Raw genomic sequence first — 60111 nt, forward strand, 5'->3', positions numbered from 1 at the left:
TAAGCAGACATATTTATTTATTTATTTATTACTTAGATTTGTATGCCGCCCCTCTCCGAAGACTCGGGGCGGCTCACAACATGTAAAAACAAATCATAAGCAATCAGACAAATTTAAAATATTTAAATATTTAAAAAACCCCATATGCTAACAGTCACACACACAGACATACCATGCATAAATTAAATGTGCCCAGGGGGAGATGTTTCAGTTCCCCCATGCCTGACGGCAAAGGTGGGTTTTAAGGAGTTTACGGAAGGCAGGAAGAGTAGGGGTAGTTCTAATCTCCGGGGGGAGTTGGTTCCAGAGGGCCGGGGCCGCCACAGAGAAGGCTCTTCCCCTGGGGCCCGCCAACCGACATTGTTTAGTTGACGGGACCCGGAGAAGGCCCACTCTGTGGGACCTAATCGGTCGCTGGGATTCGTGCGGCAGGAGGCGGTCTCGGAGATATTCTGGTCCGATGCCATGAAGGGCTTTAAAGGTCATAACCAACACTTTGAATTGTGACCGGAAATTGATCGGCAACCAATGCAGACTGCGGAGTGATGGTGAAACATGGGCATACCTAGGTAGGCCCATGACTGCTCTCGCAGCTGCATTTTGCACGATCTGAAGTTTCTGAACACTTTTCAAAGGTAGCCCCATGTAGAGAGCATTACAGTAGTCGAACCTCGAGGTGATGAGGGCATGAGTGACTGTGAGCAATGAGTCCCGGTCCAGATAGGGCCGCAACTGGTGCACCAGGCGAACCTGGGCAAACGCCCCCCTCGCCACAGCTGAAAGATGTTGTTCTAATGTGAGCTGTGGATCGAGGACGCCCAAGTTGCGGACCCTCTCTGAGGGGGTCAATAATTCCCCCCCCAGGGTGATGGACGGACAGATGGGATTGTCCTTGGGAGGCAGAACCCACAGCCACTCCGTCTTATCCGGGTTGAGCTTGAGTCTGTTGACACCCATCCAGGCCCCAACAGCCTCCAGGCACCGGCACATCACTTCCACCGCTTCGTTGACTAGGCATGGGGTGGAGATGTAAAGCTGGGTATCATCCGCATATTGATGATACCTCACCCCATGTCCTTGGATGATCTCGCCCAGCGGTTTCATGTAGATGTTGAATAGCAGGGGGGAGAGGACCGACCTTTGAGGCACCCCACAAGGGAGAAACCTAGGAGTCGACCTCTGGCCCCCCACTAACACCGACTGCGACCGGCCAGAGAGGTAGGAGGAGAACCACTGAAGAACAGTGCCTCCCACTCCCAACCCCTCCAGCCGGTGCAGAAGGATACCATGGTCGATGGTATCGAAAGCCGCTGAGAGGTCAAGGAGCACCAGGACAGAGGATAAACCCCTGTCCCGGGCCCGCCAGAGATCATCCATCAACGCGACCAAAGCGGTTTCCGTGCTGTAACCGGCCCTGAAACCCGACTGCTGGGGACCTAGATAATCGGCTTCTTCCAAGGACCGCTGGAGCTGGAGTGCCACCACCTTCTCGACAACCTTCCCCATAAAGGGAAGGTTGGAGACTGGACGATAGTTGTTAAGTACGGCTGGGTCCAGGGAGGGCTTCTTGAGGAGGGGGTGCACAAGCGCTTCTTTATAGAGTGATGGAAAAACTCCCCTCCCCAAGGAAGCGTTGGTAATCTCCTGGGCCCAGCTCCGTGTCACCTCCCTGCTGGCCGAAACCAACCAGGAGGGACACGGATCCAGTAAACAGGTGGCGGAACTCACAGCTCCGATGGCCTTGTCCACTTCATCAGGTGTCACCAGATCAAACTCTTCCCAGACAGGTGGACAAGTACGTGCCCCAGTCACCTCGACTGACTCGTTGTCAGTCGACTCTGTTTTACAATTGGAGTCGAGGTCGGCTCGGATCCGAGCGACTTTATCAGCGAAAAATGTGTTAAAGTCCTCGGCACTACTCTGTAAGGGCTCCCCAACTCCCCCCTGGTTAAGAAGGGAGCGGGTCACCCTAAACAGAGCGGCCGGGCGGGATTCCGCTGATGCAATCAAGGCGGCATGGTACGCGCATCTTGCCGCCTTGAGCGCCACTTTGTAAGTCTTAATAAAAGCTCTTACAAGTGTTCGGTCGGATTCAGACCTACTCTTCCTCCATCGCTTCTCTAGACGTCTCTTCTGGCGTTTCAACTCCCGGAGCTCCTCGTTGAACCATGGAGCTCTACGGGGTCTAGCACCTCGGAGAGGTCGCAAAGGCGCAATCCGGTCAAGAGCCTCCGCTGCGGCCTTGTTCCAGGCTTCCGCAAGAGACTCTGCCGAACTGTGGACAAGTGCCTCTGGTATAACCCCAAGCGCCGTCTGAAAGCCCTCAGGGTCCATCAGGCATCTGGGGCAGAACATCTTAATTGGTTCCGCCTCCCTGCGGGGAAGGATTGGAGCCAGGAAGTCAAGCCGTAGTAGCAAATGGTCTGACCATGACAAAGGCAACGCATCTAAGCCCCTTAGTCTCAGACCATTACTCAGTTGCTCAGAAAGGAATACCATGTCAGGTGCGTGCCCTCCCTCGTGAGTCGGACCCTGAACTACTTGAGTCAGGTCCATGGCTGTCATGGTGGCCATGAACTCCTGTGCCAACCCAGAGGTTTCGCCGAGTGACGGCAGATTGAAGTCCCCCAGGACAATAAGTCCGGGGAACTCCACCGCCAACCCGGCTACCTCCTCGAGTAGCACAGGCAGGGCTTTTGACACGCAGCTGGGAGGCAGGTACGTGAGAAATAAGCCCACCTGAACCCCTAAGTCCAACTTCATCAAGAGAGACTCGCAACCCGCAATTTCCGGAGCAATTAGTCCACGCAGGCAAAGGCTCTCCCTGGCAACAATAGCCACTCCTCCCCCCCTTCCCTGGGGTCGAGGTTGATGCCATATCTGAAACCCGGCTGGGCAAATTTCAGAGAGGGGAACACCTCCCTCCGGGCCCAGCCAGGTTTCAGTAATACAAGCCAGGTCGGCCTCCTCATCCAGGATCAGGTCCCGGATGAGGAGAGCTTTATTTACCACCGACCTGGCATTGAGCAGCAGCAACCTGAGCCCAGGGCCAGAGTTACACTCATCACCAGTACCCAAGATTGGGTTCACAGAGCCGGAACAAGGGACCGTTATTAAGCAACGGTCCCTCGTTCCCCTGGAACGGCTAACTCTGTGACCCCCGCCGTATCTGCCTCTCCCCAGCAACACAGGGATATTCCGACCCTCTGCCACCCCAGAGATCGGTGCCCCCTCCTCTCCTGTCTCCCGGGCGTCAGGTGGGCCAAATCTATCATTCATACTACTATCAATCATCTCATCCATACCATAACCCCACCCACCCCCGCCAACCCAATCATTATGCCAGTCATTCCACTCATAACCACAAGCATATTTATCCCAATCATCCATTTAATTTAAAACCCCGTTATATTAAAAAACAATTAAATTAATAACAATATAAAATAGCCGTAATAGCAATAAAAAACAATAACATTAAAAATATCTATAAATATATAAAATGTAAGATAAAAAATCATATAAATATATAAATTGATTTTGATGTTATAAAATCAGATCTTAAAACATTCTTTAATCATCAGGAATCCATCAGTCCAGGTATGATGTTCTTTTGGTCTTTGGGTCTAGGTCTTAAATTTAATTTAGTTTAGTTTAAAGAGTCTTGGTCTTAATCTCCTGTCTTTATAGTTGTCTTTTTAAGTCAATCCACAAGGGGGCATAGTTCTTCAATTAATCCATAATCCACAAGGGGGCATAGTTCTTCGGTGATGGTACAAACAGATCAGGATGGTACAAACAGATCAGGAATTAAGGTTGAGAGGGGGAAAAAGGGGGGGAGGGAGGTTGATAGCATAATCCTCGCCATAGTCTCCCCCTGGCCCCCAGTAGCTCCCACCCACTGGTGCCATACGGGGGGGGGCAAAAACATTGCCCCTCGCGTCTGCAGTCGTTCCCCGCCAACGGGCTTCATCCCCTCCGCCATTTCTCGTCCTCACGTCGTGTCCGCCGTTCCCAGTCTACACCGGACCTCTCACCTCCGGAGTCAGGCTGGGAGTCTGAACGGGGGCTCGACTCCTCTCACTCCCCTCAATTCCTCTCAACACTTCCTTCGGTGCCGCGACCCTCCATCCTCTGCCCGGTCCCGTCGCCATCCTCCGCACCGGCTAGATGTTTTTTCTGGCGCCACGCTCTCTCTCGGCTCCCCTCGGCACCCCTGCAGCAGCAGCTAGACATTCCTCCATCCTCTCCCACAAAGGCTGCATTCCTCCGTCCTCTCCTCTCCCACACAGGCTGCATCTTCCGCAAGGCTCTGCCAGACGCCGCCGCCATTTCCATGCCTCAATCGGCCACTTCTCCTTGCCGCGGTCTTTCTCAGCGTCCCTCCAACAGGCGGAAACATTCCCAACCCTCAAGTTCTTAAAAATAGAGGGACAAAGTAGGCACTGGACTCTGACCTATCTCTGACCGTCTCGGACCTGGACTGACCCATTTCCTGACGATTTACCGTCGTTTCAGAGGAGCAGCGGACCAACCATTCTCCTCACTGCTCAACCGGAACATAAATTGTATAGGCCCGGGGGAGATATCTCAGTCCCCCCATGCCTGACGGCAAAGGTGGGTTTTGAGGAGTTTACAAAAGGCAAGGAGGGTGGGGGCAGTTCTAATCTCTTCCCCTGGGGCACGCCAACCGACATTGTTTAGTTAACAGGACCCAGAGAAGGCCCACTCTGTGGGACCTAATCGGTCGCTGGGATTCGTGCAGCAGAAGGCGGTCTCGGTGATAAATGCGAACTCTAACAGGTTATGTAGGCCCAGTGAATGCAGAGAGAAATATAGATTATAGAAATAAGACTGCATTGTGAATTTAAAGGCTGAGAAAAGTGGATCAGGATGGCTGAAATCGAGTTTATTTTATTTATTTATTTTATTTATTTGTTTTGTCCAATACACAATAATACACAATGAGGGTTACAGAGGATATAATCAGGTAGAATGTATTAAAGGGGGAATAGAGGAGAAAATAAATGAGTAAAATATAACTATGAGAGAATAGCAAAAAAAGATATAGGTATAGGTATAGAAGAGAAGATATAGGAGATATAGGAGAGACAATGGGACAGGAGACAGTAGGCACTCTGGTGTGCTTATGTACCAAAGCTGGGAAAGAAGAAACATTTGATATGGGCTGCTAAGATGGAGTACTATTTAAAGGCTAAAGACTTGTGGGACATTGTTGGAAAAAAAAATCCCACAAGTACTTACAGCAGCAGAGAAGAAAGCCCAGGATAAGGTTATGACTTATATTGTCCTAAGTCTCCAAGATGAACAATTTGTGGCAGTGGCAGATATAAAGTCAGCTAAAGAGCTTTGGCAAAAATTGAGAGCCATCCACGTGAATGAATCTGCTTGCAATGTGGTACAGTTATCAAGAAAACTCTTTAGGGTTTGCATGCAGTCAGGGGACACTATGGAAGAGCATTTGGTAAAATTGCAATCTTTATTTCTGGAACTACAGCAGAAGGGAGTTACCTTCCTGAATCACAAAAGACTCTTCTTGTACTGAACAGTTTAGATGAGAGCTAGAACACTATTTCAGCTATATTTGAGAGCAAGCCAGAAGGAGAGCTGTATTTAGAAAGTTTAAAGTTCTGCTTGCTGAATGAGTTTGAGAAAAGTACCGTAGTACTTACCCGAACAGTCTTCTCAATGCCCTGCGTGAAGAGTCCAACCTGGGTCATACTTCAGTCTGATTGGTAGGGACTAAGTTTAAGATTTAAATATTCAATCCGATAATGCCCCCCTAACTGCCCGAAAGGTTCAGTTTTAAACGAAGGTGTAGAAAGAAAAAAATCAACAAGAACTTTATTAACAATAACCACAAAAACCACAGCTGTGAATTGCGACCCTGGCTGGGTGGGTTTGGACTCTCCATGCAGCGCATCGAGAAGCCCATTCAGGTAAGTACAATGGTACTTCTCCAATGCGCTGCTAAGGAGAGTCCAACATGGGATATACCCAAGCTAGGAAGACAGGGAGGGAGAAGTCTGGACCAGGGGAGCAGAAGGAGCGCACACTCGCTGAAGGACACATCTGCCAAAAGCTGCCTCCACCGAAGCAAACGAGTCTAGTGGTAATGTCTTGTGAAGGTAGGCAGTGATGACCACGTGGCAACCTGGCAAATGTCCTCAACTGACGCCTGCGTGGTCCATGCCGACGAGGTGGCCGCACTCCTTGTAGAATGAGCCATGACACCTTGTGGAACCAATCGAGATTGGGACTGATATGCTTCCCTAATGCAGGAGCGGATCCAGTGTCCAATGGTTTGAGACAAAACTTTCTGTCCCTGGTTTATAGGCAAGAAGGAAATAAACAAAGCCTCGGACTTTTGGAATAGTTCGGTCTGGTGAATATAGAGCTTTAAGGCACATCACATGTCCAATTTGTTCCAGTGCAGTTCAATGGGATGAAATGCCCATGCACAGAAATCAGGAAGAATAATCTCCTGCGCCTGATGAAAAGGTGTATTGACCTTGGGTAAGAAGGCCGGGTCAAGTCGCAACTATATCTTGATGGAAGATGAATAGGCAAACAGAAAAGGCTGACAGTTTAGACACCCTTCTGGCCAAGATAATCAGGACAAGGAAGGCCATCTTTAAGGATAAGTCACAAAGAAACCAACCTCATTGGTTCGAAAGAAGGACTTGTTAAGGCTTGCAGCACCAGTAGTAGATCCCAAGTAGGGAAGCGATTAATGATTTACGGTCTAAAGTGCGTAGCACCACTCAAGAAGTCTCGTATGCATGCGTGATGGTACAGGGATCTGAAATTACCCAGCCAGATCACTGTGGAAAGGGGTGCCACATGTTGGTGCAGGGTATTCGGTGCCAGTCCTTTGTCGAACCCTGCCTGAAGAAAGGCTAGGATCTGTTCCAGTAATTCTCGCAGTGGGTCCCAGTGCTTGGAAATGCAGAAAGTGTAGTAAGCTGACCAAGTAGCACCGAAGATTCTGGTGGTTGAGGCGCAATGCGCAGGTTGGATTGTGGCAATCACATTATTTGGCAGGGAGAACGATCTCAATCGAAGCCCCTCAAGTGCCAGACGGTGAGTTGCCACCACTGAGGGTCTGGATGGAACACGGACCCTTGGCTGAGGGATATCTGGTTGCCCAGGATGTACCATGGTCTGGAGATGGATAGATCCCGGAGATCTGAGAACCACAGGCGATGTGGCCAGTGTGGTGTCACCAAGAGGAGTTCCGCCTTTTCCGATAAAAGTTTGCTCACCACCTTCAGAATGAGTGGGCTGGGAGGAAAAGCATAAAGCAGACCCTCTGGCCAGGGGTCACGCAGCGCATTGATGGCTTCCGGTCTTCTGGCTCGTTCTCCAGAGGGGGGTGTTAACCTGTCCAAGACTTTTGCAAACTTCAGGATATAGGGAACTTGGCTGCCAAACCTATTTGTTTATTGATAAGTACTTACACTTAAATTCCAGATCATACAAGAGGTTGTGAAATAATCAGATTTGAAAATAACAGAGATGTTTTATCCAAACTTCTGAGATCAAAATCAGTTGATTTCAAAGATTTAAATGCTTTGAGAAATTCTGGATTGACTATCTACAATATTTGCTTGGCAATACATGATGCTGAGACACCTGAATTAAACAGTATGGCCCAGATGTTTTGATAGCCTCCTAAGTCCTGCAACTTAGGAGCCTTAAGAAACGCAGTGCTTGAACCAATAATTCATTTTTATTAAAAAAATTCAAAGTTAAATGAAAGTACAGTAGTACCTCTAGATACGAGCTGCTCCACATGTGAGTATTCCAAGTTACGACAAAATTTCTGTTCGACATGCGAGCTCAAATTCAGGATACGAACCAAGCTTCCACTAGGTGGCCCAAGAATTCCGTGCTTCCAGTTATCTCGGTGCGAAAAACAAAGTCTAAAGTCATTCGTTCGAGATGCGAGTTGATCGACATACGAGCTCGGGTCTGGAACGAATTAGACTCGTATGTCGAGGTACCAGTGTATTAGTATCAGTGGTGGGATTAAAAAAAATGCTATTGGTTCTGTGAGCGTGGCTTGGTGGGCATAGCAGGGAAAGAAAACTGTAAAACCTCCATTGCCTCCCCACTCCAGGGGAAGTTTACTGCAAAATCCCCATTCCTCCCCGATCAGCTGGGACTCGGTAGGCAGAGAATAGATGAGGGCAGGGCCAGTCAGAGGTGGTATTAGTACCACCTCAGTATTAGCTATATATCTGAATTGCAGAATGAGGAATCAGAATATCTAATTTCGGAGAGTTAATGGGTGCAAGTGTTAAGAAATATCAAATATATTCATGATTTAAACATGACATTAACTCCACAGAAAATTATAAGCAGAGACAATCAATTTGTTAATGCTGGTAAGAAATTTCATCGACCTTGAACTCAAGAGAATGTGGTCTTTCCCACCTATAGTTATGCTGTTTTGATTTCAAATTATTATGCATGCCATAACAACTTTGGAAAGAGTTGACTGTATTCTTAAAATGTGGAGCTTGTCATCTAATGAAGTGCTATGGTTTTATTGAGCCTGGGGTACAACAATAATATATTATACACAGGGATGGGCTACCGTCCGGATGGGGAGAACGCAGTGGGGTAGCAAAAATGGAGCTCCACTGCAGAGCACCCAATTTGCACTGAAAGATGTTGAAAGAAAATGCAGGGCATCCTGCATAAGCCACGCCCAGTGTGGTAGTAAACATTTTGGTAGCCCTTCACTGATTATACATATTAGTATTATGCTATATTATACAAAGCAGCTTACCATCTTTATCTTAGGGAAGGATCCAAATTGTGTCGTGTATTTTTGATAATATTCTATGCTCCAAAAACAAAACTATGAAAGAAAATATTTTTATGTAGTCTAGATCAGTAAGCTGGCTGAGAAATTCTGGGAGTTGAAGTCCACAAGTCTTAAAAGTTGCCAAGGTTGGAGACCCCTGATGTAGATGTAGGACCCCTGTCCTATTTTCTTTTGTTACTTTTTATCATTACTTATCTAATGTTTTATTTGTACAAATTACCACCCTATAATTGTTTGACAAAATAAATAAATTAAAATAAAATAAAATAGATTGAGTGAAAAGCTTAAGAATTGAACTAGTTTTTATATTGCTTTCTATGTTTATTATATCTTTTTCTGTTAATGTTTTTTTGTCAATTTTTAAAATCATTGTATGTATGTGCACACGCAGACATAATTATAATCACTATCATTTTCTTTCCTTGTTGGCGTTGTACTTTTTGGTATTTCACTATTAAATAAATTACTATAGCTTCATCTGGTTTATCTCCTTTTTATTTCCTTTTAATGCTGCTAGATCCTGAAGGACTGAACAAAACTGTCAACACCCACGTTGTTCAGATGTTTTCAATTCTTTTCCTATTTTCTTGTTACCATAGTAGCTTTTAAACTGATTCTATAAAGAGAAATTAGTTTATTTAGCAATATCTGACCTTGGAAGTATCATCATATGGCACCAGATATTTTTGTTTTCGTGAGGTAACACAGTGATTTCCACATTCATTAAACGTATTATTTAATTTAGGTGCATGTAGATGAAAGGTCTTGGTATTTGGAAGAGGGGGCAAGAAATAATAGAATTAATTGGAAACACTAATTATTTTCAAGGTATCAAAAGCCTACAAACTAGAGTAGAATTCTAGCAGCATCTCCCTAATGTAAATTTTTACTCTCCAGAAGCTCTTGAAATGAAACAACCAGTTAGTACGATTTTGCGGTTGACGCAGTCTTAAATCTATAATTTGATAGGGCTGAACACACAGAAGTCCCTAAACCAGACAGGCCTTAATATTCTATGATATTATTGCTTGATAATTGTTGTGGTTAGCTCTGGCCCACCTCCTGCCCAAGGACTGTGGATGTGGGGGAGACATCCATATGCTGCAGGCCTGTTTTGCCCCTGGTGGAATCTGATGATGAAGGCTCCTCTGACCAAGAAGACATGAGTGACAGGGAGGAGGAGAGTGTGGCAGACAGCTCAAAAGGAGATCAATTATCTAGCTCCTCCTTGGATTCAGAACAAGACTTAATGATGCAGCCACGCATGCGGAGAGCTATACATAGGCAACAACAACTGAGAGATTATTATCAAAGAAAATGAGGCACCTGTGGTTGGGTGGGGCTGTGGTAATTAGTGAGGCTGCTATAAATAGCAGCCTGTGGAAATTAGTGAGGCTGCTATAAATAGCAGCCTGTGGGTTTGGCCATTGTGGAGGATTATCTGATTGTTGTATTTCGTGACTGCTTTACTGACTTTGACCTTTTGTGTGCTGATTTTCCCCCGCTTTGAAACTAACCCAGAGCAAAGTGTGTTTCACTTTGTTAAAGAAGAAGGACTGTGAATTGCCTCACAGCTGCAAGCTAAGTATCACAGAACTGATAAGGGACTTGTACAAATTACCAGTTTGTTTGGAGACGAGTACTCTTTGCTATACCCAAAAGAGGGCTTGGTTTAAGTGAATTTTCATTATAAAGAACATTGTTTTGAATTTTCAAACGTGTGTGTGTCTGAAATTTGTACCTGTGAATTTTTGGAAGGATTCTACCAGAGAGCCCGGCAGAACAGATAATTCTCCACTTTGCTTCTTATCAAGGAATGTCCACAAACCCCACATTGTAGTAACTTTCATTGTTATTGCTTTTTTAATCATCACGTTTCTTTTTTACACTTTTCTTTCTGACTTTCAAAAGAAATGAACAAGAGTTCCTGAAACAGGTTGAGATCATTAAAAAAAAAAAAGATGGAGCCCCAATCACCTCACGGTGGGCTCTTTACAACACGGCAGCTGCTGTTTGGGAATTCCTTGAAGCCATAAGGCTAAGAATAGAATAAAAACTAGGCCACACAAAACTCCTCGGTGGGACTTCCTCCGTCCACAAAAGACAATGCAATGCCAGGTGCCCCGACTGCATCAAGGTTCCCAACTTTACGGAAGGGCTGAGCACAGCAACTACTGGCCTCAAGGACTGCAAGGCCCTCAGCAGCCTCACTCTCTAAAATTCACATCAGCTGCAGAGCCACCAAGCTAACGTGGTCAGTTGTGGCCCACACGGTGCAATGCAGGTTCAGAGGCGCTGCGCTCTATCTTGGGCAAAGAATGCTGAAGTGACTCAATGGAGGCCAGAATCTGAAACAGAAAGGAGAGGGTTTTACTCAAAACAAGCATCTCACAAAATGCTATCTTAGCAGAGTTGGGTTCAAAATGCTATCGTAAGTAGAGCTGGCCTGCCTCTAAAAGTGACCCATTAACAATAGTACTAAAGCTGCCAGAGAATCTACAGAATCTCAGTTTCCTTTCACCCTTCTTTCAGAAAAGCAAAATCCCATCCTTTTGGCTTGCTGCTCAATATGTTCAAAATATAAGAACTCAAAGGCCATAGAAAATCAGCAGGCGTTTGCCTCTCTTTATGTGAGATGAAGAGAGAAAATGTATAAATCTGCACTTTGTTGTTCCCATTTCTCTACATTCTTTCCATATCTCCAAGAAGTAGAATGATGATTTATGTTCAATGGAAGAACTGTTATATGGAGAGTTGAGTGGTGCGGTGGCCTAGAGGTGGAGCTCTAGCCTCACAATCAGGAGACTGTGAGCTCAATCCTAGATAGAGGCAGGTATTTCTCTCTGGCACAATGAGAATTTATCTGCTGAATAAAATTCTGCATTGGTGACAGGAAGGGCATCCAGCCAGTAAACACTGCTCCATTCAATTGCCCAGACTCCATCCTATAAGGCAGTGTTTCTCAACCTTTTTTGAGCACATTATTCACATTTTCAAAATCCTGGGGAACATTGGGGGGGGGGGACTAAAAAAAAGTTTGGACAAAAAAAAAACTATCTTCCTGCCTTTCCCTCTATTTCTCTCTCCTTCCCTCTTTCTCTCTCTTCCTTGCTTCCTCTCTTTTTTGCTCTCTTTCTCTCACCCTCCTTCCCTCCCTCTGTCTTTCTCTCTCCCTCCTTCCTCCTCTCTTGCTCTCTCTCTTGCTTTCTCTGTCTCTCTTGTTTTCTGTCTCTCTCTTTCTTTCTCTCTCTCTTTCCTCTCTCTTACTATCTCTCTCTCTCTTTCTTTCTTTCTCTTTCTCTCTGTCTCTCTTGCTATTTCTCTCTTTTAAAGGATACTTGTTGCTGCCCCCGCCAGGGAAGCTGCAGCTGGGCGGGGCGGTGCCGGTGCCTCCGACATGGAGCTCCCGCTTACAGATGCTGCCCCCGGCTACTGTCTGAAATCGCTGCTGCCAGCACTCTCCCGCTGGGCCCCAAAGCTCATCTGCCACGAAGGAAGGCGTGAAAAAGGAGGCACAAAGAATGAAGCTCAGCTTCTGGTCTCGGAAGCTGAGCTTCACGGCACACCTGACCATGTCTCGCGGCACGCACACTGGTTGAAAAACACTGCTATAAGGGATTATGGAGTGATAATTGTTTCCTGATTGTTTATTTGTACCCTATGACAATCATTTACAGTAGCGGGTTGCTACCACTACAGGCTACACCATAGCTCCAGTAGGGGAAATGGAGCTGCATGCACGTAGGCTGAGCGATACTTTGCTTCTGCGCGTGCACAGGAAGCAAAATCATGCAAGAGGGTGCATTTGTGCATGAGATTTTTGGCAAAAAAATGGCCAAAATCTCGCACGTGCGTGCATCCCCTCGTGAGATTTTGCTTCTTATGCATGTGCAGGAGCAAATTCTCGCTCGGCCTGCCTGGGCACACACCATGGATGCAGAGTTCAGCTGTAAGTAGCAACCCCCTCCTGATCATTAAGTGTTCTACCTCATGATTCTTGACAAATGTATATTTTCTTTTATGTACACTGAGAGCATATGCACCAAAGACAAATTCCTTGTGTGTCCAATCACACTTGGCCAATAATAGAATAGAATAGAATAGAATTCTTTATTGGCCAAGTGTGATTGGACACACAAGGAATTTGTCTTTGGTGCATATGCTCTCAGTGTACATAAAAGAAAATATACATTTGTCGAGAATCATGTGGTACAACACTTAATGATTGCCATAGGGTACAAATAAGCAATCAGGAAACAATCAATATTAATAAAAATCTTAGGATACAAGCAACAAGTTACAGTCATACAGTCCTAAGTGGGAGGAAAAGGATGATAGGAATGATGAGAGAAAAACTAGTAGAAATAGAAGTGCAGATTTAGTAAAAAGTCTGACAGTGTTGAGGGAATTATTTGTTTAGCAGAGTGATGGCATTTGGGAAAAAACTATTCTTGTGTCTAGTTGTCTTGGTGTGCAGTGCTCTGTAGCGACGTTTTGAGGGTAGGAGTTGAAACAGTTTATGTCCAGGATGCGAGGGGTCAGTCAATATTTTCCCCGCCCTCTTCTTGACTCGTGCAGTATACAGGTCCTCAATGGAAGGCAGGTTGGCAACAATTGTTTTTCTGCAGTTCTATTCTATTCTATTCTATTCTATTAAAAAAGGTAGTGATGATATGAAGCTCTGCTTGATTTATGTCTCTTAACTGTTCTCTGATCTTGGAGTTTTGGTTCATTTTTAGAAAGAAGTATATGTCCAGGAGGGAAGTGTTTTTAATAGGAAAGTGAACACAAGAACAAGGGGATACAATCTGAAGTTAGTTGGGGGAAAGATCAAAAGCAACATGAGAAAATATTATTTTACTGAAAGAGTAGTAGATCCTTGGAACAAACTTCCAGCAGATGTGGTAGATAAATCCACAGTAACTGAATTTAAACATGCCTGGGATAAACATATATCAATCCTAAGATAAAATACAGAAAATAGTATAAGGGCAGACTAGATGGACCATGAGGTCTTTTTCTGCTGTCAGACTTCTATGTTTCTATGTTAAAAAGAACACAAAGACACTGCAATTGCACTGGCCTGCCTCAGAATCAAAAGTCCTAGGACAGTGATGGGGAACCTTTTTGCATTTCGAGGCTTCAGGGAAGATGAGCAATAATAGTATTTTTATAAATAATAATAGTATATAAATAATAATATATTGATGAATATAACTGTAACGATTAGTTGCTTTATCTTCCAAAGATTTGTCTATTGGCTTTCATGACAAAAGTTACTTCACGTCTTCAAAAGAGGAACAGGCAAATCTACGTGCACATGTTCTTTACCATTGCAAACTAGATTGCTGGAGATACTTTCTGCTACGATATTTTGCCAATTGGTTTCTCAGAAATGTATGTTTGGCCAATCAGCTAGAACAACACTCTGATGGATGGATCTTACGTCCCAATCCCTTAAGCTCTCACCTGAGGGAAGAGGGGTCTTTCTTCACGACTGAATTTGAGGCAATCGCTCATCAGCCTGCGCATGGCTTTGGGGCAATTGCTTGGCACCTTGCTAAGGTCAGGGGACAGATATCCCCGACCAACCATGAATATGATCTGGAGGAACGAGAGAGATGCAGCATTATTTAAAAACAATGTAGGAAAACTGTGTAGGTTTCTGACATTATTTCCAAGTCTCTCCCCCCCACCCCACCAAATCACATGACCAGCAGAAAGAAAAACATGAATGGAGGAGTGGCCCAATGACAGTGGAGGAATTTTCCAAGATAATGCCCAATTTTGAACATGAACTTTCTAATAAAAAGGGGGACTTTCTATCTGAATAAGATAGGGTCTCTCCTTGAAGAGGGACATCAGACCACAGGCAGAATATGAGGAGACCCAGCAAGGACCTTGGTTACGTTGAGAATCACTTAAGCCCCTTCTGTTGCTTCCATTAAATAGCCAGTGAGAACCATTTGGAAAAAGAGTTAGAACACACGACGCAGCTGAACCCAGTATTCCCTTCGTTCCTTCCTTACCTGGTCCCGGTTGTTGATATGATTATAGGGAAGAGTCCCAGAGAGCAGCTCATACAGGACAACTCCATAGGAGTAGACGTCTGACTGGAAGCTATAAGGATTTGGGTCCTGCATTCGAATCACTTCTGATGCCTGAGGGAGCCCAGTGGGAAAGCATTAAGATTTGTAGATGGGGTAAAGCCAAACCTTTCTATTTTCTAGAGAAAGAACTGTTTTCTACTACCTAATATCTCTTCTCCTCTCTCCCAACCCTGGCTTGTTTCAAAGCTTTACCTCCCAACATACACACCATCCAGAGGATGGAGCCACTGGGTTGTTCCACTTGCTGTGAGCCACTCCAACGTGTCTTCACTGTGGCCAGGCCAAAGTCACCAATCTTCACAGTCAAGCCTTCATGCAGGAAGATATCTGGCAGTGGTAGGTGAAGGAACTTCGCAGGTTATCTTTCCCAAGGAGTTAATCACTTGTCCAATAAGAAGCACCAGTTATCTATTCCTGACCTCAATTCCCCAAACATTCACATTTTTATCTCATGCAGTATCTTGGAAAAACTTACTGTTTAGGAGCTCCAACAATGTACTACAACCCCTCTTTTTTTTTTTTTACTCTGGCATGCTAGCTCTTAAGTAACAAATTCACTCAGGTTTCCTTATAAAAGGATTCCCGCCCAAGACTAGACAGATGCAAGAGAAGGATACTATTAGATTTGAGGTCCCGATGGATTATGTTCTTAGCATGAAGGTAACTGGGGAAAAGAGACAATGAGTTATAGCATTGACATTTATATACAACTTCACAGTGCTTTATAACCTTAAGTAGTTTACAGAATCAGCATATTGCTTCCAACAATGTGCTTTATAACCTTAAGTAGTTTACAGAATCAACAATTGCTTCCAACAATTTTGCTTCAGAAGATGGAAAGATGAATCAACCTTGAGCTAGTGAGACTTGCGTTGTCAAACTGCTGGCAACCGGCAGTCAGCCGAAGTAGCCTGCAATACTGCATTCTAACCACTGTGCCATCATGTTTCTTATTTTACTATCTTTTCCTTACATAATCATTCATAGTTGTGCCTCCCACATGCTTGGTCCCTGGATGTTGTTGTAGCAAGCCGCAGTCACATGATTGCAATTTCCAATATCCCCTGCTGGCTTCCCACAAACAAAATCAATAAGCCACATGTGACTGTGACTTCTGACAATGGCAAACACAATGGCTGCCATTGCCAATACTAAGTGATGTGGTCATGTGACATCACGCTTATAATACTCTTTTTAAGTACTAGTAATTTTGATCCTAATTGCTGTTGGAACCTAAGGACTATTTATAATCTCTTCTTCATCTGTGATACTTATTGCGGAATCTTATGACCTCTGCCTACAGTTGGGTTGGATGTTGTGCAATTCAACATAACCCTACAGTCCAGGTGCTGATTCTGTATGTTGTGCCTGTAACGCCAGGAATATTGTAGTCTAGCCTTCCCAGCCTAGGTATCTGTCAACCCCTGAAGCTGACCTGGGCACAGCCATTTTGAGGCTTCAGTGTTGCCACACTGGAATTGAGAGATAGGGAAGGGGGAATAGAAATAGCTGGGGTTTTGTAGCCAAAATAAAATACTTTCCCCTGGGAACCAAGGACATTCTAACCAAGGCCAGAGAGAGGAAGAGCAATGTTAATAGGTGACCGGATGGCACCTTGATTGGACCATGTGACTGATTGTTTGGGGAAGGTGAAAAACTTTTACTTTTAATTAGGTGAAAGTTGCAAGGACCTTCAGAGTCGATTTTCACCAGAACTGTGCCAATATGGTACGTACATCCAATAAAGCTATTCTTTGGGGAATCCACTTGCTTTGGAGGTTTACTTGTTTCGGGTGTATTACTTGGAACCCTGATAATATTCTGGGAATTGCAGCCCCAAAGATGGAAGATGCTTGCTTAAGAAAAAGTGTTGCAGACAGTGTGGGCCAAAACTAATGTTGATTCTGAAAGTAGGATGATTTAACCCTGCTGTTCTGTTCGAAAAAACTCCCTAATGTTATGTTCCCGGGTCTATTTGACCCGGACTGCAAATTGATCATTTTAGGTACTTATATTTGGTCTTTTTGAAAGCTTTTTTCACCTGGAAACAAGTTTGAACATTTCTGCACACAATGGAATGAAAATTGAACTGAAAAAATTAATCCTTATTGGTTTATTTTGCACATAAATGTGCCCCCCCCGTTTTTGTGAAAGTTTTTTCAATTTATGGATAGTTTTGCTTGCAAAATCCATTCTATTTTACTAAAGTTGGTGTGGGATTGGTAGCTTGTACCTTTCTGAACATAATGATATGAAAATTGAACTGAAAAAAATGATCCTTATTGGTTTATTTTGCTCATAAATGGGCCCCCATGCTTATACTCAAATAGGCTTATACTCGAGTAGGCTTATACTCGAGTATAAAATGATATGGTCTTATATTCAAAAATAAACCAATAAGAATCATTTTTTTCAGTTCATTTCTATTTTTCTTATGTTTAGGATTGTTCAATTTAGTATATCAAAACTTTTGAGTTTATTGATAATTTTGCCTGCAAAATGCATTCTATTTTACTATTCTATTTTGGTGTGGGATTGGTAGCTTGAACCTTTCTGAACATAATGATATGAAAATTAAACTGAAAAAATGATCCTTATTGGTTTATTTTGCTCATAAATGGGCCCCCATGCTTATACTCAAATAGGCTTATACTCGAGTAGGCTTATACTCGAGTATAAAACAATAAACCAGTAAGAGTCATTTTTTTCAGTTCATTTATATTTTTCTTATGTTCAGGATTGTTCAATTTAGTATATCAAACCTTTTGGGGGAAAATTCCTTAGGGATTTGTAGCCTTAAAAAATATAAATTGACACGAAATTCAAAAAGGATGGGGGGAGGGGCTTTTTGATCAAAATAAAAATATAAGTCTCAATTTTTCCAGTTCAATTTTCATATCATTATGTTCATAAATGTTCAAACTAGTTTTCCAGTGGAAAAAGTTTTCAAAAAGACCAAATTCAAGTACCTAAAAAAAATCATTTTGATCCGGGTCTATATGACCCGAACAGAGTAAACGTGACTTTTTTTTTGCCAAGAAAAATTTTTTTCCCCCACCCCCACAAATAATTTTTTGATGATCAGCATTGTTAAATTGAGTAAATGAATGCCTAAGATTTTAAAGAATATTTCGGATTTGGAGCATAAAAAAATAAAAAGTGAAAATGGTTGCAAGCAGCCAAGGGGGGGGGGGCTTATTTCTGATGTTAAAAAAACAGTAAGAATCATTTTCTTCAGTTCCTTTATATTTTTCTTATATTCAGAAATGTTCAAGCTACCAATCCCACACCAACTCCAGTAAAATAGAATGCACTGAACATTGAACAATGCATTGAACATTGAACAACTATCCTTGTGGTGTGACCAGAACAATCTAGAACTGAACACACTCAAAACTGTAGAAATGGTGGTAGACTTTAAGAGAAACCCTTCCACCCTTCCACCTCTCACAATACTAGACAACACAGTATCAACAGTAGAGACCTTCAAATTTCTAGGTTCTATCATATCTCAAGACCTAAAATGGTCACCTAACATCAAAAACATCATCAAAAAAGCACAACAAAGAATGTTCTTTCTGCGCCAGCTCAGGAAGCTCAAACTGCCCAAGGAGCTGCTGATTCAGTTCTACAGAGGAATCATTGAGTCTGTCATCTGCACCTCTATAACTGTCTGGTTTGGTGCTGCAACCCAACAGGACCGACACAGACTTCAGAGGATAATCAGAATTGCAGAAAAAACAATTGCTGCCAATCTGCCTTCCATTGAGGACCTGTATACTGCACGAGTCAAAAAGAGGGCGGGTAAAATATTTACTGACCCCTCGCATCCTGGACACAAATTGTTTCAACTCCTACCCTCAAAACGTCGCTACAGAGTACTGCACACCAAGACAACTAGACACAAGAACAGTTTTTCCCCGAACGCCATCACTCTACTAAACAAATAATTCCCTCAAAACTGTCAGACTTTCTACTAAATCTGCACTTCTATTCTACTAGTTTTTCTCATCATTCCTATCACCCTTTTCCTCCCATGTTGACTGTATGACTGTAACTTGTTGCTTATATCCGAAGATTTTTATTAATATTGCTTCTTCATTGCTTATTTGACCCCTATGACAATCATTAAGTGTTGTATCACATGATTCTTGACAAATGTATATTTTATTTTATGTACGTTGAGAGCATATGCACCAAGACAAATTCCTTGTGTGTCCAATCACACTTGGCCAATAAAAATTCTATTCTATTCTATTCTATTTTGCAAGCAAAACTATCCATAAATTGAAAAAACTTTCACAAAAACGGGGGGGAGGCACATTTATGTGCAAAATAAACCAATAAGGATTAATTTTTTCAGTTCAATTTTCATTCCATTGTGTGCAGAAATGTTCAAACTTGTTTCCAGATGAAAAAAGCTTTCAAAAAGACCAAATATAAGTATCTAAAATGATCAATTTGCAGTCCGGGTCAAATAGACCCAGGAACATAACATTAGGGAGTTTTTTTGCCCAGCAAAAACTAAGCCCCCCACCCCCCAAAAAAAATTCTCATAGAGAGAACCCCTGAAATGATGAAAAGTCATGAAATTTCAAGTTTCAGATATGCAGGGAAAATGTTTTACAGGGAACTCAAACTTGGTTTCGGGTCACATACGACCCGAACAGAACAGCAGGGTTAAAAAAAAAACCAATCCTAAACCTGGTCTGCCAGAGTTCTTACATTGCTTAACCGGGTTGTTGTTCTCCTGGTGATTTTGGTATAGCAGAGAGGGGCGGCATACAAATCCAATAAATAATAATAATAATAATAATAATAATAATAATAATAATAATAATAATTCTGCTCTTTTAATGATTGCAAATTGGTGGTCTTTTTATTGGTTGGTTATGCTTCTATAGCAGTGATTTTCAACCTTTTTTGAGCCGCGGCACATTTTTTACATTTACAAAACCCTGGGGCACACCACCAACCAAAATGACACAAAATGACACTCTAAGACACTCTCCTCTCTTTTTCCATCCCTGTCTCCTCCCCCCTTGTGTGTGTGTGTGTGTGTGTGTGTATACACTCTTGAACCATTTCCAAAACCAAGTGAGGGCTGGGGTTTTACTCTCTCTTATTCTTTGGGTGCTTTTTATCCTATGCTTTAAATCAAGAGTCACTTCTCTCTCTCTTTTGTTTCTCTCTCTTTCCTCTCATTCTCTGCCTCAATCATTTTCTCCTTTCTCTTTTTTCCTCCCCTTTTTGCTCATTTCTCTCTCTCTCTCTCTCCCTCTCCTTTTCTCTCTCTCTCTTGCTTTCTTTCTCTTGCACTCTTTCTTTCTTTCTTTCTTTCTCTCTCTCTCTTTCTCTCTCTCTCTTGCTTTCTTTCTCTTGCACTCTTTCTTTCTTTCTCTCTCTTTCTCTCTCTCTCTCTTGCTTTCTTTCTCTTGCACTCTTTCTTTCTCTCTCTCTCTCTCTTTCTCTCTCTCTTGCTTTCTTTCTCTTGCACTCTTTCTTTCTCTCTCTCTCTCTTAGCAAAAAGTTGCAAAACTGGAACCTGAGCTTCCTTCTTCACGGCACACCTGACCATGTCTTGCGGCACACTAGTGTGCCACGGCACACTGGTTGAAAAACACTGTTCTATAGTACCATCGCAAGAGTTGCGATTTTTAAAATTGTTGTTTATTGAAAGATGTGCTCTAAATAAATATATCTTTTCCTATTGCTAAAAATCATGTGGATTATTAGGTTTCTACTCAGTTAGCCCAGAAGCTCTAAGTCAGTGAAGGGCTACTAAATTTTTTACTACCACACTGTTGGCGTGGCTTCTGCAGGATGCCCTGCATTTTCTTTCAACATCTTTCAGTGCAAAATGGGTGATCTGGGGTGGAGCTCCATTTTCGCTACCCCACTGCGTTCCTCCCCATCTGAGGACGTAGGAACTAGGAACATTTTTCATCATCTGCTCTCTTCCTTTTGGAACTGCTCTTCAAAACGTGCTGCCTTAGGACTTGATGGCTCTACACTCACTCCATGCCCTGTGCTGTCTGTCGGGCCACATCAATCCGTTGCACCATCTCTAGGGGCGTTTCCTGTACATGCAAGTGCTGATAAAGGCTGTTCCCTTCACACCACTGGGTAATGATGGCGAAGCTGGGTCGAGTCATGAACCCCATAAAAAGCAGTATGTTGACATGGCGCGTCTTCCTGAAAAGTAGGAATGAAACAGGGGTCAAAGGCTTCCTCGGTAAAGTCTCCAGGATCGACCTTTAAATTAGCCTCCCCCAAAGTGGCTGCCAAATCATGCATATACTTGGCCTACCTAAGCACCTGCATCTCATTCTTGAAAGCTTGTACTTGCTCACTGGTGGGGTTGGTGACCTTGAGGATCTTGACTGCCACATCCCCATGCCAGCGGCCTTTGAAAACAGTGCCAAAGGATCCAGCCCCAATGCGTTTCTGCAAGGTGACCTCATTCGGGGAAACCTCCCAGTAGTAGCTTGAGTCCCGATAACCCAAGGTTTTCTATGAGAAGCAAGGAAGAGGAGGAGTCACAGAGAAAGAAAAAAATGTTTGAAGTCATAGTGTCGGCTATCACCATAATGAAATACAGTTCCATGTACTATTCCAACCCTCTAGCACCTTTTGGTCCACCCAAACAGCCCAGCCATTACTCTCCCCTGATACTATACTTACTAGTACAGATACCATCCCTTCTTGTGGCTACCATTTTGAACTATCCAGTCAAGAACTACAAGCCAAAATACCTACTTTCCCACCTCAATACTCACAGGCTTCTTCTTGTCTTCAGCAGGCACCTTTCGCTCTCTCGGAGGCTCGCCTGGGGTTTTGGGGTGTGGAGAACGTCGACCAGGAGAAACGGCAACTGAGGGGGCTGGTGGGCTGTTAGGAAACAACTCCGGCCCACTCACTCCTGTGGCAAGAGGAAAAGAGGGATTTTACTCTGACCTTGACATAGAAACATAGAAACATAGAAGACTGACGGCAGAAAAAGACGTCATGGTCCATCTAGTCTGCCCTTATACTATTTCCTGTATTTTATCTTACAATGGATATATGTTTATCCCAGGCATGTTTAAATTCAGTTACTGTGGATTTACCAACCACGTCTGCTGGACAACCCCTTCAAACGACCTTAACAAAATTATAACTATTACAAAAGTTAACTAAAAATCAAGGAGTATGTAAAAAAAGTTCACAGAAAGCATAGATTGGAAAATCAGAATTTGTCCATCTCATAACAGAGTTTACGATCATTTCAGAAACTGGACTGATATCAGTCTCTGTACTAATGAAAGGCCGTGGTTTCTTCAGCACAATTAATTTATGAAACTCTTTTCAGATAAATTGTCAGCCAGGATTTGTCCAGTATCAGCACATTTTTAATATAAGGCTACAAGTTAAAACGAGACTTGATAAAATAGAATATAACCACAAACATCAGTGAGGTTAACTTAAGATTTCTTTGTCCGATTAACAGATTATCTTACCTGCCCATGAATTTGTTTGTAACTTAGAAAAGTGGGCAAATATTAATGTAACATTAGATTGGAAAAGTATACTATAATATACTTTTGCATCTTCCTAAAACTCGAAGATTGAGTTTTGAAAAGAATAACAGATTTTTGAAAAGAATCACATGAATCATTGCTGATTGCAGAGGAATGGAAGATAGGCTGTTCAGATACTACAGAACTCCAAGCCTTAATGGTTCCTGCTATCACAGCAAATGGCCAAAGTGATGACCATTTTCAGTCCAACACGAAGAGAACCACATGCTTATCATTTGTGATGATATATCATCTGGATCTCCCAACAGTCTTTCTCATAAAAAACAATCTGATCATTTAGAACTAAGATGTCTTAAACAAGATCTAAGTATTGCCCACAAGATCATATGCTGCAACGTCCTGCCTGTCGGCGACTACTTCAGCTTCAACCACAACAACACAAGAGCACACAACAGATTTAAACTTAATATTAACCGCTCCAAACTTGACTGTAAAAATATGACTTCAGTAACCGAGTTGTCGAAGCATGGAACTCATTACCGGACTCCATAGTGTCATCCCCAAACCCCCAACACTTTACCCTTAGATTACCTACGGTTGACCTATCCAGATTCCTAAGAGGTCAGGGGCAAGTACAAGTGCACTAGAGTGCCTTCCGTCCCCTGTCCTATTGCTCTCCTATATCTCCTATACCTTTCTTCTATTCCTATATCTCTTCTTCTATTCTTTCATTGATATATTCTATTACTATATCTTCTTTTCTATTATTTCTTAGATATATTTTACTATGAGTATCTCCACTATAACCTTCATCATGCATTTTACTATGTGTATATATACCCACTAAAATCCTCATTGTGTATTGGACAAAATAAATAAATAAATAAAATAAATATTAGTATTTAGAATCTGCCACTTTGGTGTATCTGCTGTTGCATGACACTGAATGTCAATCATTCTCAGAGATCATTATTTATAGGGACCAATACAGCCCATACAGAACTCATACAATCACAAGGCACCCCATTCAATTACTACTTCATTGAAAAACTTACCATCTGTGTTGTGGTTCCTGGATATGACCTGGAAAAGGAAAAGGAAGTTCAGTAGCTGTGTAAATAGAAATGGATTTCCAACACAGTAAGGTTGCTTTCTTGCAACTTGATATAACTTTTCCTTCAAAGCATTAGGCCTACTTCAAACCATGACAGTATACAGATGGGGTGATACGATATAATTTCAGAAGCCTCCTCTGTAAATACTTCTCTGCTCAATCCCATCCACAGAGAAAGTTTGACTAGGTTAAGGATCTTCTGACATAAAAAGTAGACTGTTATGGATTCACCCAATGAATTTGGAATGCTGATTTCCCGCATCTAATTTTTAGATGCAGAAAATATATGGTGAAACATTTCACCAAAACAGAATAAGCTGAAAGATAACTGCACGTGTTGCTTAAAAAAAAATGAACTCAAGTATTTTATTTTTTTAAAAAAGACAAATGCAAAATCTAGTGAATTAAACTAGGTAACAATAATTGAGTTTTAGACCTTTCAGAAGTTGATAGATCAGTAAAAGAGGCCCCAAATTACATGTGAGAATAAGAAACCTAGTTTACAGGTCTACGATCTTTTTGAAACCTATGATCTCTTAACTGCCAGATACATTTCAAGATAATTTAAAATGTACCCAATATCCTGAAGAGATAATCTATAAATAAACTACACTGCAAAACATGCATGTTGTCATATCTAGACTAACTTTGACCAACAGATGTAAGCTAAGAACAGTGTTAGATGTTAGCTAAGACCATTTACTGCAAAGCCATATGGATACTAGTGTCTAGATGACACTTAGCAGGCAAAAATAACTGAAAAAGAGAGAAATGTTTTAAGGAGGAACTCATGTGGCAGGTTCAGATAGCCTCACCTCAAGGATGCTGCTGTCCACAGGGCTGGTGGTGCTGATCATATGGACATTAGGGGTAGACGTTGAGCGGTGTCGTTGTAGACGCCCATCGCTGTGAAGGCTGGGAAAATTGAAGGCATCTTGATTGAGGGGTGACTGTTTGTTTGAGCTGCAAAGGAAAAAGCAGTTAAGAGTTTTCACTTTCCAAATGAAAATTCTTAAGTATTAAGATTACATATTCTTAAATATGTCATGCGAGTTTTACTCATGTGTTTTCTTTCAGCGGAGTATATATTTCTATCCTCCATAAATGAAATCAATGAATTATTCCTTTTAATTAAACACCACCAATCTTTTCTTGAACTTCTCAAGCATATGTTTTGACAGGGCCACAATTTGCCCGGATGGTTTATATTTTCTTTCCTCTTAACGAAGATGTTAAGCTAGCGAAGATGTATTTTATATCCAAGTTCATCTATCATGAACTAATAAGCAGAGTTTCAGACAAATAATATATGGGTTCACACAATACGCTATTATCAAATAAACCACATTATATCTTAGCATAATGTATGAACATTTAATGCAATGGAACAAATTTGGTCATGAATTAACAAGGTCTCCCCCTTGCAATTATCTGCAGGCCCCTGGAAGTGCTTGCATTTTTATCTGGATACTTTCCAGATGTGTTGGTATAATGATTTCAAAGGATTGCTAATGGCTGCCCTGCTGTCCTAACAAATGTTGACATTATTAGTGGAGTGCAAATTAAGCAATTGTTCTCTCTGACTTTATACTATTCTCTGGTGGAAAGTTCCAGATCACCTCTCCCAATGCAGCTGTCTAATGAACAAGTGTCTTACATGACTGCTTGAGGCGTCGTAGGTTTGTAGCTAGGCTGGATAAAGTTTGTGGGGATATGGTCTTGACACAATTCATGGCTGTAAACCCTACAAGGGAGAATAAAATGCCTTCAGTACCAAATCAATAAGACCAAATTTTTACGAGCTGATCTTCAAAGCAGGTGAAGGGAAGGACCCCGAAGGGAGGAATACTCACGGTTTGTGGGTTGTAGCCAGGTCCACACATACTGTAGGCACTTTGCTACTGCAGTGTTCATGGAACTTGTAGCCACAGGTTTGACATCGAAAGCCATGGAATATGAACTTAAGGCAGAAATCGCAAAAGGCCAAATTGAAATAGGTCTTGCGGACCTGTACAAAGAAATGGATTAGGAATGTGAGAGGCAAAATTGAGGAGGAAGGTTTGGTTATCTGCCTGATGGCCAGCAGCAGACAGTGAGCTTATGCGATGAAATTTGGAAAAATTATCCAAAGTCATATCAATTCAGAAACAAATCAGTTCAGACTATCAAAGTCTTTCATGCTCTGGGCTCTGGTAATAGAATCCAGTGATTGTGCTGAGCCTCTGAGTTGCTGTGTTTGATCTTGGGCACAGAGGAGGTTTTTTGTAAGACGGGAAACCTCCAGCCATGTTGCTGGGCTCCCATGTTCATCACTCCTGGACAGCCAATAAGACAATCATCTGTAAGGGAGATTTTGGTCCAAGAACATCTGCAGATCCCCCATTCAATTTATACATGGAAAAGAACCATAGCATGCAAGCGTAGTAGTATGGTTTTGTAGAGTTCTGCAGGACTCACAAAATTGTGCATAGTGAGAGGTACATTCTCCAGAACTTCTACAGAAAGCTCAGCCCCTTCCAGGTTGATCAAGTCTGTCTCCCAATCTGTGATGGTTTTTCGCCTGCATAGAGGAAAATAAAAAGAAAACAAGGTACTAAGCCCCATCTAACTTGGCAACTCCAAACCTACCAATCTAACATTCCTTCCAATTCAGCTCATACTTGCTCCTCAGGGGCAAAATTACACATTTCAGAAAGGCCAATTTAAAATGTGTTCACATGAAGGTGAGTTTACATGTACATCCTTAGTATTCAGGGTGCAGATTTGGGGAACCAAAATATGAAATCCTCTCCTTTACCATATCAAAACTGTTAATGAATAAACAACCTTCCACAAGCAGTGAGAAAACAAGGATCTTTTTTCATAGCACACCTATGACACATGTGCCACAGGTGGCACATGGAGCCATATCTGCTACCATGCAAGTCATTGCCCTATCTCAGCTCCAGCGGGCATGTGATCTTTGGCTGACACAGAGGCTCTGGGAGGGTTTTTTCTGGCCACCGGAGGGCGGTAGAGGGCATTTTCTCCACATCTCCACCCCATGTCCAGTCAGCGAAGCAGTGGAAGTGATGTGCCGGTGCCTGGAGGCTGTTGGAGTCTGGAACAAGCTCAAACTCAACCCTTACAAGATGGAGTGGCTGTGGGTTTTGCCTCCCAAGGACAACTCCATCTGTCCGTCCATTACCCTGGGGGGAGGGAATTATTGCCCCTCTCGGAGAGGGTTCGCAACTTGGGCGTTCTCCTCGATCCACAGCTAACATTGGAACATCATCTTTCGGCTGTGGCGAGGAGGGCATTTGCCCAGGTTCGCCTGGTGCACCAATTGCGGCCCTATTTGGACAGGGAGTCATTGCTCACGGTCGCTCATGCCCTCATCACCTCGAGGTTCGACTACTGCAACGCTCTCTACATGGGGCTATCTTTGAAGAGTGTTCGGAAACTTCAGATTGTGCAGAATGCGGCCGTGAGAGCTATCGTGGGGTTACCTAGGTTCGCCCATGTCTCTCCAACACTCCGTGGCTTGCATTGGCTGCCAATCAGTTTCCGGTCGCAATTCAAAGTGTTGGTAATGACCTTTAAAGCCTTACATGGCATCGGACCAGAATACCTCTGGAACCGTCTTCTGCCGCATGAATCCCAGCAGCCGATGAGGTCCCACAGAGTTGGTCTCCTCCGGGCCCCGTCGACTAAACAATGTGGTCTGGTGGGCCCCAGGGGAAGAGCCTTCTCTGTGGCGGCCCTGACCCTCTGGAATCAACTCCCCCCAGAGATCAGAATTGCCCCCACCCTCCTTGTCTTTCGCAAACTACTTAAGACCCACCTATATCGCCAGGCATGGGGGAATTGAGACATCTCTCCCAGGCTTTTATAGTTTTATGTACGGTATGCGTGTGTTGCATGGTTCTTAAATGATGGGTTTTAGATGCTTTTTTAATATTAGATTTGTTTACATTGTCACACGGTTTTATTGTTGTTGTGAGTCGCCCCGAATCTTTGGAGAGTGGCGGCATACAAATCTAATAATAATAATAATAATAATAATAGTAATAATAGTAATAATAGTAATAGTAGTAGTAGTAATAATAATAATAATAATAATAATAATAATAATAATAATAATAATAATAATAATTTTCACCCTCCCCAGGCTGTAAAAAAGCCTCTGGAGTCTTGGGAGGGTAAAAAATAGGCCTACTGGGCCTATCAGAAGTCGGGAAATGGAGAAGCGGGAGGGGGTGTCATGTGTACATGCATGGGGGGCGGGGCAGCGTGGGGGGGATTGAATTATGGGCGTGAGCACGTGCAGGCGATAGTGTGTGTGCGCGCGCACTTTCAGCACCTGAGGAAAAAATGTTTCGCCATCCCTGCTATAGCCCTTTGTCTATATTTGTGCCCTCTAATTATTCTCCACTGTATCTGCTTTTTTTCCATATAGTGTTTGGGAAAATGAGGAAGCTCTGACCTCACTATGGAATGTTAATGTGGACAAATATTACAAACAACTCAGGAAACAAAACATGCCAAATGTCGGCACACGAATGCTGTGAGAGAAGGGGGAATTGTCAGAATAGATGAAATTAAAATCTCACATATTCTGGAGAGCAAGGGTGCCTGTGGTTGCAGGGGATGTTCTCCTAAATGAAAGAAAGTGGGCTGTGAGGAAAAATGGTGTGGAATAGGGACAGAGCAAACAGGCTAATTGGAAAGAAGGTTGCAAAGCCAACCTTTCTTTACTCCAAAATTTGGGACCTCAGAACTGACCAACCTTCATATTTCAGTGACTGGACTGTTCTCTTCCTTTCTCTTTATAAATAAACACCAGAGCCTCGTGGCCTAATTAATGAAAGCTGGAGATGGGAGTTACTACCAGTAGGCAGACATTTGGTCCAGTGAGTAATTCCTTGTGAAGGCATGTAAACTTTGTAGTGTAAAGTTTATTTGGAGTTTGGAGTTTGTTTGGAATTTGTTTCTAGATATTTATTTATGCCACTTATGAGGAATGCTTACAAAAACCACAGAATGAATGAATGAATGAAACAAACAAACTGATCTGCCCATTTTTAAGAGTGGCAGCAGACGGTTTTTACTATTATTATTATTATTATTATTATTATTATTATTATTATTAATTAGATTTGTATGCCGCCCCTCTTCGAAGATTCGGGACGGCTCACAACAGTAATAAAAAACAAAATAGTAATGGAACAAATCTAATATTAAAAAACATATAAAACCCCATCATTATTTAAAAAACCAAACAGCGCATTCATACCAAACATAAAACAAAGTATAAAAAAGCCTGGGGGAAAGGTGTCTCAACTGCCCCATGCCTGGTAGTATAAGTGAGTCTTGAGTAGTTTATGAAAGACAAGGAGGGTGGGGGCAGTTCTAATCTCCGGGGGGAGTTGGTTCCAGAGGGCCGAAGGCTCTTTCCCTGGGGCCCGCCAAACAACATTGTTTAGTCGACGGGACCCAGAGAAGGCCAACTGTGTGGGACCTTATCGGTCGCTGGGATTCGTGCGGTAGCAGGCGGTTCCAAAGGTACTCTGGTCCACTGCTTTTGGTCTATATACAACTAGTTCTGCTCATGTTTCCTTCAATTCCTTCTCATATCAATCTCCTCATTGGGGTTACTTACCCATCACCCCTTTTTCTGTAAACAACACAACAGTCCTGGTTAAGTCCACGCACTTTCAGGGCCTTGTCTAGGGAGTCATATACAGTCATACCTGGCCGGACAGTGACCTAGAAGGAAATAGCAGAGTGGTCATGTGGTCAAGGTAATGTGTAGGGTCATGTTTAAATAATAATAATAGGCTTTTATTATTGGTTTAGCCTCTACTGGTGCAATCCATAACAAAAATACAAAACAACATGAATAGTATAGAGCAGTGATGGTGAACCTTTTTTTCCTTGGGTGCCGAAAGAGCATGGGCACACACTATCATACATACCCGAGTGCCCACACCCATAATTCAATGCCTGGGGAGGGCGAAAACAATTCCCCCCACCCTCCAGAGGTCCTCTGGAGGCCAGAAAGGGCCTGTTTCCCAACTTCTGGTAGGCCAAGTAGGCTTGCATTTCACCCTCCGCAGACTTCCTTGGAACTGGGGAAGGGTAAAACGCCAGGGTGTGAAATCATCCCTAAGTATCTTCCTTACTCTGCTGAAACAGTGAGACTTGGCAATGCCAAATTGATCCTTCCATTCCTATTTCCCACTGGGGTTCTATCTGGTTTTAAATTCTACCTCCTGTTCCCTGATCAGCATAGATCTCAACCTATTGGTCATCTGATTGTGAGTAGAAACCACAATCCTAAATAATGCTGCTAAAATGAAATCCATTGTGGTTCACTGAAGCTGGAGAGAATCCTGACAGAATGACTAATACATTGATTAAGGCTACAGTTGCAAAGGCTCCTACAGGAAGTGGATTATCTTTCTGTTACAATTCAGAGCTCAATAAGATGGAAACTATTGTACATTGATGGCTACGGTAGATAACTGCAGTAAAGACTCATATAGAGAAATTGTGGCCTTCATGATCTTATTGGACCTCGACAGTATTCACTGAAACTAATCATGGTGTATTCTTGGACTGCCTTCTTCGCATGGTTTGGAAGTGGAAGACAAAGTTTTATTGGTTTCACACAATCCTGAGCAGCAAGTTCCACAAAGTAATTAAGGAGTCGCTACACAAGGCCCATCTATCCCAGTGATTGGACTAAAGTCACTCAGCCAGCTTTTATGCCTAGAGGAGGGGAGGGGGGGTGCTAGAATTTATAGCCTCCCCATTTCTAACTGGACATCTTAGCCACTATGGATTCTATTGATTAGGGTTGAATGAGGAGGAAATTGGCAGGCTTGGATGCCGGTGGGGTATCACAAAGCTGACCAAGTTTTTTTTTTTACAGGCAAAAAAAGTTTTTTTTCTGTGCAGGTGGAGGTTGTGTCCAGAGGAGTTTCTGCTCGGATTCAGATGACCAACCAGAAACCATGCTTGATCAAAAATGTAAAATGAAATTTCAAAGGCAAACTCCATGGCTTGAACTTTTAGCGAATTGTATTTTCTCATGGTACTAAGTTTGGTCTAGGTTTAATTGTCATGGAACTGGGAACTCCCTGTTTTCACTGAATAGCTGGACTCAACCTCAGTTCTTTTTCAATACAGATAAAAAGGTAGCCATTGTTCTGTTGAGTCTTTAGCTTACTGTTAATTAGAATTATTTAAGAGCTTATTTTTCAAAATTTAAAATTGATGACAAATTACAAAAATAAATTGCTGTTGTTTAGAAGTATCAACAAAAGCTGATCATTTTAAAAAAACAGAACAAAGCAACTGATCCATTATAAAAGAAACCAACAAGATTTACTTTCAGCTCTAACTTGCAAACAATAGGATCTACATATATTTATTACCACGTATGTCCTTTGTCTCTTTCACTCTTCCTCTTTGAGATTTTCCTTCTCTCCCTTTCTGTCTGCTATTTTCTCATTCTCTACCTCCATATTTTTTTTCCTTTCCTTCAAAAAGGTAAACAAACATAAAAAGAGTGGGAGTTTTACTGGGCTAAAGCACAGCCGACTTTTTTGATGGGGGGGCACAACTCATCATTTCCATACAGACATAGAGAACTTGAGACTCCACTTTTTCTTGGACGCCATCATTGGTAGCCAGCAGAGCCAGAGATGACGGAAGCTGTAGTCCAAAGTACCTTGAATGTCAGAGAAACTGTATCCCTCCCTTACAGGATACCAAGCATTTTAATCAACAGGAAGCACCAAATTCTTTTGTCTAAATGGCCAACTCACCACGGTTCGCTGTTGGTTGGGAAGATCCACCTTAATAGTGCTCCGATTCTCAGCCATGGCCCTCCTTCCTAACTTTCTCCTGCAAGAAGCAATCACCGTTGTCAGGCTACCGGAGAAAGATAGGATGTCCTCACTGCTACCCCCATTTGAAGGGTCTCGATCCGGAGAAGGCGAGGAGAAGCCATTGGAGAGCGAGTCGGAGGAGAGTTGCAGGTTGCGCCTCATGCGGGTGATTCTGAAGGGGGGGGGGAAGACAACAGACCCAAATGGATGTTAGAGATGCTCTCTCATCTGTGTACATGACCTACAATACTACAGAACGTGTCCCAATTTCCGACTGGCAATGATGATTTGTTTGCACTTTCTTGATTGAAAGAGGCAAATCAAATATTTATTTATTTATCTGGTGATATTTATGCGCCACCCCACCCCAAACAGGACTCTAGGCGTCTAACAATAATCACAATTAGTAAAACACTATAAAAGTATGACAATAGTAAAACAACAAGTGATATAAAATTCAAAAAACCCTTAAAAACCATGCATACACTCAGTCATTCCTAAACACAGGCCTGCCAGAAAAGCCAGGTCTTAACAGCTTTCCAGAAGACCAGTAAGGTGGGGATAGCACGGATCTCCGGGAGCAGTTAATTCCAAAGGGCCGGAACCACCACAGAGAAGGCCCTTTTCCACAGTCCCTCCAGCCGACATTATTTGGTGGACGGGACCTGGAGAAGGCCAACTCTGTGGGTCCTTATTGGTCGCTGTGAGGTGGAACTTGTTTAACCTCAATCCCAGTTTCATAGACCAGCACATGTGGGATAACTGAACTGCATCTGGAACAAAACCACAAGTAAACCGTCCAACAGGAAATTTGACTGAAGTATTATTATTACATTCCTCCCATTCCTGTGGGGAGATCCTAGTGATGAGAAAAAGAGAGGAGGCAGTGTACACTTTGTGCTCTAACACAAGCTCTTCACCAGGAAGGTCACTTCTGATGAACTAAGAGACAAATCAGGAAGCATTTCAAACTTTTTCTGGATAGTGGGTGCTTCAGTGAGAATTATCATTGTGTAGTTCAGATGTTAACAATTCCTAACAGACTAAGACAGTGATGGCTAACCTTTTTTTCCCTTGGGTGCTAAAAGCGTGCACGTTTATGCTGTTGCACGTATGTGCGTGTCCACACCCATAATGCAATGACCAAAGTTATGAAAGACCTCCTCTTAAGGGACTTAAGACCTAGTTGCAAAATTTGAAGCAAGGTCATGTGACTGCATGTTGGCAGTTTCTGATATTCTGTAGTTATATGCCCATATTTTGTGTTTCTTTTCAACAACTATTGCTATTGCTAACATGTGCTAACATTTTGCTGCCCTGAGTCTAAGGAGAAGGGCGGCAAAAAAATTGAATGAATGAATGAATAAATAAATAAATAAATAAATAAACTGTTATTTACGTCCAGTTCTCAGTGAAAACAACCCATAGCGAACAATGGGTTTGCTTTACATCTGTGAGAGTGCCTTTAAAGCTGCAGCGTTCACTTAACGACAGCTACAAAGGTCATAAAATTGGATGGGTGACCGGCTTCATGACTGTCGTAATGGGAAGGTTCCACTACAGTCATAAGTCAAAGACAGAAATAGTAGAATAGTCAAAGACAGTATAGACAAAACTTCCACAGCTGTGGTAGAACCAGAGACTGTCTAGGTCAGTGATGGTGAACCTTTTCTTCCTTGGGTGCCAAAAGTGTCCACACCCATAATTCAATGCCCCCCCAACGTACCTCATCCCCCTGCACATATATGTGCAACCCCCACGTACTGCCCCATCCCTGCACATACGCACATGCCCCCCTCCCCCACTGCCCCATTTCCCGACTTCCAGTGGAAGCCCGTTTTTTGCCCTTCCCAGGCTCCGGAGGCTTTCTGGAAATGCCCTCCCTCACCACCCTGGAGGCCCTTTAGAGGCCAAAAACACCCTCCCAGAGCTTTTGTGTGAGCTGAAAATCAGCTGGCTGGTATGTACATGCACGTGGAGTAGAGCTAGGGCAACAGCTTGTGTGCCGGCAGATATGGCTCCACGCGCCACCTGTGTCACACGTGCCATGGGTTCGCCATCACAGATCTAGGTCAATCAGTTCCTCTGTGCTATTAGTAATTTCTCATCTCCAAGGAAGAATGGGAAGAAGCTTCACAAAAAAACTGGGCCTAGTCCAGTGGAGAAATCTAAACATTTTCCCTACTGGTTCTGTAGGCCTGGCTTGGTGGGCGTGGCTTGGTGGTCATATGACCAAGTGGGCACGGCCAACTTGTAAAATGTGGTGAAACTCACTTAAAAATGCTTTTGCTTAGCAACCAAAATTTTGGGCTCAATTGTGGTCATGAATTTTCCTTCCTTCCTTCCTTCCTTCCTTCCTTCCTTCCTTCCTTCCTTCCTTCCTTCCTTTCTCTTTCTTTTTTTCTTTCTCTTTCTTATGATCAATGATTATAACTATGACCTGCTGTATCACTTTGTTGTTTGTATGTACACTGATAATTTATGCCCCTCAGGCAATTTTCCTGTGTGTCCAATCATACTTGGCCAATAAAAAATTATATTATTCATCTCTCAAGAATGAGAAATTGGAATAGTTAAGTATTAATTTCCAGGAGCTCATCCACTCACCCTACCCCTTACCCCACCCCATTCCCAAATGTCCATCAAACTACCTATAACTTTCTACATGAGATGTATAAAAATCATAGTTCTAGAATAAATGTCCAGATGGGAAATGACTCAGAGGAGTTAGAAGGGAAGCAGCTTTGTGCCGAAGCCTCTTTATTTCAGATGGAAGTCGTGTTTTCACTCCCACTAACTGCCCAGATTTCCTCCCATTTCCCACATCAACGTCCTTCAGTGAAAGCATCAAGAAATACAATAATACGGGGGTGTTGCCGTTGCACGACTTTGCCACCACTGCCATAAAATGCATCGTGTTCTTCTGCCTGTCTCACGAAGTGAGGCACCCTTCATCATTCATCCAAAGGGGAACTGTGCTTTGTTCACCCGAAATGAGCCAGGGTGGCACAGCAGGTAGAGTGCTGTACTGCAGGCCACTGAAGCTGACTGTAGATCTGTAGGTCAGCGGTTCAAATCTCATCACCGGCTCAAGGTTGACTCAGCCTTCCATCCTTCCAAGGTGGGTAAAATGAGGACCCGGATTGTGGGGGCAATATGCTGGTTCTGTTAAAAAGTGCTACTGCTAACACGTTGTAAGCCGTCCTGAGTCTAAGGAGAAGGGCGGCATAAAAATCGAATGAATAAATAAATAAACTTTGCCAGCCCACTTTCTTTCGGGGGTTGCATCACTGCCATTCGAATCACCCACTGCGGTTTAAACCGTCCGGGTCTCCTTCCAGCACCGCTTGCTGAAAAGAACCGAATCATGGCTTTCGCCCTCGCCAGAACTGCCGAGGTTATAGCTGGAGAGAGACTGCTGGCGACTGTGTGACCAAAGTAGAACCAGCTCGGTCCACTGGGAAAGACTGAGGATTATGGCCACCCACCGACCCACTTAGGCCTGATTGGTTGGGTGTTCCTGAGCGGGATTCCCATGTGCCACCCTCGCTTGCATCCCCCCTCTTAAAGACATAGGGGGGGGGCAGACGGAGGACGAGTGGCCTGAACCAGCGAGTGAGCGAGGCCCAGTGCGTCTCCAGCTGACTGCAAGGCTCTGTGATGTCAGTAACCACAGAGACACAAGCAGCGAACGCCCGAGAGCCAGGCCACACCGGGACCCCTGCTGCGGGGAGCAGCCCGGATGCTCTTTCTTTCAAGTACAGCGAGCTCACAAGCTGCGGCGTCCCTTCCAAAGAGAGCTGCATAGGAAACCAACCGGGGAGTGGAGAGTGGTGCGGCCCAGATCCAAGAGTGGGAGAATCATCCCGAGTGGGCTAGGGGTTTGGGACAGGGCTGGAGCCTAAGCGGGGCTCCTAAGTGACAGGTCCATGCGATGCCTCATCATCAGGACTCCTGGCTTAGGCACAAGTGAAACTTTGGTCAGGTACCTAGGAAGACAGGAAGGGGCCCTGCCTATCTAGCACCTGGATTGCCTACAAACACAAGCATTCATTCTCAGCTTTTTTTGAGATTCTTAGCTGCGATGGGAGTAGGACTGACCCCGGCCACGGCTTCTAGCACCGAGCCGAAGCAGAGGGAATTGAGGGCTGCACTGGCAAGCTGCAGATCACACACTGGGCGGGGCGGGGCAGGGCAGGGCAGGGCAGGGCAGGGCAGGGCAGGGCAGGGCAAGCAAGTGGTGACTAGGGGACCGGTTTGGGGGCATGGCCTGCCAGCCGTTGCTACTAGTTCGGCAAACCAGGCCAAGTGTCCCCTAGCGGTTCTCCCAAACCAGTCTGAACCGGTAGCATTTCACCCCTGCCCTAGTCTATAAGGATTGAAAGATAGAGCATTTCAAAATGCCACACATCAGAGAATCAAATCCTGTTCCATAAAGAGATTGCATGTTATACAAACTGGTCTATGAAACTATACTTCACTGACAAAGTATTGATCTACTTTGGCAAGACAACTGAACCCTTAATTCATAAGTCCCTTTCTTTTACCCTCCAACCCTGCTCCAGAACTTGGATTACATTTGTTATCTCTAACCATGCCAGCTAAGGCTGAGAGGAACTGGAGTTGCAGGAGGATTCCCTACAGCATATTAACAAGCCTATTTGTCAAGATCCATCTGTGATTTGTCTGATTAAATGAGAGAATAATGGCTCTGAGGTCACTCCCAGCACATTAACAATCATGTGAGAAACTGACAGTGTTTAATTAAGTGATATTGTCTTCCTCTGGGAGAAAATGCTGTGGGTGGTCACACAGATGTATAGAACAAAGAGCCTTAATTTTGTATGTATGTATGTATGTATGTATGTATGTATGTATGTATGTATGTATGTATGTATGTATGTATTGTTGATAATGAAATATGTATATCAAATATTCATATTCATATTCATACACACACAAACACAGGAGACAGCAACATAGTCAGACTGTAAGCAGCTTTGGTAAAATATATACCCTGCTAAAACCACTACTCAAATTCCAAGTAGCAATTGCTCTTCAGCACCGAGCACTTCAAATTTCAACTGCAGTAGACACTCTATATTTCTGTGTATGAAATGTATGATGTGTCTGCATACGTATATTGCTCTTTATGTACTTCTGCTATATTTATAGCTCACTTGCCCTCAAACTAGTCAATAGGGAGCAGCATACAGAAATAAATTAGGGTTAATTCTATCTGTCACAAAATAAGACCCTTGGGAGCAAATGCAACGCCCTTGCTATTCTTTATGCAAACGTTTTCTGTCAGTAATTAATTTGTATCAGCTCTAGGGACTTGCTCCTGGTTAAAGCCTAATTCTCAGTAGCTGCTTTCACTGGGTGAACCTTTTCTGCTGTCAAATTGTTCTCAAATGACGTGGGAGGCATATCCATAAGAAGGAACAGATGAGCAGTTTTGTCACTCAAGTTCATGTTAATCATAGGTATTATAAGCAGCAAATTACTACCTCAAAGTAGAAAGCCAAGACAGGCCTGCAAATGGAAAGGATAATTACAAGTCTCTCCCAAATTGAGAAGAAATTTGCTATAGGATAAATGTCCCTTTACTAGCTCTTCTTCAGCCTGTTTGTAATCAATAATCACAATCCCTTTTGTCTATTAAAAACAATTAAGGACGGTTTATAACCAAGATTAGGATTCATAATCTATCCTCAATGCAAAATAAAGCAAAATTCCTAAGCATATCCATCAAAAAGGAAACAATTCTGCAAACTGATAACTTGCAGTTATCAACTCTCACATTCTCCATGATGCAGAGGTGGGATTCATTTTTTTTTACTACAGGGTTCTGTGGACATGGCTTGGCGAGTGTAGCAGGAGGATGCAATAAAATCTCCATTCCCTCCCCACTCCAGGGGAAGGTTACTGCAAAATCCCCATTTCCTCTCGTTCAGCTGAGAATAGATGGAGGGGCAGTGCCAGTCTGAAATGATATTTATCTGTTCTCAGAACTGCAGGTTCTCCAGAACTGGTCAGAAACTGTTGAATCCCACCTCTGCCCGTGAGTATCCCCCAAAGTTAAGAGATATTGGAAACCCATCTGGAAAGTTGCAGATTTTTTACCCAAATTTTAAAAGGGGGAGGAGAGTTCAGCAGACCTCCTTTGCATAGTCTTGAGTGCCAGAGGAGTAACAGCCCTGCGGATTTCAGATAGACCCCAATATTTCATATTTGACAGCAGAGAAGAGCAAAGTTGCACTACACCTGTCAATCAGCTGTCAATCAAGCCAAGTCTCTGCTTAGACACAGCTGCGTCTGGAGTGGAGGCAGATCTTTGTACTGATAGTTTTTTCCTTACGAAAAGGAAACGAGAGCTGGAGTGAAGGTAACTTCATTGACAAAGGTCTCTTCAGTGTTGAAGCGCAAGTACTGCAAACAGAATAGCAACCTAAGTTAAACTCATTTGCTGATTAACCACTGGTTTTTATTTTATCCTCCAAAATCTCTCTCAATAGATATCCATAGAGATCAACAATATTCTATTAGTATATCTTCTTTTTCCATTGATCAAACATCAAGAACACCTCCATTCATTTGAGGGCAAGCAAGGAGTCTCAAGCAACCAAATCCTTTGACTGTCCCTCGCTCTAGACACAGCACAGAAGAAGCCATTTTCCTTTGGCTTCCACTGATGCCGTTTGTATTTTTACCTTGCAGAATCTTGGACCGATTACCTTTTATTTCTCAAATTAGGGATTTCTGTCTCAGGAGAAAGTAAGTCCTGAAAAGTTCCAGTGGCCCAAGCCAAGCAAGCCACTGACTCAAGTGCACTGATTTCCCATGCTGCTAAGATGCAACACAACAGTGTTCTCTCCCATGAAAGCCCAATTCCAACAAACCAATCATGCATACTGAAATGCCCTCAAGCACATGTCCTCACTGCAAGAAAACTGGCCTAGCAAAAACTATTGTGTTTAGGAAATCCATTAAAAACCCGGCTATTCAAAAGCATAGATTTAGGAGGAGGAGGCTTCTCCTGCTATGGGGCCTGGAAGTTACTGACTGCAAGTCTTAGGTGCCTCTGTTATGCTGTTTGTTGGCTGTTATTTCTATTCAAATGTTTGAATTAACATTTAAGGCACTTAAGAGCTTTTGTTTGGACTAGAGTACCATTTAAACTGTAGTAAAATAAAATAAAATAATCTAGAACAGGGCCGTACTGACAGACAGAAGCATAATTAGAATAGAGTAGAGTAGAGTAGAATAGAGTAGAATAGAATAGAATAGAATAGAATAGAATAGAATAAAATAGAATTCTTTATTGGCCAAGTGCATATGCTGTCAGTGTACATAAAATAAAAGATACATTTGTCAAGAACCATGAGGTACAACACTTAAGAATTGCCATAGGGATCAAATAAGCAACCAGGAAACTTTATGACTTCTACTCAACAAATTAACTTGGGGCCACATTCAACCTCAGGTCCTGCAGTGGTGGTGCAGTGGTTAGAGTGCAGTACTGCAAGCTACTTCTGCTGATCACTGGCTGCCAACAGTTTGGCAGATCGAATCTCAGTAGACTCAAGGTTGATAAGAGGGAGACCCAGATTGTTGGGAGCCATATGCTTACTCTCTGTATTTAGAGAGGGCTGTAAAGCACTGTGAAGTGGTATATAAATCTAAATGCTATTGCTATTTACCTCTTTGCAGCTTTAAGGGACCATACTTTCCCCTTCAAACTAGCACTTCTTTACAGAAGCGGGGGCAGGAAGATACCTCTGGGGCAGCTGGGGTTGTTTTTTTAATAATAATAATAATAATAATAATAATAATAATAATAATAATTATTATTATTATTATTATTATTATTATTATTATTATTATTATTATTATTATTATTATTATTATTAAAGGCATCTCCATCCTGAGACGGAGGGTACCCTGCAGAAGACATGTCCGGGCTCTCTTAGTGCCACAGTTGAGGCTCAGACTTAACTTTTAGGGAAAGGAATCCACGACAAGGTGGGCGGGGAAGATTTGCGGAAGAGGAAAAAAAAAATCCACCGACCTGTAAATGGAACCAGAGCCGCAGGGCCAAAGATCCAGGCCGGTTCGGCAGCATTCCCCAGGCTAGTTACCAGCCGACCGTTTGGACTCTTGGCTCTTAACTGCTGGCCCACCACCCGCCACACCTCTCCCAGCGCGGCTTGCTGGGTGGCCCGAACCCGTCCCGCCCCCACCCCCAATGCAACCGAACCCAGGAAGCGGCCCTCCCCGCCGTTCACCTGCTTAAGCCCGAGAAGCTCCTTTGGCTAACGGGGAAAGGGCCTCTGGGGCATTCGCATCAGATTCCCCCGTCCGCCAAAGCGATCCCAAGGCGAGGAATGGGCGGGCGTCCATCGGAAGCGCTCGGAAAGGGATCGGAGGAACGATCTGAAGCACCTCCAGTTCGTATCAGGGCTCCTACTACACGGGAAGATACCATACCCGGGCCGGGGGGGGAGAAGAGGGGAGGCCGACTTACCTCCGTCCAGAATGACATGGGGGGAAACCATCGTACATGATCGAAGAGGCACCGTTCCAGACGTTCACCTCCCACCGAGGGGTGGAGCCGAAGCGGGCGAGCGGAATGAAAGCAAATGTAAAAGAAGGACCAAACCACCTCCCACCCCCTTCCTACCTGTCAGAGAGAAAAATCCACCATCTTGTATGAACGCTCCGAAGGGGCGTAGCCTATGAACCTACGTCACAATGAAGGGAAGGAATCTCCCCGCACAAGGGGAAAAAGTTTTAACTCCTTCTTTGCCCTTAAACGCTGGAGGAGCGAAGGGGTCGAGGAGAAGGCGCGCTAGGCTGCAGACCGAAGATCGAAGGGCGCGGGGCATTCTAAGGAGAAAAACCAGGAATGGTTGCTCAGCCCCCGGTTTCTCAGACGCTTGAGTGAAACAACGTTAGCTATAATAAATTATGTGTTTATAAATTAAAGGTTGCACACTGGATGCACGCTCTTCATTTGTTACACGTTTGTTGCAAAGGTTACTCAGAGCCGGATGGAACCTCCTAACGAAGGCTTGCAGAGCTGGGCTACACAAAACCAGACAGTTGCTGGATGGATGGTAATAGAATTCCAATGCAAAGAAAACAAGTCTTCCAAAAATGTCAATAGAGTACATAGAACAAATCTTTTGGAGGTGATAGGCATATTAGTAGACTATGGAGCAGACCACCATGAACTCTTGCTTCACAATCAGGAGGTTGTTAGTTCAATCCTAGGTAGAGGCAGATGTAAAGGGTCTTCTGCTTGGGCAGCTGTTGGATTACATCAGTGTTTCCCAACCTTTTTTGAGCCGCGGCACATTATTCACATTTACAAAATCCTGGGGAACATTGAGGGGGGGGGCTAAAAAAAGTTTGGACAAAAACCCCCTCTCTTCCTCCCTTTCACCTACTGTATTTCTCTCTCTCTCCCTCTTTCTTTCCTTCTCTCTCTCTCTCCCTCCCTCTTTCTTTCTTCCTTTTTTAATATTTCTCTCTCCTTCCCTCCCTCTATGTCTTTCCATCTCCCTCCTTCCCCCCTCTTTTTCTCTTTCTTGCTTTCTCTCTCTCTCTCTCTTTCTCTGTCTCTCTTCCTATCTCTCTTTTATTCTCTTTCTCTCACACACATTTTCTCTCTCTTTCTCCCTTTCTTTCTCTCTCTCTCTTTCTTTCTCTCTCTCTTGCTTTCCTTCTCTCTCTTTCTCTCTTTCTTTCTTTCTTTCTCTCTCTCTTTCTTTCTCTCTTTCTCTCTCTCTCTCTCTATCTCACTTCCTCTCTCTCTCTCGATTTCTTGCTTTCTCTCTCTCTCACACACACACACACTCTTTCTCTCCCTTGCTTTCTCTCTCTTGCTTTCTCTCTCTTGCTTTCTCTCTCTCTTGCTTTCCTTCTCTCTCTCTTGCTTTCCTACTCTCTTTCTCTTGCTTTCTCTCTCTTGCTTTCTCTCTCTTTCTCTCTCTCTTGCTTTCCTTCTCTCTCTTTTTCTTTCTTTCTCTCTCTCTTGCTTTCTCTCTCTCTTGATTTCTTTCTCTTTCTCTCTCTCTTTTCCTCTCTCTCTCTTTCTCTCTTTCTTGCTTTCTTTCTCTCACACAGCTTAGAGGTAACAGTGGCTGGCGCCCTCCCACCGGGACCCAAAAGCTCACTTGCCGTCACCGCCAGGGAAGCTCCAGCCGGCCGGGCTCACGGCACACCTAACCATGTCCCGCGGCACAATAGTGTGCCACGGCACACTGGTTGAAAAACACTGGATTAGATGACCTGCAAGGTCCTTTCCAACTGTGTTAGTCTGATTTTAAGGAGGAGCAGGGAGAAGGAGATTATTCACAAAATATACTGCTCAAAAAAATAAAGGGAACACTCAAATAACACATCCTAGATCTGAATGAATACAATCTTCTCATTGAATATTTCATTTGCACAACTATTCCATTTGCACAACAGCATGTGAGATTGACTGTCAATCAATGTTGCTTCCTAAATGGACAGTTTGATTTACTTGGAGTTATATTCTGTTTTTTAAGTATTCCCTTTATTTTTTTGAGCAGTGTATATAGTAGCTAACATTCCAGATATTGATTGACTCCAAAGTTGGAGGACTGTATTACATGTTTCCAGCCCTGATTCATAGTATAATTAAGATTCGTAATTCTCAATCTTAGGTGACCCTTTTTTTCTTAGAATTTAAAATCCACGAACTCAATACTGCAGAGATCCCCACACTTGGCAACTTTAAGACTTGTGGACTTCAACTCCAAGAATTCTCCAGCCAGCATAGCTAAATGTCTTAAAGTTGCCAAGTTTGAAGAGCTCTGCAATGCTATAAAGCTTTTGTCCTCCATTGGGTGTGGTCACTGAAAATGGAACTCTTGATCTATATCAGTCTCTACCAGACTGCTGCTGCTCAAATATGTTGTGGCAACTCTCAGCCAGAAGTATCTGATTGGATTGAGTACATTACTAAAACAAGGAACTATGTGAGTACAAAAAGAGGCACAAATTTGCATAGAAATTGGTGTAAAACTCAGAGGAGTGTAGGGGTGTGTGTGCCTCCACTGTCTCCTGCCTAGATATTGTTGGTGAATAACTCCCAAGACTTTTGCCTTCCCTTCTTCTCTAGATCTTTACCTTTCAAGTGAATGTGGACAACTCATACAAAAGCTGCCTTTTGTACAGAAGGATGCAGCCAGTTTTGCAGCTTAGTCAGCATGGGCATAACCATCTTGCTCAGCTGTTCCTGGAAGAGGGGAAAAGGTAAGCAAACAGAGCCCATTGTTAATGAGGGTTGATCCTCAAAGCAACATTTGAATACCAGAACAATTGGTTTAGAGACTTTTCAGGTTGCACAATAGTCTCTCCCCCCCCCCCGCTAACAAAAATATCTCCAAGGGTCTGCTTTTAAGCTTTTGAAATTTGCAATATTTTGATGGTTATAAAAACAAACAAGGGAGCAGGGCACCTTCTTCCATCTAAGGTGGTTATGTACCGAAGCAAAAAAGTACTGGAGGAAATTGAGAAAATTTATACAAGGAATAACAGGTATAGCAACTGAATTTATGCCAGAATTCTTTTTATTAGGCATTATTAGAGGATTGCATGTTAAAAATGTAAAATATCTAATACTACACATTGTAACAGCTGCAAGAATTGCTGATGCGCAAAAATGGAAGAACCCACAGATACCCGATGATAAGGAAATAATTTAAAATATATATATGAATGCACAGAAATGGACAGATTAACTATGGAGTTAAATGATCAAAAGGACTCTGATTATTATTCAATCTGGACAAAGTGGTACAAATGGACACAAAAAAGAAATGTAAATTCACAGTAAGAGATGGAACATTACAAAGAATTATATGTACAAATGTGTAAATATAGAAAATATCGTTATGGATGTAAATACTGTATATGGATATTGACCCACCTGTAAGTACAAAAATGTAAATATTGAAATATACATATTTCATATGTATATATATATATATATATATAAATGAATTTCATATATATACAGTGATACCTCGTCTTATGAACCCCTCATCATGCGAACTTTTCGAGATACGAACCCGGGGGTTTAAGATTTTTTTGCCTCTTCTTCCAAACTATTTTCACCTTAGGAACCCGCCACCGCCACTGGGATGCCCCGCCTCTGGACTTCAGTTGCCAGGTGAAGGCTCCCCTTGTTGGGAAACCCCACCTCCGGACCTTCTTTTGCCAGCGAAGCACCCGTTTTTGCGCTGCTGGGATTCCCCTGAGGCTCCCCTCCATGGGAAACCCCACGCGTTGTTGCAATGCTGCAGGGGAATCCCAGCAGGGGAATCCCAGCATTGCAAAAATGGGCGCTTCGCTGGGGTTTCCCAGCGAGGGAAGCCTCAGCGAAATCGCAGCATCACAAATGCCATGAGGGGTGGGGGCAGTATGAATCTCTGGTGGGAGTTGATTCCAAAGGGCCGGGGATGCCACAGAGAAGGCTCTACTCCTAGGTCCCACCAGGCAGCATTGCCTTGCTGACAGGACCTGTCAGCAAGGCCAACTCTGTGGGGCCTGATTGGTTGCTGGGATTCATGAGGCATATGAATCATATGAACTAAAATTATTTATAAGGGTGTTTGTAGGTGGAATAGGAGTGAGAATATGGAGTCCAATCTTCCATCCTAGTTTGGGGACCTTTATATATTCTCAGATTACCCTTGTTTACAGAATTGAAGTGGTAGTGACAAACCTCAAGATCTTCTGAATTGAATCACTGTTCCCATTTCAGCTCATTTCCTCAGCAGTTGCCAAAGGCCTGGTCCAGCTTGAAGCATACAGTGATACACAGAAAGGAAGTGCTGGCTTCCAGATGGACAACTGACAATTTGTGAATTTACAGGATACCAGTTCCAAAAGGGCTGTCCAAAGTATAAGTAAAAAGACAGCATCCTGTAAATTCTGGATCATCTACTTGCCTTTGGGAAAAGCCATGGTGAGAAATTGTATGCACATCTTTCTTGCCCCAATACATACAGGCAAAGCCCCAGCTTTACCCATACAGTGTGCCAAGCAGGGGTGTGCTGCTAGGGGTTTGCAGGAGTTCAGGAGAACCTCTAGCTAAGATTCTGTGCAGTTTGGAGAACCTCCTCCTCATCCGCGCTCCCAGCCAGGGGGCTGCGAGAGGAGGTTTTCTCCGCGCACTTCGGGAATGCCCGCCCCGCCCCTCTCGCAGCCCCTTCGCTGGGAGCGCTTTCATCCCGGACTTTCAGCAAGGGGGCTGCAGTAGAGGCAGGGCAGGCATTCCCGAAGCACTCGGAGAAAGCGCTCTTGCAGCCCCCTCGCTGACAGAGAGAGAGAGAGAGAGCAACAGACAGAGTGAGAGAGAAAGAGAGAGGGAGAGAGAAACTAAGTGAGAAAGAGAGAGAGAAAGAAAGAGGAGAGAGAGAGAGAGATAGCAAGAGAGAGAAGAGAAAGAAAGAAAGAGAGATAGAAAGAAAGAGTGAGAGAAAGCAAGAAAGAGAGAAAGAGAGAGAAAGCAAGATATATATATAGAGAGAGAGCAAGAGGGGGAGAGAGATAGAAAGAAGGGGAGAGAGAAAGAGAGAGAAAGAGAGAGAAATGACTCTTGATTTAAAGCATATGGTAAAAAGCACCCAAATAATAACAGAGGAAAAAAACAGCTGTTTGTGTGTGTGTGCGTTTGTGTGTGTGAACTCTTGAACCATTTCCAATAGCTCACCTGTTATTGGAAATGGTTCAAGAGTTCACACACACACACAGACACAAGGAGGGAGGAGACAGGGATGGAAAAAGAGAAGATAGTAATAATAGTAATAGATTTTGGTTTTGTTTTATTATTAATTTCTTTTAATAAAAAAGAAGGGATTTTTTTCTTATTTATTTATCTATCTATCTATCTGTCTGTCTGTCTATCTATCTATCTATCTATCTATCTATCTATTTGTTTATTTGTTTATTTATTTATTTATACTTCTATGCTGCCCAGTCCCAAAGGGACTGCCGCTCAGACACTATACTTTTCCGCCCACACCGAAAAATAATTAGAGGGAACATTGCTGGGCACAGTGGTTGACCAGGGCATCTTTTGTGTCTTGCCATGCTCTTATGTACCACATTGCTTGCGGAGATCACTTTCATGACCATTGTCCTATTCTAGTAGCTTTCCTCTGCTCAGTCCACTGGAATCTGTATTCACATGTTCGGGATAGACAAGTCCCTATCTCACCAAAGGTTAATGATCCAACTGCTGCTCTCAACCTGGTTTGACCTGCCTGTCGAAGCTGTTGCCTGGGGTGTGGCAGCTGCACATGCTACAGCTACTAGGAGCCACAGGTAAGAACTCAGTGACAGGTGGGGAACCAAAGGTGAACGAGCTGCCCTAAAATGAGCTGCTGTAAAAAGACATGAAATGTCTTGACACCAAAGGTGCTACCCCTCCCTGCTACATCCCATACACCCCAACTATTTAACATCTTCATAAATGACCTAGATAAGGAAATAGAAGGGGGACTAAACAAATTTGCAGATGAGTACAAGTGCACTAGAGTGCCTTCCGTCCCCTGGCCTATTGCTCTCCTATATCTCCTATACCTTTCTTCTATTCCTATATCTCTTCTTCTATTCTTTCATTGATATGTTCTATTACTATATCTTCTTTTCTATTCTTTCTTAGATATATTTTACTATGAGTATCCCCTCTATAACCTTCATCATGTATTTTACTATGTGTATATAGATATATACCCACTAAAACCCTCATTGTGTATTGGACAAAATAAATAAATAAATAAATAAATAAATAAATAAATAAATAAATAAATAAATAAATAAATAAATAAATAAATAAATAAATAAATAAATAAATAAATAAATAAATAAATAAATAAATAAATAAATAAATAAATAAATAAATAAATAAATAAATAAATAAATAAATAAATAAATAAATAAAATGATACTAAGCTGGTAGGAATAGCTCACCTCCCAGAGGACAGACTCAAAATCCAGATGAATCTTGACAGACATGATCACTGGACCAAATTCAATACTGAGAAAAGTAAAGTTCTACACCTAGGTTAAAAAAAACCCAAAAATATACATATAAACTCGGTGAAACCACAGTTAATAGCAGCGACTGCAAGAAGGATTTTGGAGTCTTAGTAGACAACCAGCTAAACATGGGCCAGCAGCAGCCCAAAAGTCCAATGCAATCCTAAATTGCATTAATAGAGGGATACAATCTAGGACTAGGGAAGTACTAATACCACTCTATAAATCCTCAGTTAGACCACACCTAGAGTACTGCATCCAGTTTTGGTTACAGTTCAGAGGAGAGCAACCAGGATGATTAGGGGACTGGAGACTATAACATACGAAGAGTAGTTGCAGGAGCTGGGCATGGCCAGTCTGGTGAAGAGAAGGACCAGGGAAGACATTCATTCATTCATTCATTCATTCATTCATTCATTCATTCATTCATTCATTCATTCATTCATTTGATTTGTATGCTGCCCCTTTCCATGGACTCGGGGCGGCTCACAACACAATAAAACAATTCATAATAAATCTAATAATATACAATTTAAAATTTAAAATAGTTAAAAAACCCCATTTTTAAGCAGACATACCTACAAACATACCACACATAAATTATATAGGCCCAGGGGAGATGTTTCAATTCCCCCATGCCTGACGACAAAGGTGGGTTTTGAGAAGTTTACGAAAGGCAAGGAGGGTAGGGGCAGTTCTAATCTCTGGGGGGAGCTGGTTCCAGAGAGTCGGGGCCACCACAGAGAAGGCTCTTCCCCTGGGGCCCGCCAACCGACATTGTTTAGTTGACGGGACCCGGAGAAGGCCCACTCTGTGGGACCTAATCGGTCGCTGGGATTCGTGCAGCAGAAGGCGGTGTTGGTGGTCCGACATGATAACAATGTTCCAATACTTTAGGGGCTGCCATACGGAGGAGGGGGGTCAGACTGTTTTCCAAGACACCAGAAGGCCAGACAAGGAATAACAGATGGATACTGACCAACCTGGAAATAAGGAGAAACTTTCTGACCGTGAGATCGATCAACCAATGAAACAGCAAGCTCCAACTCTTGAAACTTTCAAGAGGAGATTGGACTGCTATTTGTCTGAAATGGTGTAGGGACTCCTGCTTGAGTGAAGGGTTGGACTAGATGACCTACAAGGTCCCTTTTAAGTCTAATAATAATCTAATCTACTTTACCGAGGCAATATGGGCTGAGTTCAAGCATCAGGCAAAATCATAATCTGTGCTTTCAGTAAGCTCTCTGCAAGATAGTGGGTGTACATTGCAGTCCAAGCCCTGCCTATTTTACATATTTTATACATATGCAATACATGACCCTTGGATCATGATGTGAATCCTATCCATCACAAATTCAAGGATGTTTAAATAGAATTGTCGCTAGTACAGTATCACTTTTTTGTTGAATGAAATTGGAACTGTTCTATTTCCTCTGATAGATTTTTAAAATAAATGACATTATTATCGAATAATAATTGTGTATTGGAAACAGGAAAAAGAAAAAAAAGTAAGAAGATCCAATCATAAGCATCAATTTTCCTTGAAAACTGGTCCAATTTCCTTCCCAAAAGGCGCAACTATTACTAATTTGTCCTGCAGGTGGCAGAGTAAAACCATGCTTGATGGGAGGCGGGATCTAAAAATCAGATCAGATTTGAACAGAAACCAGAGGTCTTTGGAATTCAGTGCTGTAGGCTAGATTGAGAAGTCAGAAATATATCATGGATGCAGCCAATGGCAAGCCACTTCTGCCAAGGAAACCAGGAATGGACTTCTTTGGGATCTGGTGATTTTCATTATTGATTCTGAACGGGGGAGCTTCTCCCTGAAACTAACTTTGGGAGGCACAACAAGGAATAAAAACAAGATAAGCAGCATGGCATAAACAAGTTTGTGGGAGGCACTCATCTAAACATAATACAACCACTCCGCAGACTTCCCATCAGAGCCCAGAGATTGCTGAAGAACCACGTTTTCACAGACTTCCAAAAGGCTAACAGGGGAAAGAATTGACCTGTGAAGGTTTACACAAGCTTTACACAAGCTTTCCAGTAGTTAAAGCCTGGGCTGCAAAACTCCCCATGATTTCTAAAATAGGAAATGATTACTTTTCTCATGTCTCTTAATGTCCATCAGGATTTATGCAACTCAGATCTGGGTGCTCTAATTTAACATTTTGATGTATATTAAAGAACGTAACTTGAAGGCATTGTATAAATAGACATGTGGAATGAATGTTTATTAATATTTTTATCACAGAGTTTCTTGCAGGTTATTGTCAATCATTGTCAACTATACAGAATGCCTATCTTGACTATATTGAATAAATACTCAGCTCTTTCTATTGTCCTGTTTAAAAGCAAAGGTTAAATACAATCATGCACTTACCTATATGATACAGTCCTCGGAAAGGGGTGGCATATAAATCCAATAAACAAACAAACAAATAAATAAACAATATGTGTGACATAATCTTGTATGCTGTATATTAACCATTTATCTCATTGTTACTAGTTAGCTATCTTTGGGGTAAATCAATCATTGTAATAGTGTACACAAGAAGTTTTCTAAAAGAATAAACTTCTGCTGACCGAGAAGAGAGACTTCTTAGCTCCGGAAGTTTTGCTCAAAAATCATATCTATGTGTCCATGATTACAGTATTACAATCCATCAAATTAAAGGAGAGACAGCATATCTTAAATCTCCTCCCTAAACTGAAAAAATGACCATTTGCCCTCCTTGCTATGACCTTCCCGATATATCCATTACTCATATTTATGCAACTGCAGTTTAGTTAACAAAACTATTTATTGAATTTATTGAATAAACCCCAACTTTCTGAGGTCACATTCTTAAGTTTAAAGGATGTTTTAAGAACAATGGATGGCACAAATGCTACATTACAAATAAATAAGCTACATAGTGACTTAGTTCAGGTGCTACAAACAAATAAGCTACATAGTGACTTAGTTCAGAGTAGCAACCATTTTAATGATAGTTGGCTGAATAAGCTAAAAACAGAGTGCTTAAAACTTGGGCCATGTGTTACAGAGCAATCATGGGTTCAAATAATAAGCCAAAAAGCAAACAGGCCTTATAATGGATTATGTTAGTTTGTGAATTAAATATATGACTTAAGGTAACATGTAAATCTAGACATAGATACAATTAAGCAAGATGGGAGCCATTTGGGATTCCTTTAATACTTACCTATGGGAAAGAACTGTGTGTGACACAAATCATGTATGTATGTGCTTATTGAAGGTTTTCTTACTGATTGTGTAGTACAAACCATAAGTCATGCTCATTGTTTAATGCATTTCACTCAATGATGGTTTAGCAAGTGATCTCAAGTCATTGCTGTTGACCAATCCTGATGCATGTCTGAACATGATGCATAATCCCAGTCATTCTGGGTTAGTCAGCTAACTACAAGTCTTTAAAAAGCTACAGCAATAGAGAACCCATTTATAGAAATTCATTTAAAGCCCAGCTTGGGGATATCAGAAAGAAGGGATTAATTGAACTGTGTGATTCCCAGCATGCATCTGTCTTAGCAAGGAAGCTTGAAATAATGACTTTGTTTAATAGTTTAGAAATGTCTCAGAAGGATAATGAAAGGATTATTATTATTCATTTGATCTTTATGTGGATGTGGTGGCTCTGTGTAGCAAGCCAGTGACTTCTGAGGAAAATGTCTCTGCACTTTAATCCTTCCATCCTTTAGGATCTTTGTCCCTTTTATTCAGTGCATTGGAAGATAACCCACTCACCTCACTTGCAATCAATTAGCAATGGCCCTTGCTGCCCTTTGATTGGTAGATACACTGAGCCAGGTAGATATGAAGGCCAACTGAGGGAAGAACGCCTATTCCTTTTTTTTCCCCATCTCTCCTTGGGACTTGCCTTGAGGCAGATTTTTTCGGTGGTAAGTAGTTTTATGAGGGAGGTATTTTTTTTCTTTCCTTGACTCCATGTTTCATGGTAAACCAGGTTTTAGCTTAGTGTGGAATGTGACTATTGTGATTTGCAAACTAGAGTCTGTTGAGGAATGCCTGCTAACAGTGGTCCTTAAATAGTGGCTCAGCATAGTACGCTAACCCTGTTTTAGATGTCTGAGTGTAGTTTTCCCCCACCACACACACCTTTAAAACTTGCTTTAGATGTGTATTTCATTTTAAAGGGATCTAGGAAATGAAGTTTGTAGCAATCATACATTCTTCTTAACCTGGAGGCTAAAACATATGAATGATTGCAGGAACTGAGCATGGCTAGTCTAGTAAAGAGAAGGATCAGTGATACATGACAGCAGTATTCCAATATTTGAGTGACTGCCACAGAAAGGAGGGGGTCAAACTATTTTCCAGAGCACCTGGAGGCCAGAGAAGGAATAATGGATGGAAACTGAACAAGCAGCAATTCAACCTGGAAATAAGGAGAAATTTTGTATTTCAACAGCTGTGAAACAGAAATAACTATATTAAGTTAAGTTTGCCAAATCACAGTACAATAACTATATTTAGACATTGTACTGTGATTTGGCAAACTTAACTTTTGTATCTGGGTTCACAAACCAAAAATCAAACCAACTGCAAGCAAAATAATATTGCATTGTTTAGGAAGATTTGAATCTTCAACATAACCAAAAAAAAACCCCTTTGTGCCAATTATAATTCTTAATGGCTGTACATGTTTTTAAAATGCTTTGAACCTTCTATAAGTATGGCTATAGCACTTATCTACCCTTTATGAAAGCAGGGCAATTTTTATCAAGCTTTACCATGTACCTGAAAATAGGATGTTTTTCTTTAAGGAGTCTATCAATATGACACTTAAATTTAGTAGTAATAAATTTATTTACTTTTTAGATGCATAGTTCTTTCAAAAGTCTGGCTTGCTTTAATGAATCAAAGAAGTTGTGCTTGTATGATGTCACAAAGAAATTTTAAATGTATTAAATCCTATTAAAATCAATTGGCCTATGCCATGTAGCACAGAATAGAATAGAATTCTTTATTGGCCAAGTGTGATTGGACACAGAAGGAATTTCAGTTTGGTGCATATGCTTTCTGTGTACATAAAAGAAAAGATACATTTGTCAAGAATCATGAGGTACAACACTTACTAATTATCATAGGGGTCAAATAAGCAATCAGGAAATAATCAATATTAATCAAAAAGGATACAAGCAACAAGTTACAGTCATACAGTCATAACTGGGAAGAGATGGGTGATAGGAATGATGAAAAAAACCTAGTAGTAATAGTAGTGCAGACTTAGTAAATAGTTTGACAGTGTTGAGGGAATTATTTGTTTAGCAGAGTGATGGCATTTGGGAAAAACTGTTCTTATGTCTAGTTGTCTTGGTGTGCGGTGCTTTATAGTGACGTTTTGAGGGAAGGAGTTGAAACAGTTTATGCCCGGTATATGAAGGGTCAGTAAATATTTTCACAGCCCTCTTTTTGAATTGTGCAGTCTACAAGTCCTCAATGGAAGGCAAGTTGGCAGCAATTGTTTTTTCTGCGGTTCTGATTATCCTCTGAAGTCTGTGTCGGTCTTATTGGGTTGCAGAACCAAACCTGCAGAATAAAGCCTATGTGTACCACTTTCATACCATTGCCATGTTGTATGTTGGTAGAGAGTTTAAGATTGGAGTGGTAGGTATGCCTGAATTAAAGTCATTATGTTTCCGTTTCAGTTAATGGCTTTGCAATTCTGGAAAGGCCTGGGCCAGCTTGAAGCCTACGTTGGTGCAGATGAAGGGGTGGCTTTCCAGATGGACAACAAGATGTACTGGGATTCACTAGGCAATGGTTCCCACTGGGCTGTGGAAGGCATGCCTGAAAAGAGAAAGTCAAGCAAATTTTGGCTGATTCCAGCACCATCCGGAAGGGTTATGTTGAAAAACTGGCTAGGTTTGTTTCTTGCTGCAGTAGAAGTACGTTCAGAAAAAATCTTCCCCATCCAACCTGTTCAGTACTCAACAAAACCATCCCTGAGTTTTGAAGTGTATTTCAGGGGCAATATGGTAGCCTTCCAGGCCTCCAACGGTCTCTATCTGTGCAGAACCTTTAAAGAATTCAATGGCCTGGAAGCAGCCAAGTTCTTTCCTGATGAGACCTGTTATTTCCTACCCCAGATTGGAGATATTGATCTCCCAACTTTTGAAATCATAAGCGTGATCCCGAATGACCATCTACCAATCCAGTACCATCCTCATTTTGTGGATAAACACATCTTCTACAACAGAAGTTCGACCCCAGTCCTACACACTTTTGGCCTCAATTGGGTGACCAACTGCACCGACAAAGTGATTTGGAAGCATCTCTGGGGACTGGGAATACCTTCTTCCTGCAGTTTCAGGATTGAGGATGCAACACTTGCCGTGACGTACACAGAGAACAATCAGCAGAACTTTTCTCTGGTGAGGACAGTTCTGGAGATCATAGTCAAGAAGGTGAAGGTGCCTCCCAGGACCAAAGCAATAGCAAGTTTTTGGGTGGATATAGTACATAGTGTGGTCATACCATTTCTTGTCAAAATCCAAAAAGTGAAACCCCTTGGCGACGTGGAACAATTTAATGAAACCGGAGCATGGAAAGGAATGGTCTATAAGAATCTTCGAGTAGACGTTGCAATGGAGCCTTTGTGTGAGTTTTGCAGAGGCATGTGAAGCTGCAGAAAATACTTGCAGTCTTCCATAATAATTAGGAGCAGCACACTTCCCAAGAAATATGGATACTTGGGTTTTATCATGCATTGGTCCGTCCACAAGGGCTTGGGTTCCACTTGTTTGTGGCTTAATAGAAGGCCTCTTCCCTCACTTGTAATTCTTTTTAATCTCCTGCTTTAAGTGTACAATAAAGGTAGTTCCCCTTTTTACTGAATGAAGGATTCAGAGTTACACATGTCACAGTGTATGCACAATAACAAATAAAATTGGTCAAGCTTCTATTTGGGACCAAAAGTATCAGGATCATTATTGGTGCACAGGGAAGATGGAAGAATCAACACCGTATTCTTGGCTCACGTCAATATAGCAGACAGCCAGGGATACAATTTAATGTTCAAAACTGCCAATCCACTTCACCATTTTGAATCCTGTAGGATACTGAATTGAATCCTTGGTCTTTTATATAGAATCATATACAGTTTATTACCTACTTGTTTGGTCCCTTATTTTGTACCTTTCTTCCAATATATATTGGAATCATTTGAGATAGAAAATTAAGTCTTGGTAAAATAATTCATCTGGAGGATTTCAATTTTTCCTAGCTGGGGCAAGTTTAGTTTTTTTCAGTTGTCAATTTATTTATTTATTTTACTTAGGGCAGCTCACAACACATAAAAAACAGTATACATTGAGATAAAAATAAGTTAAAATTAAGAAACTAAAAAACCTATTAACATGCACACATCCCATCCAACAAACTTACTATATATACATTGGCCAGAGGGTAGAGTCTGATGACCCCAAGCTTGGTGACATAAGTGAGTCTTTAAACTGTTATGGAAGGCAGGGACGGTGGGGGCAACATAAATCTCTGGGGGGAGTTGATTTGGTACATATTTTAAAATTAATCTCTATATTTTTTTGGCAATGAAAATTGCTGCTTACTAATTCACCATTTTCCCCATGATATTGAATCCCAATGCAAAATGCAGTTATTACTTTTCTCCCACTGCTAAATTCCATGTTGACGTTGGAAAGTTGTTCTTATTATTGTGATAGCCTGATGCGAACCCATTCTGCTATATATATCCATTATTTTGGTTCAATGATTATGTACACCCCTATAACACATAGTTTCAATTTTTGTTCTTGAGCCATGAGTTTAACTTCTGCCTTTCATTTGGACATACAGTATTTTCTTTGCTAATGGTAATAAAGAAGAGGTAGGGTCTAGTGGGGAGGGAAAATCTTTATTTAACAGTATTTCTCAAATGTAGCAACTTTAAAATAATGTGGACTTCAATTCCCAGAATTCTCCAGCCAGCATTTCCTCTGGAGATAGATACAAAAATTCCTGTATTCAAGTACACTGGTCTTCAGACCACTGATGGTCCAGGAGAAAATTTTGGTGGTTTCTGAGGCTGCTAGTGAACATGCTGAAGGTTGCTTGGGTTTGGGAAAACATGAGACGTCAATGACAGGACAACTGTTATATCAAACAGAAGAAGGATGACATACTTGGTGATTAATTGTATTCATTGTTACACTTAATGTAATTTTGATTCATAGTTTAATCCTATTGGTTGACTAGACTAGTTTTCTTGGCAAGATTTTGGAAGTAGTTTGCCATTGCATTTTTCCCAAGGCTGAGAAGAGTGATCTGCTCAAAGTCACTCAGATGGCTTGGTGCCTAAGGCAGAACAAGAACTTACCATCTCCTGGCTTTAGCCCATTCCTTAACCATTAAACAGGTCTCAATATAATTCTAATGATTCCTAAAATGATACAGAAATATATTTAAATATAAAAATATTTAACTGTAAGTGCTCAGCAGTAAAGACCCTGAGCTTGTCAGCTGGAAAGCTGACAGCCCATGTTCAAAACCCATGCACATGTTACAGAGTGAGTTTCCATTACTTGCCCAGTTCTTGCCACTCTAGCAGTCTGAAAGTATGCAAACGAGTAGATAAATGGGTAGCACTTCGGTGGGAAAATAACAATGTTCCCATCAATGAACTTCGGTATACTGTATAGGTTTGCTGGCCACATGACCATGGAAGTGTCTTTGAACTGTTGGCTCCCTTACCTAAAAAATGGAAAATTGACTTTAACATGAAACTTTGGATAGAGTGTAATATACAGAAAAATGGACACTGTGCAGTTAAGGCTGAGCTAGACATGAAACATTGTGAATATTGTGAAGTTAATTCATAATACTTTCCCTTTTCCATTTTTAAACTAGTTCGATCCATTTCAATATTTTAATTAACTCCCCTCCCCATGGCTAAACAGTCAGGTAATGGGTGATTGGAAGCAGTGTTCTCTGCCTGAGACTGTGGAAAGACCACATAGAAAACATCATCTTTTAGACTACATATTGTTTTGATTAAGCAAAATATCGTATTCCCCCATTGGCAATTTTGGTTGTGCAAAACCTGGGTCCTAGAAAGTTACAAAATAGATTTGGATCCCTGATTACACATCCTTCCTATTTAGAAATGTTTATTCTTTTTAGTTAAAAATGATAAATAAATAAAAATAAAAAAACACTTAGCTATTGGGAATTGGGTAAAATAGAATGGAAAACATGACAAGAAATCAGAATTCTGTTCTGAACTTCCTTTTCACTACATCAGTACTATTTATCAGATGAAATTCTTCATCTTTTCTTTTCTTTTTTCCTTTTCCTTTTCCCCTCCTCCTCCTCCTTCTCATCTTCCTATTATTATTATTATTATTATCATTGTCAAGGCTGTGAATAAAGGTAATAACGTTGATGTGGTGGTGCATCTTGGCACAAATGATTTGTCCCAGAGAAATGTTAATGTAGTAAAAAGAGATTTTCAATGTCTAAGTGTGGAGCTGGGTAAAATAACTGATTCAGTGACTTTCTCAGAGGTGATACCGATTTGTGGCCAAGAGGATAAAACAACGTGTATCAGAGAGTTTAATGTATGGTTAAGGCAGTGGTGTAAAGCTGAAGGTTTTGGCTATGTAAGTCATGATGTCAGTAGGTGGTCTAATAGGGAGTTGTTTAAGAGGGATGGTTTGCATCCATCATACAGAGGTACCCAGGTGCTCGGTGAGGAATTCAGAACTTTCTTGGACAGGCATTTAAACTAGGTAAAGGGGACAGAGATGTAACTGATGTGGGTGATTTCTGTCCCCGACCAATGAGGATAAATCAGTTTTTGGAAGCTTATGAAAAGGGAGCTGCAAATAAAATAGATGTAGTTGTGGATGATAAGGGGCAAACTAATAATGAAAATAATGTTGTTCGGGTAATGTGCACGAATGCTCGAAGCTTGAGCAACAAGCTCTGTGAGTTAATGGCCATAATATCTAGAGATAATTTGGATCTGGTTGCCATAACTGAGACATGGTTTAAGGATTCTAATGAATGGGAAATATCCATACCAGGATATACACTGTATAGGAAGGATAGAATAGAAGGATAGAATAGAGAGAAGGGGAGGTGGAGTAGCCATTTATGTTAAAGAAAGTCTAAAAACAACACTAATTCAAAATACATGTCAAGATCTGGAGACTCTCTGGATTTGCATGCAAAATAAAGAAGGTTCTGTCATTAGAATTGGGGTGATCTATAGGCCTCCAGGGCAATCCGAGGAATATGACAACAAGATGGTGGATGAAATTACCCAAATGGCAGTAAAGGGAGATATTGTGGTTATGGGTGATTTCAACATGCCTGATGTTGACTGGAATATCCCCAGTGCCCTTACATGCAAAAGAAAGAATATAGTAGAGGCCTTTACAGGAGCAGTTCTGGCACAGCTGGTTAAGACACCAACTAGAGGGGAGAATATTCTAGATTTAGTTTTTACGAATGGGAATTGGGTTTCAGAGGTCAAGGTAGGAGAAAATTTAGGTTGCAATGACCATCTATGTTTGTGGTTTGATGTAAAAACTCATTGTGAGCAATCCTATAATGCAACCAAAGTATTGGATTTCAGAAAAACAAATTTTAATGCAATGGGGGAATATTTATACATGGTATGCTTGTGTGTGTGTATGTTAGTATAGGGTTTTTTTTAATTCTTAAATATTTTAATTAATTGGATTATGTATTGGATTGTTTTTCACTTGTTGTGAGCCGCCCCGAGTCTTCGGAGAGGGGCGGCATACAAATCCAAATAATAAATAAATAAATAAATAAATTTAGATAATGAATTAAAGGGGAGGGATAAAATGGCAGGAGCGAGCACCCAGTGGACTGTATTTAAAAAGGTCATCTTAAAAGCCACTGGACTGTATGTAAGACAAATAACTAAAGGTAAAAGGAAGAAGAAACCGCTATGGTTTAGCAATGATGTAAGGGCTATAGTCAATGAAAAAAAGGCTGCCTATAGGAGGTATAAAGAGTCTGGAAGTATAGCTAATAGGGAGGTGTATAAAATGAGACAGAAGGAGGCAAAACAGATAATATATGCTGCTAAAGCCTCAAAAGAGGAAGAAATTGCCAAATCTGTAAAGAAGGGGGATAAAACCTTCTTCAGATATATTAGTGATAAGAAGAAGAAAAACTGCGGCATCACGAAGCTTAGTACTGGGAATAATACATGCATTAATGGGAATAAGGAGATCGCTGACCATTTCAATAGCTATTTCTGTTCCGTTTTCTCAAAAGACACCTTACAAAATAATACTATAGAGGGATATAGCATTGCTTCCAGCTGTACGGATTCAGCTCCAGTGATCTTAGAAGCCGATGTCTTAGAAGAACTTGAACGATTAAAGATAAATAAGGCAATGGGTCCAGATGGCATCCACCCCAGAGTTCTTAAAGAACTCAGATCTGTCATTGCTACCCCCCTGACTGATTTGTTTAACCAATCCTTGTTAACAGGAGAAGTTCCTGAGGATTGGAGAATGGCCAGTGTTGTGCCTATTCACAAGAAGGGCAGTAGAGAAGAAGCTGGTAACTACAGGCCAGTTAGCTTGACATCAGTGGTAGTTAAAATGATGGAGACTCTACTCAAAAAGAGGATAAATCAGCACCTAAAAAACAATAACTTATTGGACCCAAATCAGCATGGCTTTACTGAAGGCAAATCATGTCAGACTAATCTCATTGATTTCTTTGACTATGTCACAAAGGTGTTGGATGAAGGTGGTGCTGTGGATATTGCCTACCTGGACTTCAGCAAAGCCTTTGATACGGTTCCACATAAAGAGCTGATAGATAAATTAGTGAAGATTGGACTTAATCCCTGGATAGTTCAATGGATTTGCAGCTGGCTGAAGCGTAGACATCAGAGAGTTATTGTTAACGGCGAGTATTCTGAGCAGAGTCAGGTTACAAGCGGTGTGCCACAAGGGTCTGTTCTGGGTCCTATTCTTTTTAATATGTTTGTGAGTGACATAGGGGAAGGTTTGGTAGGGAAGCTTTGCCTATTTGCCGATGACTCTAAAGTGTGCAATAGGGTTGATATTCCTGGAGGGGTCTGTAATATGGTAAATGATTTAGCTTTACTAGATAAATGGTCAAAGCAATGGAAACTGCAGTTTAATGTTTCCAAATGTAAAATAATGCACTTGGGGAAAAGGAATCCTCAATCTGAGTATTATATTGGCAGTTCTGTGTTAGCAAATACTTCAGAAGAAAAGGATTTAGGGGTAGTGATTTCTGACAGTCTCAAAATAGGTGAACAGTGCAGTCAGGCGGTAGGGAAAGCAAGTAGGATGCTTGGCTGCATAGCTAGAGGTATAACAAGCAGGAAGAGGGAGATTATGATCCCGCTATATAGAATGCTGAACTGAATGTGTTCAGTTCTGGAGACCTCATCTACAAAAAGATATTGACAAAATTGAACGGGTCCAAAGACGGGCTACAAGAATGGTGGAAAGTCTTAAGCATAAAATGTATCAGGAAAGACTTAATGAACTCAATCTGTATAGTCTGGAGGACAGAAGGAAAAGGGGGGACATGATCGAAACATTTAAATATATTAAAGGGTTAAATAAGGTCCAGGAGGGAAGTGTTTTTAAAAGGAAAGTGAACACAAGAACAAGGGGACACAATCTGAAGTTAGTTGGGGGAAAGATCAAAAGCAACATGAGAAAATATTATTTTACTGAAAGAGTAGTAGATCCTTGGAACAAACTTCCAGCAGACGTGGTAGATAAATCCACAGTAACTGAATTTAAACATGCCTGGGATAAACATATATCCATCCTAAGATAAAATACAGAAAATAGTATAAGGGCAGACTAGATGGACCAGGAGGTCTTTTTCTGCCGTCAGACTTCTATGTTTCTATGTTTCTATCATTATTATTATTATTATTATTATTATTATTATTATTATTATTATTATTATTATTATTCCTCCTTCTCCTCTTCTTCTAAAATAACCACGCTAACAGTGGCAGTCATGAACCTTCTCCCCCATCTAGCCAAGTAGTCCTAATAATTAAAAAGTAAGTTGATTCAAGTTAAAGCAATTTCCATAAGTGATTATAAAAGGAAATATGCAACTCTACTGTTCTTCAGAAAGGCTTCTACACTCTTTAAGCCTGCCAGAGTCTGCTGTTATGTGATCTCAAGTCCTCTCCTTCTCTGGAGAAAAATTATGAAGAGATGGTCCACTCACCAGCTCATAATTCTTTGGTGGTCATTAGCTCTGCCGTCTTCAGTTCGCCATCTCATCCACAAAAATCCAGGTCTTGCTATTTCAACAGAACTTCCTCTTAGATATATTTGTTAATTGGCTTCCTTAGCCTCTACATGTGTTAGAGTTCATTTCCTATAATCTTCAGATCTACAATTTGCAACCATGCAGTCCATGGAGTAGGCTAGGAGGAGCATTACAAACTAGGAGGAGTATTATAAACTGTTGGGAAGGCTTCTTTCGTCA

At 41.9% G+C, this 60111-nt stretch overlaps 2 protein-coding genes across 8 annotated transcripts; one reads left to right on the plus strand and one right to left on the minus strand.

Moving 5' to 3' along the window:
* Positions 1 to 10688: 10688 nt before the first annotated feature.
* On the minus strand, positions 10689 to 40227 carry ARAF (A-Raf proto-oncogene, serine/threonine kinase). Of its 7 annotated transcripts, none has more exons than XM_070741170.1 (17): positions 40159 to 40227; positions 37743 to 37907; positions 31413 to 31647; positions 29240 to 29346; positions 26056 to 26158; positions 25452 to 25606; positions 25256 to 25342; positions 24414 to 24561; positions 23540 to 23567; positions 21744 to 21886; positions 21275 to 21477; positions 20983 to 21159; positions 15582 to 15628; positions 15173 to 15291; positions 14884 to 15015; positions 14324 to 14458; positions 10689 to 11202 (listed from the first exon to the last, which is right to left on the minus strand). In XM_070741170.1, exons 3-17 carry the CDS (start codon positions 31635 to 31637, stop codon positions 11110 to 11112), a joined length of 1902 nt encoding a protein of 633 aa, XP_070597271.1. In that variant the 5' UTR covers positions 31638 to 31647; positions 37743 to 37907; positions 40159 to 40227; the 3' UTR covers positions 10689 to 11109. The 7 variants fall into 7 exon arrangements, with proteins under 7 accessions (XP_070597271.1, XP_070597274.1, XP_070597275.1 ...); XM_070741173.1 differs by having other exon boundaries at positions 40003 to 40189; XM_070741174.1 differs by lacking the exon at positions 40159 to 40227 and adding an exon at positions 39764 to 39934.
* Positions 40228 to 50129: 9902 nt separating this feature from the next.
* Positions 50130 to 53528, plus strand: LOC139161698 (uncharacterized). The gene is made up of 2 exons (XM_070741177.1): positions 50130 to 50489; positions 52260 to 53528. The coding sequence occupies exon 2, from the start codon at positions 52263 to 52265 to the stop codon at positions 53232 to 53234; it is 972 nt and encodes a 323-aa protein (XP_070597278.1). The 5' UTR covers positions 50130 to 50489; positions 52260 to 52262; the 3' UTR covers positions 53235 to 53528.
* Positions 53529 to 60111: the final 6583 nt, after the last annotated feature.

Source organism: Erythrolamprus reginae, chromosome 2 (assembly GCF_031021105.1).
Source record: "Erythrolamprus reginae isolate rEryReg1 chromosome 2, rEryReg1.hap1, whole genome shotgun sequence".
NCBI classification, from domain to species: Eukaryota; Metazoa; Chordata; class Lepidosauria; order Squamata; family Dipsadidae; genus Erythrolamprus; species Erythrolamprus reginae.

Coding starts and splice junctions, on each gene's coding strand:
- ARAF (XM_070741169.1), bottom strand. CDS start 40,040: ATGTACGATGGTTTCCCCCCATGTCATTCTGGACGGAG. Junction 24,562..25,255: donor ACGACGCCTCAAGCAGTCAT/GTAAGACACTTG, acceptor TTTCCTTTGCAG/CTCAAACAAACAGTCACCCC. Junction 21,478..21,743: donor CTGAAGACAAGAAGAAGCCT/GTGAGTATTGAG, acceptor TGCTTCTCATAG/AAAACCTTGGGTTATCGGGA.
- LOC139161698 (XM_070741177.1), top strand. CDS start 52,263: ATGGCTTTGCAATTCTGGAAAGGCCTGGGCCAGCTTGAAGCCTACGTT.